The sequence below is a fragment of the Calidris pugnax genome, unplaced genomic scaffold (assembly GCF_001431845.1).
Source record: "Calidris pugnax isolate Ruff unplaced genomic scaffold, ASM143184v1 scaffold188, whole genome shotgun sequence".
NCBI classification, from domain to species: domain Eukaryota; kingdom Metazoa; phylum Chordata; class Aves; order Charadriiformes; family Scolopacidae; genus Calidris; species Calidris pugnax.
Window position 1 is genome coordinate 5167511 of NW_015091257.1, and position 72089 is coordinate 5239599.

Consider the following 72089-nt stretch of genomic DNA (forward strand, 5'->3'; position numbering starts at 1 on the left):
TAGTGGCTTTAAGAGATCTAAAAACCAGCAGCAAACGCTGCTGAAATATCTGGATGGGGGAGCCCAGGCAGCGTTGGCTGAGTCTGTGGTCACATCTCCCTCAGCAGGGCACTCACTCAGTTGACTCCTGAGTCACGTTCCCCAAACCCATCAGATGCAGCTCTCAGCAGTGGCTTCCTTCCCACTCCGTGGCTCCATGCACCTGCTGGAGGTAGATCTTTTGACTTGCTGGTCAGTCGTATGCAGTGTCTCAAGCCACAGAGTGAAGGGAGCACTCTGGAGCCCAACTCCCCACTTTGGGCCCCCCTCATTCCCCAGCAGCAGCAGAGCTCCTTTCCCTCACAGGGGGACACGATGCAGGAGGGACACTGGAGGGTCCCTCAGGCTGCAGCTGCTTCACTGCAGGGTGCAGCTGCTGCGTAGGGTGGCAGTAACTCAGTTCTGCAGGAGACTTTGGTCTTTTAACCAAAGTATTTTTGCAATCTGGGCACTGGGTCGAAACAGAAGACGGCTGTGGCTTTGGTGCAGTAGGTGACAGCTGTCAACACGGAGGAGGGCTCGTGTTTCTGGGACCGTATTTCAGGGTCACGGGTTTTCAGCTTCAGCCCAGTTGGGCATTCTAGTTTTAATGCAAAAGCATTTAGATTCAATTAGGCCAAACTATAGGAAATCATTAGGAGCTTAAAGATTTCTAAATTAGATCTAGCTGAAGGGTGAAATGTACATTTTCAGATAGCGGGCACGGAGCAGCTGCCAGGGGAAGTCTGGTGGGGCCGTTCCAGCTCCCTGCCAGTAACTCCCTCCTGACAGGAGGAAAAAAAGCTTAGCCGACTTGAGGCATTATATAAGATCAAAAATAGGGTTAGAATGGAATTACAATTACAAAGTGCTAATTGAAGCACAGGCACAGTGACTGCTAGAGCTAATTAGAAAGGCACAGGATGCCTGTGCACCAGTCTCTCTTGCTCACGATGGGATTTGCCCCAGTTCAGGTTTTTCGCATCACTTGATTTCCACTCAAAGCAGCTACAGGAAGGTGGAGAAGGATTTGGCTAGTGCAATTTCCCATTTTGGCATTTTAACTTACAATACTTCCGGGAGGGGAGGGCTTCCTAACATGCAGTATTCTCCCATGATAGATTATTCAGATTAAAACACTGCTTTATTGCAACTTGGTGCCAGGTGAATGAGAAATAACCTGTAATTGTAATAGGCACATCAGAGCTTGAACACTTCCCAGATAGAAAAAAAAAACCAAAACCCACAAAGCAAAAAGGTTGTTGGCCAGCCAACAATTAAAGAATATTGACAACAATATTAATAACTATTTCAGCTGTATCCAGTATGGAAAATTAAGCTTCCCTTCTGTTTTATATACTTATAGTAGACATTAGTTCTGTTCTATATAGTATAATATACTGTGAATAACAAAATAAAAAGCACTGCAAAACTCATTTGTTACCTTTCTAAAGCTTTTAATGCTTTTATTTCTCTTATAATGCAGATACTGTAGAAGATAATCATATGCTATTATGGATGATTTATTCATATTTGTGCAGTTCTTTAAAAAGGTAGGAAATGGCTGTGCTATCATTGCAATTTTGGGCTATTTTTACTATTTTTGTACATTTTTCAGTTTAGAAAGGAGTAGAGCCGACAATGGCACTTGCTAAATAACAACACCTCTCTGCTAAAAGCAGGAAATGGGAGGAAAGAAAGCTGGCATTAGAGGGATAGCTACTGAGGAAAAAATAAATCACAGCACATTTGCACCTACTATTATTTAGTCTGAAATAAAACTAAAATCCTTTCTCATTTCTGGGCTTCAGTAATAGCATACCTACGTAAGTATTATGTATACTTATGTGTGCACAAAACTGAAGCACTTGTTATATGCCACTGCCTGAGAATGAGACCTATAAAACTCAATGCATATTGACACTGACTTGTAAGGAGGTAAAAGTAGGAGGAATTTCATCCACTGGCATCATTAACTCTTGGAGTTTTCCAGTTCAGCACCATGAAAAGTGTTATAACAGGAACACACTAAATACTTGTTAACCATTTACACAATTTCTACTAACTCATTTTCTTTCAGGGGTCACAGGTCTGTGTTGGTTTTCTTAGTGTGTTACCCATAATTATAATTGATTTCCATCCCCGCTTTTATAACTCATGCTTACAAAGATAAGGAACTGACTCTTATCCTCTTGTTGAAACTCGGTGATTTAGAGGCAGAGATTGCTTGTGAAAGGGGTGCTAGGAATACGTGAGAGGGACAACCCAATGACATTGAGGTATTTGCCAAGGCAGTTTTTATTTCCATCAGCACTTGTAAATATCAAATATTTATAAATTATTAAATCAATATTGTAAAGGAAAAACACTGTGCAGTTCAAGGAAAAATGAGAATAGCTTTTTCTATCAGAAGGTGATTTAACATAGCACCGGTCTATTGCAGCTCTCCCCGGGAAACGAGCTGAATATAATGATGTAATGGGGATATCAATGGCGCGAGTAGAATGAAGTTTTCTAGATATGTATCATTAACAGCACCTAGGAGCCCAAGCCAGAGACCAAGCTGTGAATAGATTAGGAGCTATATAGAGTTTGAAGACTGTTCCTTATCCAAAAAATGAGGGAACTGGGGTTGTTCAGTCTGGGGAAGAGGAGACTGAGGGGAGACCTTATCACTCTGTACAAGTACCTGAAAGGAGGCTGTAGAGAGACGGGGGTCGGTCTCTTCTTCCAAGCTACAGATGATAGGACAAGGGGTAACGGCTTCAAGTTGCGCCAGGGGAAGTTCAGGTTGGATATTAGGAAACATTTCTTTACTGAAAGGGTTATCCAGCATTGGAATGGGCTGCCCAGGGAGGTGGTGGAGTCACCATCCCTGGAGGTACTTAAGAAACGTGTAGACATGGTTCTTCAGGGCATGCTCTAGTGCCCAAGATTACTGGTTTGTGGTGGGGTGCTGTGTGGGTGGGTGATGGTTTTTTGGTTTAGAGGTTGTTGTTGTGTGTTTAGGTGGTGGGAGCTGGTGGTTTTTTGGGTTTTTTTTTTTTTTTTTGGTGGTTGGACTCGATGATCTCTGAGGTCCCTTCCAACCACTACAATTCTGTGATTTGAGTAATTCTGTGATTTGAAATTAGGAAATGTGTATGCTAGAGGGGATACAGCAAGTTTATTAGACTCAAATAGACTTATTTATGCAGTGCCTTGTATGAGAAACATTTGTAAGAAAGACACAGGTTTTTGACTATATTAGGCCAAGAAAGGATGACAAAGGAACAGGCAAGACATGGATGGTGGAAGGAACAAAAGGAAAGGGACCTTGCCTGTGTGTGGCTTCATGCCTGAAGATGGGAGAGTTGGCCCAAAGGGCACAGGCCCTTCTGAGTGTTTCTTCAAACCTAAAATAATTTTAGGAGCCTGTCTAAAAGAATGACAAGAAAGAAATATTTTCTTTAGCAAGTCTCTTTTAGGAAATTAAATAATGGTAGAAATTCAAGCATCATCAGATTATCTCAGCATAATTAGCTGCCTTGAGACCTTTAGAATTTATTTGGTTGCCTATCATAATTTCCAGAAAGATAGGAGAAAAACCAGGCTTCCTTAAGCAAACTCAAGCAATGCCAAGTAAAGGAAATGTTAGGCAGAAGTGTAATTATGAACTCAATCATATTACTCTAAATATACATTGATTAAAAATATGTAAAATTAGAACAGGAGATCAAAACAGGACAACAAAATAAAACAAAAATACAGGTAAATATGGTTGCCAATGTCCTCACATGTTTGTAAGAATTATAGATTTCCTTTTTGTCCCATCAAAGAAACAAAAATAGAAGACTAATTGTTGTAATTAATTTAATCCCACATTTATGAGTTAGGATTTTAAAGCTCACAGCTTTTCTCAAAAGCTGGACAGTAAGTTGAATTATGACTGCCAGTCACTTAGATGACATAGGAGGATTTGGCTGTAAGCACCCAGTAGTTTGTGGAGGTGAGAAAATGATGATTTTCTGAATCTAGTTCCTTTGTATCCTGTAGTAATCTCTTCCCAATCTCTTTTCCTATAGTTTTAATCATAGAATCGTTTTGGTTGGAAAAGACCTTTAAGATTTCCACTGTATGTACTCCAAACAGTGTGCTCGATATCTGCAGCAAGACCTTGGAGCATCATACAGGCAAAGCATTTTCCTGTTGGATTTTTAACGCGAGATGAAGCTTTCAACCTTTGATGAGATTGTAATGAGTTACCCCTAGATGGCACTCTGTAAGGACAAAACTAAAAACACCGCAGTAAATCTTCCTCCAACTCGGCTTTATGCGTTTTGTCAACAAATTACTTCAAACTTGGTGTAAAATTACAACAAAATCACAATTTCCTTCCTTCTTTGGCAGCAATAAGACATGAAGACAAGGGGAAAAAAAATAGTGTTCCCAGTGCTTTGCACACCAAATTGGATTGGAAAGTTCTGCTTCCACAGTCAGTCTGGAATAATCTTTGCTCATCACCACCTGATCACCGATCATGCCTTTCTTTTTTTTATCTTTGTTTATTTACAGATGATCCTTTCTGAGTAGTATCATGCCTCTGGCATAACCGCATTTATTGCTGAGCTGGGTTTGCTGCTGCAAACCCATGAGTTCAAGGGAAAGCAACTCACTAATAAAAATTTCCTGCCACTATTATATGTCTTCTTTTCTTTGGAAAGAGAGTATGAATAGAGAGGGTTGCTTGATTTTTGGTTTCTGACACTTCACCAGCCCTAGGAGGTTGGGGTTTTTTTCCCAGTGGTGAAGGTGTTACATTTCTCTGAATCCCCTCTCCTTCATTCTTCTCTCATCCTCCGAATGCTTAACTCCCAAGCGTTGTGCCAAACCAATGTACTTCCAGCCTAAAGGATTAAAAGAGGATGTATATTTTTCTTTTCAGCCTGAATTTGGAGCATAACCTCGAGGACTGTGTGTGGAACTGCAAGTGCATCCTCATGCACGCTTGGCTGCACCTCCTGCTGCCCAAGGATGTATCCCGAGTACCTGGGGTGCAGCACATGCACTACTGCCCCCAAAACCCTCCCTCAGGAAAGTGTAGTCTGGAAGATCCCTTCATAGCTCATCAAATGCAGCTCACTGATGATGAGAGGTACGTAGCCAGACGTGGCGTGTAAACAGCAAGATCTCCAGAAACCTAGACTTTTTAGGTTTATTTTCATTAGCAGGTTCTGTAAACACAAAACTGAATGGTTATGTCCAGCGGCTACTCTATCTTATATACAATATATATTCTATATAGAATATAGAATAACAATTGAGAAGAAAAGGAAGGAAATAAAGCCTACTATTTCTAGGAAAAATCTAAACAAATCCTTATTTGCAAATAGCTTCACCTGATGGTATTCTTGGGGCTAGAAAGAAATACAACAGAAAGTGACAACTGTGACAATTGCTTGCCTTAGTTTTACAAAAAAGGTGTTAGAAGGAGAATCCCATTATGAAAGGGTGAAAGGTGGACGTAAGATTGATCTTTTTTTGGAGTTCCATTCACTATCAATACTGCACGGGATTTCCATTAAAAACTGAAAATAAACTCTGTCTCAAGGCCTGGGCAGGATCTCTAGGACTCCGGAGAGCTGACACACATGCCTGTGACCAGGGTCTTGATGGTGAAGTGCCTCACTCCTGGCCCTCTGATGAGAAGTCCACATTGCCCAGAGGACATCAGGCTATTGTGGGATGGATTTTTTCATAGCTGTTTGCAGCTAGCAGGGACAACACCTTCTAACTTCTCAAATAAATTTCAAAGTATCTTTTATGCACTTTTCCACTAGCAGCTCCTGACACTGGAACCACTAGGAATCATCAAAGGCTTTTGTGAAAATGGGGAAGAAGGAGGAAAACAAACGACAATAGGGTTAAAGGTACACACAGTTAAACAAGCAAGGCCCTTGAAATCAAACAAATGAAAAAAAAACCCACACAAACAATACTGTAATTCTATAATCCCTCCCAGATATGAAGGTTGGCTCTCAGCTGTTGAAGTCAGTAAACAGGATCTCAAGACGAAGCCACTAAAAGCAAAGACTAGTGCGGTGATATGTTTAAAAGAACTGAAATATGCTTAAATAATGGATGTTCCAGCATGTGTATTGCACTTGATCAGCATATTTTTCCTCTTTATCACTTGCGGAAAGCCTGACTGCTGTCTCTTGAAAGGCAAATAATTTAGACTGTCTCTAGGAGAGCTGAGATCTAAGATAAATAGCTACCATCAGTGTGATAGAGCCGGAGACAGCATGGCACAGAAGAGTCAGGGAGCTCCATGATAGCAGTCTGATTATTAGTTTGGAGACTTGTTCTATCTGTGCTCGCATAAGAACAAATTTCTATAAATATGTGGTAGAAAGGGTATAATTTGTTCTTCGTATAATACCTGTTTTATGCTCTAGTGGAGCCAATTGAGTCACTGAGGTATCAATGCACTGTTACAGTGCTGTTTTTAAAAAGTAATTCCACGGAATCTGGAATTGTGTATGCCTGTAATTATTCTATCAAAAATTTGTAAGTGAATATTAATACCCTGCTTCTTGCAAACTGCAGCTGGAAACGAAGAGGTTTTCTTTGAATTGCTAATGTCACCTGCTCTCAAAAAATCTCAAAAAAACCTTGAGAGGTTTCAGGCTGGACTTTCCAAAACAGTGGAAAGGTTTTCACTGAGCTCCTCTGAATTTCAGTTGCGTCTTGGTCAAATGGTAAGGACATCACTTCCCTCTCCCACAGGAATGATGTGATGCTGAATTCATTCTGTCTCCTGAAGCACCTGTATCAAGGAACACAGAAGGAGTCATGGAGAACATGTACATCTTGTGAGCTGGGCTGAAATAAAGACCAGTAAACAAGGCAAGAGGCCTGGAGAACAGCATGATGACAAAGAAGGAAATAGCTGCTCAGGAAGTAACTCCATCCCCCCTTTCCCCACCAGGACCAGTGGAAAAAGAAAGGGAAAAAACAATCTTTTTAAGACTTACATCACGCTACAGATTCACAAAGGGCACAAGCCAGTGTTTAACAGCTGCAAAAATGTGCACCCCTAGTGTATCTTTACTTTTGAGACAGTGATTTTGTAACTTTATGAAAGCACCATTATCAATTCGGTTAACATTACTAAAAACCTTTATCTTATTCACACAGACAAGACAAATAAAAAACTGCAGTCTTCTTAGACTACAAAGAATATCAGCCCAATTAAAACAAAGTTTAACTTTTCAGCTGTGTTCAGCTGTGTTTGTCCTGCAAGTCCAAAAATGAGCATTTTCTGCTGTTAGAAAGATGCTCACAGCTTTGCACTCAAACAGCTGTGCACTGTCTTGTGCTACTCTGTCAGTATTAATATAAGCATATGAAGATTTGGGATACTTTTAAAGGAAAATGTGATAAAACACATCAAAAAATTATTTAGCCAGTTCCCAGCCCTTATCTATATGCTTTCCCATGGTAAGTGATAAAGGTCCCTTTGCTGTCTCTTATCAAGGACCAATGGAAATTCAGTTTTACACAGAAGATGAGGAGCACAGCAACTGTGAGCAGCACTACAACAGGAGATGTCTATTATGTACAGCTCTGTCCCAGTATTTATGACATTAGAGATCCTGACCCAACCACCTCCATCTCGTTTTCATTGAGAAAGGACTCAGTAGTAAAGACACACAAGACACAATATTTATTCTATTGCTTTTACTGATTAATGGCATGCAAAGGAGTACCCTTATTAGATAATTCTTCCAAAGACTGTATTGAACTGTAGGGAGAGAAGTTAGCATAATGCTCAGTGCTGCCTGTGCTCTCCCTGTACGCTTCAGAGAGAATAAGGCACTTTGTGGTGCCACAGATGACAGTGTTCAAAGAACAAACATAAAATAAGCTTTGTCTACAGGGAGATGCAGGCAAGTTCCTAATTCTACCAGGAATCTGGAGAGATGTTTTTTTTTTTCTTTAGCTAGAAAGGCTTTCGTTGCCTTTCCAAGGAGACGAGTAACAACCTTTCTTCTTTGAGTTACTTACTTGATCTACAGAGAGCTCCAGTTCAAATGTCCTCCTTGCAACACTCACATACCAGGAGTGCATCCCAGCCAGTGAGATATGCTCATGTAAGGTTCTTTCAACCTCTTTTGCTAAAGCTTATTTAAACTTTCACTGGATAAGATGGAGAATCAGAGCAAGAGCCATGCAGAAGCCTGCAAAGCCTGCACACTGCATCTGCAGGAGGCGTGTGCGCTCTCTTTTATAAAGATAAGCAATTTTAATTGTTCCTTATGAAGTAAAAAAAATTAAAATAAAAACAAAAATAAAAAATCAAAAGATGGCAATGGAAGGATAGCCTCCTGCACACTGATGAGAGTTTTGCTATGCAGGTTAGAAATGTTGGTTCCCCTTCCTTGGACTGGTCTTCTTCAGGCTGCCTCATGAGAGAAGTCAGAGAAGGCAGCTATCACCCATGATTTTTCTTCTCAGGTTTTCAGCATATTAAGAAGCCAGTATGAAAAAATGCTCCCTTTCTGGTAGAAAGCATTTTTTCTTTTCCTTTTGTTGGGCAACACTTCCTTTGCTTTCCTGGCATGTGCTGAAAGGCCAGGACTGCCCTCCTACTTCAGTTCCTGGATCTCTGATTTCAGCCAACATCTGCGGCATTTCTGTGCCTCAGTTTCTTCGTGTAAAACACTGTCTGGAGCTATCAGTAACTGCAAAATAAGGAAATAATGAAGATATAGGAAGCTGGGAGAGTTGGCAGGACTGTATTTCTGGAAATCTTATTTCAAAGCATTATTAAAAAAGCTGGCCAGTCTGTCCAACTCATTGATAGCCCAAAGGAATACTCTGAAAAAGGGAGGCATTTTACATATGGAATATAAACTGTGAGACCAGTTGGGAGGAGATATCATTGTGTATTCTTAGGTAAAGAAAGAAAGAAAGAGGGAGAAAGAAAACACTGCTGATAGGCTTAGCAAACAATTAGCTATGATGACACTTAGAGCAGTAAGTTATATTGTTTGCAGCAGCCGAGATACGCTTTCTTCCAGTGGAACTAGAACAATTTTTTTAAAATTCACCATTACTCCAGTCGGAAGCAGGTGGGGTTTGTAAAACTGAGAAAGCTAATTTTGTAAGAAAACTGTGAGTCTTTGGCATCAAGCCAGTTACAGTTTGGAAAGCAGAGGCTGAATTATGGAGGAAGTGGGGTTTTCTGCTTTTATTTTTTTCATCTAATCTTCAATGCATAGAGCTGGATCAGGGCAGCTACCACTCAAAAATGTCCCTGAGAAGATGAACAGGACTGTATACACTCTTTTGCGTGCTGATGGCAGCTCCCCCTGCTAAGTTTCTGCTTTACAGCTTCATCATAAAATTTCACACTGGGTTAAATTTCGACGTGATTCAAAAGAAGATGACTCAGGAATTAATAAAAAGAAAGTTTCAGCAGCTCTGTAACGGGAAGCTAACGCTGCTACTGTTTCAAAAACAGGTAGGGGAAGGAAGAGGAAGGGAAATGCTATCAGCAAAAGATATTTGCTATTCTTCTATTCAAATATGAGAAAAAACTTCTTTACGGTGAGGGTGATGGAGCCCTGGAACAGGTTGCCCGGGGGGGGCGTGGAGTCCCCTTCTCTGGAGATCTTCAAGACCCACCTGGATGCAGTCCTGAGTGATGTGCTCTAGGCGTTCCTGCTTTAGCAGGGGAGTTGGACCAGATGATCTCTAGAGGTCCCTTCCAACTCTGACAATTCCATGATTCTGTGATTCCATGATTCATAGACCTATTCCTTGGAACTGCTCTTCCCTAAAGAGACTAATTGATCACTCCAAATTGTTGTCAACAAGACCAGCTGCTTCAGTGATTTTCTAGTATATTTCAGATGTCAAAAAAATTGTGAGGTTATTGAATACTAATTCCTACCTGGAACCAAGTCTTTCTTATGAAGTGGATTAAATGATAAGGCCAGATTCAAAGGCTGAATACAGAAGAATTTGTGTAAGTTGGGCCCGTCCATAAGAAATGTTAGTAAAGCAGACGTGTTCTTTCCCCAACCAACAGAGGCGTGAACCTCTGTTCAGCTCAGTCTAGCTACACCTCTTCTACAGCTGGATAGTATAAAAAAGCTCTTATAAAAAAAAACCCAACAGTGCTTCCCTTGGCAATACACATTAAGCTCTTATTAAAAAAAACCCCAACAGTGCTTCCCTTGGCAATACACATTCATTACAGTGCTTGCACAGAACTTTGACTCTGTGTCCTTCCACTCTTTACTTGCTCTCCAAGGAGTTAGGATTAGTGTTAACGTGACATCTCAGCTAGCTCTGCTGCTAGTCCCTTACTACAGGTCCTACGCTGCAGCTGAGATGAGACTGCATGTCTTATTAAGCGCTGGCCTTGTGATGCATGCTAGGAGAACCATAACTTTTGCATTTATGAAACAAAGAACAATATCATTATCTTGTTTTGGAGTTCTCTCATAACAAGATTTTGCTGTACAAAATTCTAACTGTTATTTTCTCCCTCCATCACTCTTCCAAAACCCTATCTAACAGGCCACTAAAGTGATTTGTATAAAGACTTGTCAACAGCTGTTCCCTTGCTTCAGGGCTGTGGAGTGTAATAACTTCCTGTAAAAGAAAAGCAAATTAATCATGATTATTTTTCAATGCATCCTCACTCCTCATACAAGCCATCATTATTTATCATGTGGTCCCTACAATCACCAATGGTGACAAATGCAAAGGCGATTAAGTCAACACCTAATTTTGAGGACTGTTTACCTCTCCAGCTCAAGGGAAAATTAACCAGCTGTAAACAGAGGGTTTTTTTCATTTTATACATAGAACAGGTAGTTCCAGCTGAATTACAATGAAGCATCAGAGAGGACACCGGGTGAGACACAAGCCTGGATCATTTGTTCCCCCTAACGATCTTCTAACATTTGCCTATACAGTAATACAAGGTCACAGGAGAACATTTTTGCATACCCAGTGCTGAACCAAGAGTGCAGGAACTACTAGTGGTTTTCATCACAGTCTTAAATACTCAGAGTCTGCCTGTTCAAGTTGTTATAAACTATTCTGTCCGTGGTCAAGTTATGTGACCTCTGTACAATGGCTAGCTGCTTTTTTCCCCCAGCAGAATGCCTCTGTTATCTTCAACATTCTTAAGGGTATTTCCTGATTAGAAATCTAACATCGCCAGTTGTGGTTTCCTGATAATCTCAGCATGGTCCAGGGTCACTGAACAGATCACACATACATTTTATATAGTCAAAGCTTACTAGCAAATTCTGTCTCTAATGCTTTTTACAGCACCTTTTATTAATATCCAGTTAACTATGGCAATGCTGATGGTGATATATTCAAGTTACAGAGCGCAGAGGCAGCCACGAGTGTGTAGTGTGTCCACACGTGTAAGGGCTCTTCAGGATCTCCCTTGAAGAGATGTGGGAGTGCAAGGGAGAGAGTTAGTCTCCTAGGTCTGTCTCTCTACTGCCCACTCCCTGAAAACAGGGATGCTAGAGAGGAAACTGAAGCCACCCCTTGCCTGATGGACTTGCCATGTTCCACCACTACATCACAAGTCACCAGCAGCAGCTCCATCTCTAGCTCAGCCACATCCACAAATTCCAGTCTCTGTTGTGTGACCAGAGGCCCCTTTCTTCTCCATCAGAGACAGTCTTGCATTGATCTAACAGCAACCAGCTTGTATGCAGATGTCTCTCATGTGGGGTGGCTGACCATGGGGCAGTGTGCTGTGCCACAGACAACTGCCTTTTCTCTGCTGCAGCAGAGATCTGAACTGCTTGTGGGCCAGCTCCTGAACAGCTGTAATTTGCAGCCCAGATTTTTATGTTTTATAACCAAGATCTGTTACAGTTTTTAGGTCTTTAAAAGGCAAGACAGGTTCAATACAGCCACTACATCCAACTGCAAGACATCTGATGAGAGACAAGGACACAATCAGCTCACTAATCCTTTTCTCAGACTTCTGCTTCCAGTTTGATTGTTTCTTCCAGTCAGGTGGAAACAAGATGAAACTTCGGAAGACTCAAGTGGTGTTGAAGAGAGAAGGAGGGCAGGAGCACTGCTCAGAGAAGATACAATGGGAAGTGCCCTGGAATGGGGAGATGAAGAGGAGGACCTTTGCTCAACTTCCTATCTGTTTTCTGTGAGCTTCAGGAACCTTCCTCAAGATTTACCTCTGTTGGACTAGTATCCTTAACAGGGAAAATGAAGTGAAGCCCAGCTTCCTGGCGATAAATAACGGAAAAGGATCTGGATTAAGGTATTAGTCAACACATAGTTGTGTTTCCTTCCTTAAAGCCAGGAAGTCCAAAGTCTATTTTTTCCTACTACTCTAGTCTTGTGATTTTAAGAATCTTGCCACCTTTGGAAATTCTGGGAGGTTATCTTTTAATTCCATGTGGCAGATTCCAAATTTTATTATAAAATTTACTATTAAAATGGAAGGTTTCTTTTTGTTAGCTAGTGTTTATTGATTATAACTTCTGATTCTCCCCTGTTCGTTCAACTCTGACACAGCTGTGTCTTTCGGTCAACATCCACTTTCTAGTAGCTAATGAACTTTTAATTATTATGTTCAGATTTTATCAAGAGTGGTTGTAACATCACTATTTTCAGGAAAAAAACAACAGCGTAAACATTTCAACAAATATTTATACACTAAAACCAAACACTTCAAAATCAAACCCAAATTCATCTCAGCCATCCTCAGCACTATGAAATATTAATTACTTGCTGGCCATTATTCTAATTTTCATTTGGACAATGCATCTCTGCCACGTGTGTCTTGGTGCTTTTCTTCAGCCTAGAAGGCCTCTTAAGGTTATATAACTCTACAGTAGAGCCATGGATGGGAGGGATGCAAGTAGCCATGCAAACAGAACACTCAGTGGTGCATTGGTCCTGTAACAGAGCTACAGAGAAAACAAGAATATTTGCAGATCTTTCACTTATACCTCTCTCTTTTCACTATTGTGGAGTTATGAATTAGAATGGTATGAATCTGGAGGGGTTCTGTTTGAAAAAAGCTTTACTGAAGTCAGAAGAAAACACAGAGATTCAGGTTTTAAAAGAGGAAACTTCTAGAAGAAGAGATATTCCTCTCAACAAAGACCAAGATAAGATGTCCTGTATCTGCAAATAAATAGGAGCGGGAAATAACCTACCAGAAGTAAACCTGTTCTTAGTGAAAAACCTCCTCTAGGTAATCTTGTAAAGTCAGATCAGGTTTTCTTTAGTAAGGCATAAAAAGCCTTTTTCAAAGTCAATAGCATCTCACTAAATAGGACCTACTAGGAGCCTTCATTGATACCTACTGGCAGTTGGCAATACAATGTAAGATGAAGGAATTCATAGTAACCATGGGAACTTTTAAACCCATTCAGAAATGCCAAGGTATGCTTGTAGTACAGTTAGAGGAGAAAACCTCTAAATGAATTATCCCTACTAACCACTGCAGTCCAAGCCCATCACGGGATCTTTGGGGGAAAAAGAATAATCCAAAAAAACCCAGTCAATCTTTGGGTTTTACATGTTCATTTCATTCTAAGAGACCAACCCCTTTGGATCCTTTGGAAGACCTAGATGCATCATGCCTGTGACATTACTCAGATGACGAGGAAAAAGTCTCCTGTCTTAAGAATCTTTATGGAATGCTTAAGTGAGTAAGAACAGATGTTATTTTAAAAAGGCAAGCAAGCAACTTCAGGGTGTGGTACATGTAAACAAGGGAGGAAAATTACAATTATGAACAAAAAGGAGGTGGGTATGAATCACTGAAAGTTATGTGATGGACATGCAGATGGCATAAGCAAGAATTTGAAGCTTCCAGAAGAGGGAAGCAAAGAATAATTATCAACATTTTAAGATTTCAAAATAACATTTCTCTCTCCTGTACTGTTTTTGAAGCAATCAAACCACATCAAGAAGAAGTGGAGTGACCCTCTCCTTAGAAAGTCATTATTGCAGTTGAGATCAGCTGTGGCTTCTTCCTAAAACATTTGGTAATTTTCATCCCTGAGCTGAGTAAAGCCTGGGGAAATCCCTGGTTATGAAATCCATTATTTTCAGTCTGGGTAGTTAATTTATAACCACTGTTCTGCTCAAGGGCTGGCTGTTAATCCTACTGCATGCAACTTTGCGTGGAGTCTAGAGTAGATGTGACACACTGTTTGAATAATTTAAAAATCTCTGTATCTATTTTTTGTCCTAAACTTCAGCTTCTGGAATCATGTGATTAAGGGAGAATCTCTAGGTTTGTTCTTAATTACAATTCTTTACTGTCATGGTTTCAGAGAAACTGCTGAGAACAAGAGCCATGAATGCGAAGAACAGAATACAGTAAGACAAAACACACTTAGAAAGATCTTATGATCCTAAGCCACTACCATAGGTTCTTTTGGTAATCCAACACTTATTTGATGATCAGAATGAGGCTTGTCCCGAGCAGCCTGCTCTGGCTGACCTTGCTTCAGCAGGGGGGTTGGACTAGCTGATTTCATGAGATGCCTTCCAACCTCAACAATTCTGTGATTTTGTGTTTACAATGGCAGACACTTCATTATAATTTTAAAGGGTTCATCTTATAAACAGTAAAGAGACCTGTTCTTTTCTGTTGCTATGTGCTGATCATTTCCCAAACACCTCCTCCTGTGTGTGAGTGTGTGCACGCACACTCACTCACATATACACACACAAAAGGTCCTTGCTCTTCTCTAGTCTATACAAATAATGACTTGGGTATAATAAAAAGCACAACTGGAATTTCTTTTAAATGCCTGTGTCAGAATGATAATGTGAGCCAATGTGAAGATGGCATTTCATTAATTGCGTTGTCAATGACAAATGTGAAAAGTATGAACGTGCCAGTTTCATAATTCTCTCAAAAGCAGTTTGTTATGCACCTTTGATAAGTTACATTTCCACCAAGGAGGTAGTGAGATCTGAGAAATAAGCCCACCATCTCCCACTTGCATAGTGATCATGCATTTCTATGGATCTGAGGGAGGCACAGTATTCAGGAGACTCTTAGGACACTGGTATAGACTTTAACTCACCACTTTCCCAAGCAGCCATGTGTCAACATGTCTTAAGTAGATCACCAATAGAGCCTGAGCACTGTGAACCTGAAACACAGTAAGAAATCAGTTGATTCAACTGCACTATGTGCTCTGTGGAAAAGATAAATCATATGGTACAACTTGCATTTAAAGTAAGGAATCATACCTTGCCATTTTTCAAAATATCTCCTTCATGGTGTCTATTTGAAGCCACTGGCTTCAGAGCTCTAATGAAAATGTAAACAGTGGTCTGCCCTGTGCTGCTAACCTTAGGACAATTGTTTCCAGGATTTTCTGCCTGTTCAGAGCACTGTAGGACTAAGAAGAGTAGCCCACTTGCCTTTTATTGGTCAGATTGCCCATATTTTACCAGGAAGACAGATATATATTTTTTTTAAAGATAATATAGTGAATAATTGTTTTGAATGCAAATACATCTATGAAGCACACTTGAGACTGTAATGTGCTGAAGGACAACAGTAGAAAGGAAATCTTATTCATATCCACTTTTTTTCTTTAAAAAGTTTTTACAAAATGTTCAATATACTGATTGCCCATCAAAGAAATCCTGCAGGAGAGAGAACACTAGGTCCAATTACAAAAAACTTGGAATTCAGATTCCAATGGTATCATACTAAATGCCAAATGCTAAGACAATATTTTAAGAGAATGTACTACATTAACTGAAGTTGTTTCCACCCTCTTTTTATAGAAATCCTAGGCTATCTCAAAATTTGTCTGGTAGGTATGTGCTTTCTATTTGTAAAATAGCTGAGTGTAATAGAGAGGTTAATGATGAATTGCTCTGCCAGACCCACAAGCCTCAGGAATGAATGGCTTGCAGGGAGGGGTGAACAGTAGTCAAGAAGCTGTAAGGAACATTTTGCACTTGCTGATCATCTTTAATGAATGTCTTTTACCCCTTCTCCCATTCAAAACCAAGGGCACTATTTCAAATTCTCGAGTTCCACTAAATAGCACACAGAAGGAAAGGAAAAAACCTGAGACCAAAAGTCAGCATCCTTCATCATTTTCCCTGGCAGTTCTCTTTATCTGAAAAGCTACTCAAACTGTTTAACACAGCTGCTTGCTGTGGAAATAATACTTAGAGTGGAAATATTACTTATTTCTTTGCTATGTAAACTTAAATGCTCATTGAAATTACCCATAAAGAAAATTTGTCTATGGCTAAAGGAAACAGTCTTTAATTTATGGACTGGGTATTTGCAAATGAACGTATATCTGAGACATCAAGACTAACATTTCCCTGATGTATGACGCTGTGCATTGCAGTGCTTCAATATCAGAAGTATACAAAACCCACTTAGTGGGTACCTCAGCAGCAAGTCTGTGGTTGCAAATGCTACATTTGTCGATCCTTCCAATCAACTTTTCATATTTAGCATCTGGAACTGCATCAGCTTCATCTGGCTCTTCCAGCAGCGACCCAGCAATGTGAATGCAGTAGTCTTCTTGAAAACCATCATCTGTCAAATGGTAAGTTGTTTTACTTGACACATCCAATATATCCGTATGGAAAGTCTCACACAATGACATCTACCTAATTTGACGCTCATCTAGAGAGAGTGTTCACTAAAAAATAGTTCTAGCTGCAAAGATAGCTTCGTTGCTCTAAACTGCTTACATTGACTTTGTGTGTCCTTTTTCCTTGGGAAAAAAAAAAAAAAAAAAAAAAAAAAAAAAAAAAAAGAAGTATGATAAATGAACAAGGACCACAACATTAAACAGAGCAACCAATGTTTGTCTCTTGTCCATTCACATTAATCAAGTTTTAACAATGCGTTCATAGTAAATATTTATGGAATGCTTTCTCTTGTGTCCTGGGAACACAATGGAATTCTTAACACACAGCTAAAAGCCAAATGTTTCTCTCAGACATGCTATCATACTATTAAATAGTTCTTCAATGTTTATACCTAGGTATGAAGGGAAATTTTCTTTCTGTTAACCAATCATGTTTCATAATTATTAATAATTATTGATTATTAATAATCACAGCTGGTTCATTTTACAAACATTCATTTTGCCATGCAAATGCAGCTGTGAAATCCCTGTAAGTTAGCTGTTTATATTTCTGGCCTATCAACCATGTGAATACACAGGTTTCTGTTGTAGTAAGGGCCAGCTTCATGAAGAGGCAGAAGAACTACTGCCAAGAGTCCTTCTGCAATTTACCTAGCAACTGCTTCACACAAAACACAGAAACATGCCAAAGAGGAACACCTTCCCTGACTTCCTCTCCAGGCTAAAAGCTCCAAATTTACTGATATATCCCTTCTCTATCCCTTCTGCTTCTTATTTCTATGGCTGTTTTGTGGGAAGTGTCATTATAAAGCCTTGAAATGTGCTTCTCATCCATCCTGCATCCAGGTGGTGAAGACACAGACTGTGAGGAACAGCAGAGACATATCATGCTAGCTTCGTACTCCTGAATGATTGTGGAAGCAGCACTAAAGCAACATACAGAAAAAGATAAAAAGTAAGGGAGTAACTATACTTTATTACTCTGCTTTCTTCCATAACTAGCTAGCAACTGGCATCCACGTTATTTTCTCTAGAATGAATTTCCTGCACAGAAGTTAAAATTAAGGCTAAAAGAGGTGGCTACATTCTAATTGTGAAAACCTCTTTTTCGGGGCAGGAAGGAAACGAAATGATCCCCAGACATCTGTGTGAGTCATAGCACGCTAATGAAAGACAGACGGGCATGCTGATTCGGCACGACTTTTTTAACTTCTCATTTGGTGTAACTATTCTCTTAATTTTTTCCTTAATTAAATTGACATGAGGTGAAAAAAGCGACAAGTCCCAGGATGTTTGACTTAGATTTACCCTGATTTGTACAACTTTAATAGACAAATGTTTCAGGATTTCATAGGTTAGGACCAGATAAAGACAGAGACTTGTAAAACCCCACGTTTAGGAATCCATTTCCTTGAATCACATTTTAAAAACATTATCTTGAGGAGGGGACTAGAGAAGCTTGTAGTCAGTGCTGTTAGTACTGAAAATCTGCTAAAAGCTTGTCTGTCATTCTAGCTTCCAAATATATTTTTTGGCCTGTGTTTCACTAGTCTCATCAATATCACCCCACCAGAAAGCTATGCAGCTGTGGAAGAGCTGGAAGCCCAGCCACAAGGTTTAAATACTATGATTTTCCATGAACTGAAAGAGGATCTGACCTATTCCACCGCAGTGGAAATGGGCTGCTATTGCTTAATCCTGCCTCAAGCACCAAGTTTTTGGCTTGCTATTGCAACCAAGAAGCTGGGCTGTTACTTAATGTCCTATTATCTAAGAGCAGCATTTTTGTATTCTGCGCAGTGTGCTGCATGCTCCTCCCAGAAACACAAAACTAGCTCAGCTCCAGTTTGAGAGAAAAAAGACTGTATCATACAACCGAGAGGCCACTGGGCAACAGATCCCCTGCCTTCAATGGCAGCTCCATGTCTGGACACAGATGTTTATGGTTTTCCTCTAAACTCATTATCTAAGCAAAAAAAGAAAGAAAAAAAAAAAAGAGGAAAACCATGATTTTTCCATGTTATCAGGTGCTCATGAATTGATTTTTTTTTATCTAGAATTGATCTTTTATGTCTGGAAAACACTGCAACTGTGCTGGTCTTCAGCACTCCTAATGGAGAGGCTGCCTGCTGCAGGGCCTGGGCCTTGGACAGTCAAGATGCTTTACAAACCACGGGTGCTGGTGAGCTAGGGCTTTTCCAGATATATAAACACTGCAGCAGGGAAAGAAGGAGTACCTTCACCTGGGCAAGATTTTCCAGGCTAGGCTTATTTATTTGGACTTTGCTGAGCGTACAGTCTTAAATGGACAGTCCGTGAATTTCAATTATCTCATCTTTTTCAGCATCTACAAATAAATAAATCATAACCCAGGAAAAGATTAGCTGCTGTTCTCACTGCTGGTAAATCAGAATCCAGTCAATCACTGTAGTACTAGTTGCTAGTTGAAAGCCTCTCAAAAACTTACACTTATACAAAATGCAAGTCTCATAGATGCATAAAGGATCAAATCTCCTTCCAAGGGAACAATGACATAAACTGTAGTGCTTGGCATTGTGCCATTCAGCAGAAATTTAGTCAGTACCAGCTATTCCCACAGAACATTCGCTCTTGACTGAGGTTTTGAGGTTTTGCTCTCAAGTCTTGCACCAAACCCAGAGCATGCAGAAATCCTGTGAGGAGTCAGGTCCCCCATGCCGTGAGGATAACATGCATACTCCGAAGTTCCTCTATCGCTGAGCGAAGCTCTCTGGAGGCAGGGAAGAAAGTTCAATGGTTGTTCAGGCAGAAAGTTCAGCCCCTTCCACAGATGCAGCTGGGGGCTGTGCACTGCCCAGCGCCCTGCCCCTCACAGCTGCGTCTGGGCTGAGCACGTAGTCACAGGAACATGGAAAATACCCATGACTAACACTTGCCACTCACGCCCTTGGATTACTTCCAGTTTGACTACGACAAGACTGCCTTTTTCTGGTATTTTATCTTGCCATACCCTCACTCACTTCCAGAGGGTGATTTTTCTGACACGGTGATTTTTCTTATTTAGCATCTGAACCTGACAAAAGTCAGCATTTGCTCCCCAGCAGGCAGTTGTAGGGCAGCAATCACCGATGAGCTGGTTATATCGCACAAAAGCTGCTTTGTGTCATGACTAATTTCAGATCCTCCCTATTTCTTATGCAGAGTCCAGCCTTGTTCCCTTATACACAGAGAATTAAATCCCGTGCCTGTATTTCCTTCTGGCTTCCCCACCAGGACAAAACTTTTTGAGAACAAGCAGACAAGCTCAGGAAGCAACACAAAGACATCACCAGCAGTGCTTGCTACCTACCCTGCAGCCCCCGTTGCATCTTGCTGCATGACCATCCCTGGCACTGAAGGGCCACAGGAGCCAATCTTCTTCCCTCCCCTTGCACCCTCAGCCAAGAGACCTCTTTCCCCCCCCACTTTCCCAAGGCAAGGCTCCTGCTAGGACAAACTCTGGCCTGCACTCTCTTGTCAACACTGAATTTTCAGCTTTCTATGTTTTTCTCTATATTCCTGCTCTGGTAGGAGAAGCAGCACCTCTGCCAGGTGTGTGCGTATCTCTACACCTTTGTGTTATCTACAGTGGTCCTGACTAACATCTGCTGAAGGTTATTCCTCTTCACAAGTGCAGCAGGTGGTGTTACAGGCTTTTATCTGGCCTCTGCACCGCTCCAGCCACAAACATGCAAACGTCTGATAATTGTAAGACAAACCTCAGAGGAGGTAAAGTACATTTACTTGCCCGATTTATAGGCTCATTATTCTCTAAGTGAAACTAATGTACACTCAGGTTCCCTCGTTCCCAGGAAGACATAATCATTATGAAACACGATTCAGACATGAATAATTAACCTATTTTATTGTATCCAATTTGGGGCAAAACAAAGCTACGAAGAGGAAATAAACCCCAAACAAATACATAGATCCAACTGAAACAAAGACTTCACTTCTAGATTAATTCTGCTGGGACAGCTGTCTTGGGGCTTCTGCTGCTACGAGTAAATCTGGCACATACCCTTCACTGACAGTGCTGCTTCTTGCTTTGGTTACAGCTCACTTTCATGTGCTTCTTTGAATATTTTATGAAAGTGACATCAGGTGTGTCAAAAGGCAGTCTTTATGGCTGCCTCTGCAATGACAAAGCAACTCTCTTACATACTATTTTCTCCTTATTTGTGTAGATGGACTCCTAACATAATAACCATAATAACCAACATAATAAGCCTTGGATTTTTGAGCATCTGTGACTATGTTTACCTCACAGGAGAGACAGACTCCACAGCATCACCACCGCACATCTTGATTCCCAGTAACCTCGATTATGGGACTTCCTGGAAAATGCTGCAACTCCCTCCCATGCCTAACTTTCCAGGAGAGATGTGTATCTGGGTCTTCTCCTGACTGAAGATGGAGATGGTGGTAAGTGGTACATCTGAAGCCAAAGAGTGGGAATCACGCCCAGGCTCCCCTGGTAGAAACACAGCTTGGCAGACTGTTGACGGCAATTTTTTCATCTGTTTGAGAAGAAACTTCTACAAGTAACACGGGCTTAAGGATTTGCTCCCATTACTTATCAAGAAGCACGTGTTTTCATAACAATTCAGTTATGTTTCTGTTGTGCACATCTCTGTGTATCTCGGCTTTCCCAAACACAGGCAGGAAGACTAACAAGATGTTCTTTTGAGTGGTGACGCTGTAATTTGAACTTGAGAAATGAATACTGCTTTTCCCAGGAACACTGGAAGAAAAGCCCTTACATCCTGTCTATTACATATTAAATAGTAAGGGAGGAAAGTGCTGAATAACTTTGAGGGTTGTTGCCTCTGCCACTGCCACCTTTAACTGACTGGTTTCAGTCCTGTTGCCGTTGCTCTCCATTTCCTCAGCTTGTAGCTCCATAACACAGCTCCTCTGGCAGTGGTCACTCTGGCTCCCCATTTCTCGAGCAAACAAAAACTTGCCTTGGCTTTGCAGGTGAGCTATCAGCATTCCTTCTCAATCCAACATGAGGGCTGGCTTCCTTCCCCAGTCCCTCAAGGACCAAGTGCCATGCCCAAATCTATTTCAGAGCCTTCTTCCAGCGTGTTCTTCAATTCAAATAAAAGCCAGCACTGAATTTTTCTTCGTGATCTTCCTCACGACAGGAGAGGCCAACTTCACTCAGCCAACAGCAGGAACCTTTCCTCAGCCCTATCCTCCTCTGAGATATATTTAAGCAACCAGCCAGCTGCTTTGAACAACTGCATGTTAAAAGCAAAGCAAGTACTTTAAATTCTATGTTAAGCCTATAGAAGTAATTAGAGAAGTACAATCAACATAAAAAGCCACAATGAAGATGACTGTTTGCATATGTGCTAGAGAAAGCAAAATCAAAATCATAGCTATTCTAGCACAGAATTTATAAGAGAGATACAGAAACAAACCAAACAAGCAGTACGAGACTGGCCTTAGAGCTAAAAATCGGAACTTTTTTTTTCTTTAAACCAAACATTTTATAACCAACTCTTATTTGGGACTAGCTTTGTTAGATTCACAACAATTTAAGAACAAAGGTGCAATGGCCTGAGGCTGGAACAGCCTGATTTTTCTTCAACAGTTTCTTTTTCATACTGCATTTAGTCAAAAGATTGCAAGTCCACTGCAAAAAAATAAATAAATAAATTTCAGCTTCAGTTGTTCACAGCACAAACTATGCTGACCTTTTCCAGACAATTACATAAAACAGCAATGATAAGCAGTAGGGATCCCTATTAAAATACAACCCACGGCTTTTGTATGTGTGCATGCCTTCTTTTTGGCCCACAGTTACTGGCCACGCCAAAAATGATTTTATGAAGAAAAACAACAGATATGATAAATTCCAACAGAAATCAGCCTCCAAATATGAACAGCAAGGATAGCCACAGCTGAATCCAGCATTTGCTTAATTCACCAGGGATGATCTGAGACATCTTTTATCCTTTATACACAACTCAAACTAGGCATGCTAGTAAAACCCCATTAATCTGTTTCATGAGTCATAGGCTTCTTTGTTCTCTGCACTTTGCTGACGGTTTCCTTTATCTGAGGGTGGAGAATGTGCTTTGTATAAAGTTTCAACTTGTGTGTAAGTTCTCTTTGGCACACTGCATGTGCCCAACACAAGAGACTGTTTTTTTCTTTACCACATATTGCTACAGCTGAAATCAGCTGAAAATCTCGAGCAGGAAATCCCTTAACGTGAACTACAGAGTTGCAGTTGGGTAGTGTCTACAGACAGCCTGGATTACAGCTTCCCAGAGATCTTATTGCCCACGTACTGTGCCCACTGTAGATCCTGTTCCTCTTTTTTCAGTCTTTGCAAATAAATGGAAATAACTGAGCAGGCCTTGGTTGTTTGGTTTCCAACATACAGGCCAGACAGTTGTATTTTAACAAAACAAGTAACTAAATCTAGCATCCAATGTTTGCTTGTTGGATCAGCAGTACAGCGAGCACATTGGAGAAATATGTTATGATGGGATTTTGTTAGCAGAAAGCACCTTTCTATGGAAAAGGGATGACAACCCCTTCTACAGAGTTTGAAGGAGGTAAGATTTCATTTCACCACTACTCCTCTTGACTTCACCAAGAGCAGGCATTCCTGAGACATTCCCCAAAGAGTGTATGAGGAAATTACTGACTTTTTTTCTTGAAAACAGACTTGAAGACATAATCAGTAATGCATGCATGGCCTCAAAAAAATGCATCTGCCTCTCCTTGCCAAAAAAAAAAAGTCCTACTTCAGCTTCTGAAAGAACATACTTGTGACAATGTAGAGTTAATGATTTTCTTCCACTCTTCCATTGTATACTAAGGAATGTTTCTGAGCTCTTAAATAGCTCCGCCCAAAATTAATGCTGCCGAGTAAATCAAGGGTCTACAAGCCCGATGCCTGAGAATTTGATCAAGTGATCAAGTGTTGATTTTCAGCTTCCCATGGTGGGAAGGATTTAAAGTTAAACTTTTAGTTTTCTGATCTTAAGTGGCACTAGCTCAATCACTGACTTTATACATATATAGCTCAAGTTAGTTGTGTGCATAAGTTTCACTTTTTATACTTGTATGTATGATACTGCAAGTCATGCGACTATCTTCAAGAGTTGTATAAAAAGTTAAAGGAAGTTATATAAATTATTATTTGTAAATAAAGATGAAGAGGCATGTGCAAGAACAGCAAAAACATGACATTCAGCTGTTGCCAAGCGAGGACAATAAAACAGTAGAACTGGTGTGCTGAGCTGATGTTTTCTTTAAATCCCATTGTGCCGCATTTAAAAAGTTCCCTGCAAAAGCACTGGGCCAGAACAGAACTTGTCAGGTCTGATGCATGTTTGTCCAGTGCTTCACCCTCCTCATGCATCCTCTCCTGCCCAGCATTACTTCTGAAGCAGAAAATTCATTACCAGAAGACAAATAGATAAGCAAAGCTTGATTTTCCTTCTCATTAGCCAGCTTTAGGATGTGAACTCTAAGGCTGGTGAGTAGAGTTAATGCAGCAGAGAAAAAATGTTGTGGATCTGAAGGTGGTTCAAAACATTTTCAGCTGTGCTTAAGACAGTAAGGAAGAATTTCTTCTACCTGCTTTTTCTCAGCGCTGTCTTCAGCAGCAAAGGAGAGGAAGAAAAAGAGGGGTAGGAAGCTATTGTAGAGAGTGGCTACTAGAGGATGGAAGAAACTTGCTGTCTCTTTTGTACAAAGTTAAACCTCTGGTGGTTGTTGTTGCTATATCAGAGAAACAACACGTCAACATCTGGTTTTTCTGGTGATGTCAATTTTGTGCCGCCCAATCCCCCCAGCACCAGAATGTAACAAGACACAGCTGACACTCAGAGTGCTGCACGCTCCTGATAACTGCACAACCTCAGCAGAGATGTTGCAATAAAGTTTTGGTCAGTTTTTCAGCTGTGAAAGCTGAAATGCAGTCTTCCTGGTTCTGTACCCAGGAAGACAGAAATGACTTTTATGCTACCTGTGGTCTGCTCACGTCATCGACTTCATCTGCATTGGCTGTGTCCAAGGGCTCCACCTGATATATTTTAGCTTGTTTAAAAAAATTAGAGTTAAGTTTTGAAAGTTTCAAGGGTGTCAGTCCACTTATAGGGCTATGGAAAGAAACAAGAGGAAGAGCCTGATGTTTTCAAGATTACAAACCAGGAATAGAAACAGAAATCTCAATACTAAGCTCCCTGTTTGCATCACTAAACAATCACTGTCCTTGTTCAAAATGTGGAAATTCCTCTTTTGAACCTTTACACAAACAAAAAATCATTTTGTGTATTCTGTACCCTAATATAGAGCCAGTGGCGCTCTGTATGACTTGGCTACTTTAATTATAAGAGGACAGCTCATTCCCTGTAGGCAGACTCCCTCACAAAATATTCAGAGAGAAGCTAAGTGCACCTTTTCTGTTTTTCTGCTTAAGTTCATCTAAATCATATGCTACAGCTGTCCCCAGTGTCCCATTACACAGTAGTCTCCTATAGGAACCTGTGCTAGCAAGATGCATCTGGAGAGAGGGAACTGAGATGCAAGTGTATGTTTGTCACTCAAAGCATAGAAGTGTACACATAGTTTTTACTAACGAGCAAGGAGTAATAAATTATAGATTTCTGTAGTATTTTGTACACTTAAAAAGATTCCCCCTGGCATATATATCAGGAGATGTCAACTTGAACTGGGGCCATCTATAGTAAAATATATAATTATGGTAGAAATGCCCTGGGCAGATACATAAACTTCACCTCTCTTCTGAGATACGATACGAACAACATAAGTTCCATTTTCTTGGCTGTTTTTAAAATTCTGAAGTCTGTCACCGCACTCAACATAGTGCAGACTGAAGCACAACAAACCCTTAGAGCTTGGCCTGGTTTTGCACAAGAAAGGAGATACGGCGTAAGCAGCAATGCAAGACCTCATCAATACACACACTCGTGCTTTTGATCCCTCCTCCACATCTGTTATCGCTATGTACTTCTAGCTTCTTTTAAATCTTACAAACATAAAGCTTCAGATTTTACATTACAAGGGTGTGGGGGAACGGCCTCCACACCAGTCTTATCTCAATGTGGTCTCCTCCCTGCCTCCACAGTACTAGACATAGCTGGGGGTGCTTGAAACTAAGGGCACAGTGAATTCCTTTACTGGCTCCTGTCTAGAGCTCTCAGCAGACAGCAAGGGCAAGCTTAAATGACTTTTCCAATTAACCAGATGCAGAAGAAGGAGACATGACAACAAAATACATATATAATACATATATATATACACACCAAAATATATGGGGAAAAGGTGAAGCAATGCTAGGAAAGGCAAGCAGTAATAGCTTTGAGATTTTGAACCTGGTAACGACAAGCTCCATATGTGAAAATCTGGCCCTATCAGGACCAGTGGGACCTCCCTCCAATTCCCCACTCCACCCCCAGTGAAAAAAGGCAGGAGGATTTGCTCTCATTTGTTTTAAGCTTTCTGATAGCACTCCGGGCACTTAGGAAAATAGCAGTGTAAAAATAAATGAGTCAGAAAAATGGATGTGGGAATGACAAATGCATAAGCTATTTTTCTTCAGTGATGCTTGCTTTCCACATTTCTTAAATTCTGTGGAGAAGTTATTCACAGCTAGTGTTCCCAAGGCAGGTACAGTTATGCTAGCTTGTTTTATGAACTCAAATGTTATGTGCTTAAATGGAAAATGCTGTATTGTTTGGCTTAATGACTTTTCCTAAACTAGACAGACAGGAAAAGGGGGTGTTCCAGCTGTGTGGTTTGTATTTCACATACATACCATTTCGCCTTGTGTTTCTCTTCTTTTTTTTTTGACTTAATTTTGCAATGCAGTAGACATTTCACCTTGTGTTTCTTTTCTCTTTTTTTGACTTAATTTTGCAATGCAGTAGAAAAATTAGACGGTGAAGAACATTATAAGTTTACTTTAGTAAGCTGCACTTCTCTTTTTTTTTTTCCTTTTAGATAATACGTGAAAAATATTAGAAGAATGCAATGTTGTGAATGTTTTTGCTCAGAATTACAGGGTAGATCTGCCCTGCAGATCCCAGCATTAACAACAAAATCACATATAAATAAGTAAATTTTTATTCATAAAATGTCCTTGAAGGAAATAATAAAAGAGGACTTGAATTATTTAAGCTTACTAAGTGCCTTACTGGTATATGTGCTTTTTTTTTTTCTGTCAAGGCAGAAAGGCAAAAGCATAAAGGAAGCAAATAATTAATAGAGAATTGGAGGAAAAATTATTTGCCTCTGTAGTATGGAAAAAAGCCCTACAATGTTACTCCTGCCCTTCAACTGACTTTAAATTACCAGTTTCAAAAAAAGAAAGCCAAGTATGAATCAACTGATTAATTTGCAAAATACATTATCGCTCACTGTAAATTGAACCACTGAATAATTTAAACTGCTTTTTGGTTTCTTCTCAGCTGGGCCATGACATCAATATCAGCAAATCCTCAACTTTTTGCTTTTTTCCACCCAGACAAATATCTAGGCTTCCCCACCACCATGACATCAATATCAACATTTTGCTTTTTTCCACCCAGACAAATATCTAGGCTTCCCCACCGTTACACCATTCTGCCATTGCAAGGGAAAGGGTACTAACAGTCATCGTATGGGAACAAAACTCAGGCAACCAACTTTGTTCACCAACAAAGTGCATCAGGACAGCCACGTATTTCTGTGTCACGATCCAAAAAAAGCTCTATGGGTTGAGGCGGGAGCCCCGTGAGCTGGCCAGTCAGCATCACTGAGCACAAAGACACAGACTGTCATCTGCTCCTAAAGAGATGACGAGATAAACCACAAGAAAGATCCCAAAGCAGGAAATCCACTCTGGAATTTTGCTGGAAATAGTAATTTGCTAGAAATTATTCTTTAAAGAAGAATTTTGAAGTTTTCAAAGGGAAATAAGAACAAGGATTTCCTACAGGTCTTTTTAAGCACCCACCCATTAGGGAGGCATTTGCCTATTTGGATTCATTTGTTCCAAAGACTATGCATGATGAGCAGTGCATTTAGTGTTCCTGTGTGGGGAAGAAGATTGATTCTGGGTACTCCTGTATTTAAAACAATGCAAATTTTCTGCTGCCATGCTTTTGCATTCATTTACATAGCTCTGTCTTTTCAAGAACAGACAGTGTATACCTGTCATGGTGCACAGGCACCAAATCAAGAGTCTTTCCATACACACACACTACTGACTTGAGCTTCTTTGGGCCACTGAGTCCATAGCCAGGCTACTCAAAAACAGAGGCCACTGTCTTCCAAACTACGACTGAGCTCAAAGAGTAAACTTAAAAGTCTTAATTGTAGAATCATTGAATCACAGAACGGTTTGAGCTGGAAGGGACCTTAAAGATCATCTAGTTCCAACCTGCCTGCCATGGGCAGGGACACCTCCCACTAGATCAGGTTCCACTTTCTATCCTTTCCCCTCTTTCTATCACTACACTCCCTGATAAAGAATGCCTCCTCATCTTTCCTGAATGTCCCCTTTAATGCCAAGTGCAAGAACAGTGCACTTCATAACACACTGAAGCAGCTGCTTCTTTTATTCTGCAACACACGACTAAAATAGCTCATGACTGTCTTAGACTGTAGACAGCCGAAGATGCCAACAGCATTTGCTATAGCATCTTAATGAAGGATTCTTATATGGAAGTGAGAAATACAGAGATGTTTTTGTTTTATCAGTGCAGCTCAAAAGATTTTGCCCTGATGTGATGCATCTAGCATGCATACACAAAAATCATTATGAACAAAACGCCTTCACAAGAGGCTGCTAAATTCTTGCCACATTTGTCAGATCTGCTGGTCTCGATTTCAAGAATCCAGCTACACCCTTACCGTGTTTACGAAACTGAGCAGTCACATAACCCCTGCTATGTAACAGAGGTAGAAATATAGAAGACAACAATCCACGGAAGAAAAATTAGTTCTCGTGAAACTTCAGCTTTCTACCCTGCTCTAAATCAGTTGTTTCTAACCCAAGCCCTCAGCACAGCACGTAACCTGGGATTATCTCTTTGTATAACCACCAAAATTCCTAAATCCTCATTGTCTTAAAGATCATGCAGTTTGGTGTCAAACTGACTGCCCCTCAAGGCAACTGGTCCAACTGATGTCTCTGTCTTCTGCCCACAGGAGGCTTTGGGTGAAGGGATCAGAGGGCATGCAGGAAAGCAAACCCCAGCAAGCCCGAGTTACCCAGGGCTGCATTCCTGAGGCAAGGAAAGGAACACATGCAGTGACGTACAACAGCTTCCTCCAATTTTTACAGGGAAGATGTTTTGGGGAACTTGATTCTGAAACAATGTGGCCTGCAGAATTACACTTGAAAGGGAGATTTTAAAGAACAGAGAAACTTTCTGCCTTTTTTTACTATCTAGACAATGTCGGTACAGGTAGTAACACAAACATCAAACTGTGGCTAAAACTGTAGGCATTCCAACTTTGGTTTACTCCTTGTGAATGTAACAGTCCATGAAAGTGAGCTATTTTTCCTTCGAGGAGAAAATGCAAACAGCAACAAAAATCTTAACATTCACAAACATGAACAAATAAAACATATATTTGTATGTTCCTGGTTTATAGAATAAAACACCTCTAATACATGTAAGGACTGCCAAAACCACATTTATTTAGACTCAGAAGGATGCGGCTCAATCAAATAATATAAACTGAATGTGGCACTTACCTGTTTAAGAACTGCTTTAGTCAATTTTCTCCTTCCTTCCTTTCTGAAGAGCAGAGACAGACAGAATCAGAGAAAAGAACATACAAACCCAGCACTGTTAACATCTTAAAATTGAATTATTTTAAGAATATTTCTAGGAGAAAAAAGAAAAAAAAATCCATATCACAGGTTTTTCAAAAAGAACAAACATTTAACTACTGAAAATGTCACTTTGCCAGGAACAGAGGAAAGGCATTTCAGGTTTTTTTTCAGTAAATCAAATATTTACATTAAAGTAGAAGTGACTTAAAATATTCCAAACAAAGTTTCATGGTGCAATGTGGATATAGGAGAAACAGCTTTCAAAAGATATGTAGCCAACCATGAAACCTGAATGTCAGCAGTTAAATTACAAAGCCAGACTTATACAGTTAGTATAAAATTGAAATATTACTAGAGGAATCAAGAGCTCCTATCAGCAGAAGACCTGCTTTACTTTCCTTGGATACATCTACACCATAGCATACCTTACAAGGCTTTATCTTTTAAAAAGCTTTTCAATGTAATTGATAAGTCTATGTAGAGGTCTATATCATATACTGCTACAACCAGACTGCTTTCAGCATTTACACTAACTACATATTTGGTTTGGAGGTTGTTGTTGTGTGTTCAGGTGGTGGGAGCTGGTGTTGTTGTGTGGTTGTTTGTTGTGGGGTTTTTTTTGGGTTTTTTTGTTTGGTGAGGTCCCTTCCAACCACTACAATTCTGTGATTCTGTGATTCTGTGATTCTAGCCCATACTATTATGAAGACAAACAGTCATAAACGGCTCTTTTGACAGCAGAAACCTTAACTTGCTAGAATTCAGTGAGGATACTATAGTCTACTGAAACAGGAATTAAAGAAAAAGAAAACTTTAATTGAATAATTATAATAAATAATAGAAATTTTAACACACTGCATAAGCTGCAAAAAAAACCCAAACCTGTTCCAACACAAGAGAAATCCATAAAAATACAAAATAATAACTAAAACCCTCCACATTTGGTATGCTTAACATAAAAATACCACATAATTAATTCTACTAAAGATGACCTCTTTGTATCCTGCTTACTTTGACATCACCAGATTGTTCAGAGGAACTATTAAAACTTCTTAAGAAGGCTACTGCATATGTATAAGTAATTCAATACCCTAGACAATGGGTAGCTAGCTATATAATACCTGACCCTAATAAAAGGCTACTTGTTCCAATTCTACTCATGTGAGTTATTCCAGAAGAAAATGAAATTGGCTTAATTGGAAAAGGGTTGCAGTATGTATCCCTTATGTATTAAACATGAAAACTCCTAAGAGAAGGAGAGAGAAACAGTAAAGACAGTTTACAGTAAACAGTTGCTCAGAAAACTGTAGGAAAGTTAGTTCCTCAAGACCTGTGTATTGGTTAAGACACTCAGAAAAGAGTTAGCAGTGAGTATCTACAGTTATAGATAACAAGATTCATGCATTTAAATAGCCTGTGTATCACCACCACAAATCTGGTTGACGGTCTTCCTGTATTCTACTAATGTATGCAAAAAAGCATAGCTGAGCCTCCATGTAATCAAGGAAGAACACATTAAGGGTTATTGCTGTATTTGCTTGAAAGGGGTTATGCAGGAAATAAAATATCTATTAAGGGTTATTGCTGTGGGCTGTATTTGGTTGAAAGGGGTTATGCAGGAAATAAAATATCCTTCTGTTTCAGATAAAATAGAATAATGCTAAAAAAAATTCTTATAAGAGAAATAAGTTATTTCATTAAGCAATATGCTGCATGTTCTATTATGGAACTAAACTTTGAGTGGCATCCATGTCATATTATATACAGCTACAACTTTTAGCCTAACATCTCTTCAGAAGGAGATTAGTATGCAGAAAAATGATCTATAAAATCATATTTCTCTTTATGAACTGTTATGAAAAACCATAATAGACTTTGAACATAGAAAGCTCTTTGTGTAGTCTACAGGAAATGTAGTCAAAGTATGAGTAGATGTTACTGGAAGATAAAAACCAACAAAACAAAGTGTAAAAGTTATGTGGAGGGCATCTGAAAAGAAAACAATACCTTGTTGATAGTTACAGTAGGAGAAGTCTCTATAGCAGCAGAAATGGGACGACCTTTAAAAGAGATGGGCTCTCAGTTGCCATGGACTTTGGTGCCTTCCTATCCAAGCTAGTGCTTTAAGTCATGTAGGCTACTGCAGTAATTGCTGCTACTGGAAGGGAACAAGTGGTACCAATAGAAAGAGGGTATTTGCCAAAGGAAAAGCTGAGGGTGACTGAGACCAGGTAATTGGCCCTCGCAGAGGCTGTTTGGGATCTGCACAGCTCCCACAGAAACTCCTTTCTGAAACAATCTTTGTTATTGAACAGGGTGGTTGTAGAGGAATCTGTTTCCTTAGGAAGAAACCTGTAGGCTGTAGTGTATTAATGTCTCTCCTGTCCTGCAAAGCAGAAAGCATCAGAAAATAGCACACAACAGGGGAGACGGCAGAGGCTGCACAGCAAATTCTTGAGTCTTTTTGGACTCTGACTCATTCTAAATACGCACTTAGAGCTGAAAATAACACATCTGCTTCTTTAAAAACAAAACAACAACATCAACAACAACAAAAACCCACCCAAACAAGCATGATGCAGTTTTATAATCTTTAACCAAAGATCAAATGGGTGTTAACTATGTTTGTAATCCATGCTTTATATTTTATCCTTTAAAAAAAAAATAATCACGATTGTATTGATTGACTATACCACATCAATTTACTCGTGGCCCTAAAACTTCAACTTGCTGCTCAAATATTATGCTTATTTACAAGAAAGTTTGCTGGTGGCACTAGCCCCTTCTCCTTCTCACAGCTCTAGAATGAAAACACCAGGAGAAAATAAGGTTTCACGTGTTTGATTTTTATTTAAAAATGAAGATAAATGTGAACCTTTTATCCTTACAGCAATAAGAAACATAAAGATCAGAACCCATGCTTCAGCAGATGCCATGACAGAAACCAGCACTGAAAGCCTGCCCTTCAGTTTGATTTCCAATTGATTTAAAAAAATAAGAAACTAGCCCCTTCTCACAGCTCAAAAACGAAAACACCAGGAGAAAATAAGGTTTCACGTGTTTGATTTTTATTTAAAAATGAAGATAAATGTGAACCTTTTATCCTTACAGCAATAAGAAACATAAAGATCAGAACCCATGCTTCAGCAGATGCCATGACAGAAACCAGCACTGAAAGCCTGCCCTTCAGTTTGATTTCCAATTGATTTAAAAAAATAAAAGATGCTCCAGGCAAATACCCTTCCAGTGCATGCTGTCAGATGAACTGCAAAATCAACGGATCCAAATATACTCCTTATAAATGAGCTTTCCTGGTGCCAGAAACATTGCACCTGAAATAAAAAGAGTCATCGCAGAGTGTTGCCATGTTCTGGTGAATACTAAAAAAGCAAAAAAAGGCAACATACTTTCCAGCGTTGTTTTCATACTCATACCAACTTTGTACCAGTAACTGACGAGATGCTACAGGCAAATAGCCTTCCAGTGCATGCTGTCAGATGAAGCCACAACTGCAAAATCAACGGATCCAAATATACTCCTTATAAATGAGTGTTCCTGGTGCCAGAAACATTGCACCTGAAATAAAAAGAGTCATCGCAGAGTGTTGCCATGTTCTGGTGAATACTAAAAAAGCAAAAAAAGGCAACATACTTTCCAGCGTTATTTTCATACTCATACCAACTTTGTACCAGTAACTGCGTGTGTGCATCAAAAAATATGTTTTTACCACTGCCAATAGCACCCACCTTTCTTTTTTCCCTGGTGCTGTCTTTGCCGGGCTGCTTCACTATCCACTGGCAGTGGCTGTGGCCCTCTTCTTCCAAAAGACATCCTCAGAGGACGGAGCAGTAAGGTTTTAACTGCTCCATGAAGACTTTGCTTTTAGGAAATAAAGCCCTATTTGTGTTTCCTTTGCTTCTTTGAACATCTGGAGAGTTATGCAGTTTCTGGCAAGGTTGAGAGCTCTTGGGTAAAAAGGGCAAAAAAGTTATGCCGAGGCAGGAAAAGAGCTACAAGGACCTTACTTCAGAAGAGGAACTGGAGGAAACTGAGAAGAAAGGAACATTTATCTTCATAGCTCAGACAGCTGCAAAGGCAGCTCTTTAGCTGCTCATATCACTGCATTTGTTCAGGTTTGAACAGTTTCATCTGGCTTTACAACTTCCAGGCTTTATTGTGCTTCCATATAAGTCATATTTCTCTTCCGGCCAAACCATAAAGCATGCATGTCTTTTAAAGATACTCTTCTTTAGAAATAAATCCTAAGGTAACGTTCTCTCCTGCTGAAGCATCTTCAGATCAGGCAAATACCCAAGGTGTTTGCAGAAGCTTCCTGGTAGCAGCTATGGGCAGGACACAGATGGAGTGAAAGACCTGCTAGGACAACCATTGCAGGTTGAGCGGAGCAAAGATAGGTGCTATTTTACTCACTCAACCAGATAACCAAGTTTAGTACTAAATTATTTTTATTTTTACAGATGAGTTGGCTTTACATGTGAAATGACAAAGCCTGGGCTTTTTTCTAATCAAAGTTGCACATGTAGAAGAGCTGGTAATGACAAATAATGAAACTCAGTTTCATAAGATCTCAGTGAAATCTTCAGATCAAAAGATTAGTAAGATTGAAAAAAAATTACCTGATATTCATAAATCTGGACAATTTATTAGCCATAAAGTGGTTAGTGCCAGCAAACTGTACCTTAAGGACTGAACCAACTGGAAACCACTAGCTCCAGTACAAAGTGCAGTCATTTCACATCTGTTCTAACAGGAGGTTGCTTTTACCTCATCTGAAAGTGGTAACTTTGACAAAGACTAATTTTGGAAACAGGAAGCTATGTGCTAATTCCAGTGAGATAACTAGGCATTCTCTGTTAGTTCTGCAATACTGGAGGGAAAAAAAAACAACACAAAACCAGACAAAAAAACCAAACTTGTTTTGATAAGATGTGATTAGAGAGTATTTACTCTGAGGAGTACCAATTCTTGTTCTTTTTGTCGAGGGCAACTTCTTACATGATGCTTAACAACTGCTACAAACACTCTGTGAAAGGCCATCCTTTGAGCAACACTAATAATTTCCTGTGTGTACACATAGCACTAATGAGTAGATCCATACTGCTGGATTACACAATGCATGTGCATATATTCAATCTTGCCTTCTGGGCTTGGAGTTCAGAAAAAAGGGGGACAGCAACAACGATGTCATCTTGAGTCCTGTCGTGGTTTAACCTCAGCCAGCAACCAAGCAGCGCAGAGCTGCTGCCTCCTCCTTCCCCCATCTTTACATGCTGAGCATGACATCGTATGGTATGGGATATCCCTTTGGTCAGTTGGGGTCAGCTGTCCCAGCTGTAACCCTTCCCAACTCCTTGTGCACCCCCAGCCTGCTCGCTGGTGGGGTGGTGTGAGGACCACAAAAGGCATTGACTCTGTGTAAGCCCTGCTCAGCAATAGCTAAAAGGGCCCTGCAATATCAACACTGTTTCCAGCACAAGTCCATAATATAATCCCATACTAGCTACTGTGAAGAACATTAACTCCATCTCTGCCTAAACCAGCACAACTCCACAAATGTTAATGACCGGAAAAAACACCCCCTGCCGTCCTCAATGGACTCTCCAGTACTACTCCTGCAAAACTCAAATATTTTAAAGGAGAAGCTTATCCTTAATTTAGAGCACAGAACAATTCTAAGATTAAGTGTGTTTAAGTTTACTACTGCAGTTAAAGTCTTTATTGCCTCAGGTTAAATCTAAAAATTACTTGACTAGGCACTGTCAAGGAGGAAAACACTATTACCCTCAATTTACCCGGCCTACAGGAGAGTCGGAGAGGGACTCTTTGTCAGGAAGTGTAGTGACAGGACAACGGCTAATGGTTTTACATTGGAAGAGGGGAGATTTAAATTAGATGTTAGGAAGAAATTCTTTCCTGTGAGGGTGGTGAGGCACTGGAACAGGTTGCCCAGGGAAACTATGGATGCCCCATCCCTGGAAGTGTTCAAGGCCAGGCTGGATGGGGCTCTGAGCAACCTGCTCTAGTGGGAGGTGTCCCTGCCCATGGCAGGGGGGTTGGAACTCGATGATCTTTAAGGTCCCTTCCAACCCAAACCATTCTGTGATTCTGTGTGATTTATGAACTGGTGACAGGGCTTCACAGAGCCTGTGGCCTTCCACTTTTCCAGCCGGCAAGGTCCTACCAATGCTAAAGAAGAGGCGTAGACCCCTCTGAGGAAGGTTTAGGGCTATGACCAGTGCTTCAGGCTGCTACACTAGCACCCAGGGGACCTCAATCCCACATGACAAGACCATTAGGAAAGGTCTTGGGAAAGCAGGAAAGAACACAGGATTTTTAACGTCCGTCTTCCCACGCCAGCAACATTAGTTAAGAAAACTCAGTGCCCTACTGAGTTTACAGTTGTACCTGTTGGCCATGGGCCCAGTGTGGGCACTGCTGGCGAATACAAAACTCTGAGCCGTTTAACAGATTTTCGGTCCGACCAGAGAAAAAGCAAGCTTGCCATGGGCAGGAGTATTAGATGTCCTGGCACAGTTGTCGTTGGGGAACCTTTCCCGAGGAAAAGCAGGAAAAGAGCGTGCCTGGGTGAAGAGGGGCCAGCGGCGCAAGAGCCCGCGTTTCTGCTATCAACGCCCGGAGCCCGTGATTAATCCCCGGAGCTCACTTCGCCCAGAAAATGGAGGCTCCTTTCGGGGTTCTGTGGTCCGGTGCCACCGCCCCGCACGCCCCGTTCCTTCCCCAGCCCGCCGGAGCCAGGAGGGCTGGGCCCCGCTGGGCCCGCAGGGCAGGCCCCGGCTCCCCGCCCTCAGCCCGTCGCCTCGGGCCCGCCGGGGAACGGAGGGGAACGGGGGGCTCCGCTACCGCCCGCTCTCCCCGAGGGCGCGGCAACGGCGGGTAACGGCCGCCACCCCACCGCCGCGCCCTGAGGGAGCGCCGCCGCGGCCTCGCCAGCCCGCTCCAGGCTGCCGGGCGGGCTCCGCGCCCTCCCCTCCTTCCCTTCCCCGCCACCGCCCTGTCAGGCCGGGGGCCGTCCCGCAGCGGAGCGCCGCGGGGCGGGGCGGGCTGACAGCGCGGCGGCCGGGGCGCGTTGCGGACGGTGGCGTTACTGGAGAGCGGCTGTCAGCGGGCGGGCAGCCATGTGGCGCTGGAGGCTCCTTCCCTCGGTGGTGCTACTCGCCGTCCTGGTCCCTGTCAGAGGTGAGGAGGGGCGGGGGGCGGGGGGCGCTCACCCCGCCGTCCCCTGCTGCCCCGTCGGGGGTGGGAGGGAACGGCTCCCCCTGCTCTGCGTCCCGGGGAGGGGGACCGAGGGCTGCGGAGCCGCCCCGGGAGCCGGGCGCGTCCCGGTGACGGCGGTCCCCAGCTATCAGGGGCAGAGAACGGCGCTTTCTCCCCTCCGGAGCTCTTTGGGGGTTGTTTTTTTTTTCCCCTTTTGACTAACTGGAAAAGTTTTCCTGAGTTTTCCGCCCACGCGGGAAACCCTGTCATGTTTTCGGTGGCCGCGGTGGATCCGGGGGGTGCCGGGGGGTCCCCGGGGCTCGGGGCGGCGGGAGCTCTGCCGCAGCTCGGCTTCCATTTTAGGAAAAAAAGCGGAGTTACGGCGGTTCCAGGGCAAGAGATACTTACTCACCAGAAAGTCTGCTGCCACACGATAGCCTTTTTTTTTTTTTTTTTTTTTTTACTTTCTGTTTTTTTTTTTTCCCTTTAGAAGTCATTACAGCTAATTACCACCAAGGATTTGCTTTTTCACTTTTAATTGTTCACTGGCAGCCATTCAACCAACTTGTACACTCTGACTGTAGTGTCACTGCTTTGGTGTGCGCGTGTTAATAATACTTAGATTTATCCATCCAAGAAAATGTTATCTAAGTATATGTGACAGCATGTATCAGAGTTTTAAAAAACTTACAGTCATGGAAAATATATTTATACTGTACGCTATTGGATCCAGCTAGTAAGCAAATACTTTCCCTTTCCTATGTTTTCATTTTCTTCCTTCACCTATAAAATGAAAGAGAAATGAGGGAAGTGGAACAGCCACAGTGAACAAACTGCAGCGCTCCCCACTTCTGCCTCCCTCTTCCATCTCCTCCTCAAAGACAGGCGTCCAGCTTCCTCCACACTGGTGGACAGATCTTCACAGCAGAATGTGTGATGTTTCCTTCCCCATTCCTCTCTCTTAAGAAGCTCTTTCCCTTTTTGTTAGTGGTAGGACAGTCGATATAGGAGGAACTGGAAGCAGTACAAAGTGTCTTATACACCCATGGGATATTTCACTGGCCATCTCCAGGGATTTTTGCTTTCTATCATGTAGGTCCCGGAGAGTCAAGCTTAAAGAGTTCAGAGCATATTTTCCTGTTTTGACTAATCATAAATATACAGTCCTTTACCTCTAGGCTGCTTTTTTTTTGCCTTTTTTTTTTTTTTTTTTCTTTTTAAATAAATTATTATTGTGGCAAAACTGCAGTGTAAAACACACCAGTGCATTTTCCCATTTTCTCATGGCTTCAGTGTGTGTCAGGTACGATTTTCTTGAACCCTGATCGAAACGGTGTGTACGTAACAGCGCATTGGTATTTGGGATGACGAAACGAGTTTGGGTGGGGTAGAAAAGTAACGAAGTTCCCAATACCGAGGTGGTTGGTTTGGTTTTTTCCTGGAGAAAAAAATCCTAAACTGGAATATGCAGTGCAAACTGTTATTAGCCCATTTGTATGACTTAGTTCTAACAAGCTTTTTTTTTTTTTTTTTTTTTTTAATAACCACACTTGGTGCTATGTCTAAGTATTTTCTTTCAGGTACTTTGTAAAAGTTATACTTCAAAACTTAAATATCTGTCTCTTCACTGTCAGGGGGGAGGAAAAAGAACGGTTCCTAGCTTTGCCTGGAAGCTGTAGATGCTGGCAGTAGGATGCCTGATAAGCAGTTTGGCTTAAAGCTGGTTTGAATTCAGTTCTGCTGTGGGCTTATTGTGGTCTTAACTGCAAGGTTAGCAAAACCGAGCTGAGATCTTGGAAAAAGTAGCACAATTTTACAGTAACTGCCTTTAAAACTGATAGATTATTCAGGCTGCTATTACTGAGATATCATTTTACTACTTATGTGGAAAACTTGCTCCTCTACCTCTGCAAACAGTCCTCATGGTCGTGGACAGTAAGATCTTTCGTGTGGTGCTCTGAAGTTAGTTTGGAGTGATGCTTGGAGTTACTCAGAAATATTTTTTTTCTAAACTTGCTGCCAAGAAGTGTGGAGGTGAAGAGAGTCTCTCTGGTTTATGCTTTACTGTAAGGAAGGCACTCAAAAACTGCCTGAAGGGGTTTTGTTTCAAATTCAAAGGAAAATGATGCTACATTTTTCACAGCTTGCTCTTTAAAAGCTGGTTAATGTATCTGAGTACTGGTTAATACCAATAATACGACCAAGTACATAGGTTATAATGAGTTTGGATGCTTTTTCCTTAAACAAAATATGTAGGAATTTGAGAACTGTTGAGAATGTCAGCCTGGGGAGGGCGGGGCTGTCCAGGGGAATTTCAGATTTGTGGTGGTGCAATCTTAAATTAAAATATAGCCAAAACCTGAATTCCATACTTCTGAAATTTTGATTTTACTGTTGGTGAGCTATCTGTAGTCTGCATTTGTAGAACTGCTGTAGAAAGTTAAGGATCTTACCTTATAAACAGTTCACCTGTTGTGTGATGGTTTGGAGGTGACTGGTTTCACTGGGGCTGCTTGCCCTCATGATACAAGCAGACATGTCTATGGCTCGGGACTGAGAACTTCTCATGGAATCATCCATTTAAGGCACGTGAAAGCTGTTAGTGTTAAAACAATATTCAGCATATCACGAGGCTTTGAATCTATTATTAAGCAAGGGCGAACTTTGTTATTTGAGCTTGCTTAAAAAAAGAGCTTGTGGTTTTAACCTCAAAACTGGTGTTTGAATGTTGTCTCGTTTTCCAAGTATGAGCTCTGCAAGTCAGGCAAAGCTGGAATTTAGATATCATTGGGGATGGGCCCAGAGCGAGGGCAAATGGGGTTTCTATAGACAGTCTGTCAGCTTGCCCCTGCTGAATCATAGAATCACAGAATGGTTAGGGTTGGAAGGGACCTCAAAGATCATCGAGTTCCAACCCCCCTGCCATGGGCAGGGACACCTCCCACTAGAGCAGGTTGCTCAAAGCCCCATCCAGCCTGGCCTTGAACACTTCCAGGGATGGGGCATCCACAGCTTCCCTGGGCAACCTGTTCCAGTGCCTCACCACCCTCATAGGAAAGAATTTCTTCCTGATATCTAATCTGAATCTTTTTTCTTCTAATTTAAAACTGTTTCCCCTTGTCCTATAATTACCCTTCCTGGCAAAGAGTCCCTCCCCAGCTCTTCTATAGGCACCCTTCAGGTATTGGAAGGCCACTATAAGAGTGGGATGTTTCCATTTCTCTCCTCCCGTGTTTGGCCCGGTGCCCATCGTGGCCCCTACTGAGATGATTCAGCTCGTTAAGTCAGCAGGTGAGTCATGTGGTGCCTTGAGTGTGCTGTGCAGAGTGTTTGATGGGTGCCGGAGCCAGCGCGAGGGAGTGGCAGGGCCAAGCATCCGCCAGTGGAGCTGGGGCGGCAGCCGGGGAGGAGGGAGCTGGAGGCTTCCTGCTTCCCCCGGCTGCACCGTGCGGGACTGGCTCGGCCATCTCACAACTGCAAAGCCACCGGGTTAGCACAGCGTCTCATGGCAGGCATCTGCTTTTCAAAATACAAAAAAAAAATGAAAAGTATTAAGCAGCAGACCTTCTGTATAATTTCGATGAAGAACGCAGCAGAAGGAGAATTGAACAAGAACATCTGTACATGATGAACGGCAGAAAACTGCTGCATGCAGACAAAAGGCTCCAAAGCTTCCCTTATCTGTTGTAGAAAGATCAAGGCATTAAAAGCTGTCTTCTTACTAACGGTCTTGAGTATGGACTCAGTAATAGATGCTTTAAATCTCCTTTGCAAGAAATGCGTAGAGCTTGTTGAGTGAAACACACTTTTGTGCTAGTGAACACCGTGAGGTGAGCAAAACACACACCGGAAGCAGAGGTATCTGTGCTGGAAGATCAGTAGCCTAAGGTGAATTGCAAGTGGAGATTCCTTATTTGTAAGACCGCTGTAATTACAGGGCTATGAGCAAAGGGAAGGAAACCCTTGTGCCTCTGACTTCTTGTTGGGGCAAGTCAGCCTTTAGAAAAAAGACCAGTTGGATTAGAGACAGTGAAGTGAGCCTGTCTGTACTGCAGTAGGTGGAGCTTTCAGCTGGGGCAGGGAGGTGGCACAGGGACTCCTGGAGGCTTATCTCTGCTTTATGGGTTCTGGAGTTGTTTGCCTTTTGAATCTGATTAAAAAGAAAAAAAAACAACAACCAAACCAACAAAACAAAACAACAGCCACCCACCACACAGCTTTCTTCCAGTTGAACAATTTCAGTAGCAGTGCCAGTGTGCATGCGACAGTGTAAACTTCGGAAGTGCAGCACAGGTTTCTCCATCTTTCTGTTTCCTCTAATTCGAAATGGGCAAGAGGCGTTTTTTATGTGTTGTTTTTTATATAAAATGGCCACCGCACTGCTACATCAAAATGACATCACTGCAACAATCCCTAAGCTTTCCGCAGTTACAGTGATTTAACTTGGCAAGAGTTAAGTGTGACTCAGCCTACTGCCATCCAGCCAAGACCAATTTCAATATTTTCCTGATGTTACTCTGGTGCTGGGGTTGCCTGCACTTGAGAAAGGACTCTGCTTTAACTCTTGCTGTCTTGAACCTCTCACTGCAATCAGCTTGTTTCTTACTGGGTGACAGCTGTGTTAGTGAAATGCAGTAATAATGGTAATCTTCATCAGTTAAGATCATCTTGCCAGGGGCAAGTCTTTTAGCCAAACTGCTTTTCCATGCTCCAGGACGGGAACCTACTCTTTGGAGTCTAGTAAAAGTGTTTTGAGAGAATGTTGTGAGCAAAACAGCCTCTTGGAGAACTTACATTAGCTTACTGTCAGTTAACACTTACTTCTAATCATTGTCTTGGGAACTGAGAGAAAGAAAATCAAACCTCTAACATCCTCCTCTTTCCCTACTTTCAACTTAAGCCAAACCCCCCCCTAGTCACCCCACCACAACTTCCCTGGTTTTCTCTGCAGTTTGTGCTTAGCCCATCCCCTGCTCCTTTGGTGAGGTGATGGGCAGAGCAGGAAGCCAGATGGTTTCTTCCTGCTGCTGCTCCTTGCTTCCTGCTGATTTTCCTCCCCTGTCCTTTGCTTCTCACTGTGCCTGTGCCAGTGAGGGTCACTCTGTGTGTGAGTGTCCCACAGCTGCAGTCCCCAGGGGTGTCCTTGCCCTGATGTGGGTGGGTCATAGCTGCAACCCCTCAGGGATGTCCCCTCTAGGCATGGAACCTCTCCAGCCCGGAGCCACATCTCAAGCCACATGTCCCCTCTGCAGTCTCTCCCTCTGCGAGTTCCTTAGACTGTCTCCTCATGTGTCTCCTGTCCCTGCTGGCTGGTGCTTTTTCTTATGTGTTTTCAAGCAGGAATACTCTGTGCTTCTCTGACCAGTTGAAGGTTTGGTGCACACCATTGGTGTCAGTGCCAATGTGAGATGACTGTAAGCGCCACGGGGCAGTTCATGGCCTCTTCCCCAGACAGACCACCCTGCAACCTCCTGCTGCTGAAATCTCACCCAGTTCATGCCCCATACATTCTTGAGCAATGTGTACCTAGGAACTGTTTGGACGTACATCTTACCTGCAAAGACGTATGTCTTGTGTCTCCAAAACATATGGCATAGATTATGAAGTAAAATTAGATTATTTTTCATATGTAGCAGCACATATTTTACTTCATTATCACTTTTCCAATGGCCACCTAGTAGGTAATTCCTGGTCCTCAAGTGATAAAGGCTCCTTGGGTCTTAATTCTGGTGTCCCCAGGGCTGCCTGGTACTTTGTCATCCAGCTGAACTTGGGGTATATGGTTTTCTGCAGGGCTGCTATGACAAGTTCTCACTTTACGGTTAACTAGCTCCCTCCACCCCCACCTCCTTCACAGAGGTGATTCCCCTTCCCTGGAGTGCAGTTTCAAGTAAGCCATTGTACCATTCTACCTTTCCGGATGCCTGAGGATTAGAGGGAATATGATAGACCCGCTCTGCTCCACAGTATTTCCCTCATTCTTGGACAGGTGTGGTTTTGAAATGACTACTGCTATCTGAGTCTAGCCAAGGCTGCATTCTGTAATGCCAACAAATACGCCTTTTTTGTTCCATCTAGGGTGCTGCCTACATTTTCTTTCCAAGTGGAAAAGCTTCTAGGGTGCTACCTATGTTTTCTTTCCAAGTAGAAAAGCTTCTAACGACCTATTTCTAGCTTTGCCACAGTGAGGACACAGAACCTGCTGGTGTTGCTGAAAAGAAAAGGGCTGATCTACTTGCCAGGCTTCTTCAAACTTCCCTTTCTCCCATCAAACGTACTGGTTCATCATTCATACTTTCCATGTGTGTCGTATTATTCCACAGATCTCATGCTGCTTAATTGCCTGCACTATGGCTTCCTGAGACAAGTTTAAGCTGCATTCTCTGCCCCAGTACATGAGCTGCAGTCTCATGGACCTACCTGGCTAAAAATAGCTTTCCTTTGTGCTCACACCCTAAACCTGTGCTGGCAAGTTGAGTTAACTGGTCAGCCTCGTTATTACGTTTCTCAAACTGCCTTTGAATTTCAGATGTGCATATTAACACCAGGTGTTCAAGTAGATGTTTCTCCAAGTGGCTGTTGTATTACTTTCCATTTTTCTGCTGCTGAAAGTGGTTTTCCTCATTGCTGCTGGTTATCACAGTTCCAATCTCTGAGCCTTTTCCAGGCTGCATTAGTGATCCCTCAGGAGGAGTGTGTGAATATGTATACTCAGGGCCACTGATGCTCTGGAGCATCTTCCAAGGCAACTCCAAAGGCCATTACTTCTACAAACTGTTGGCAGCCTCTTGTCCCTTTGCAGGAGGCAGCTGCTTGGAGCCCCATTTCCTGCTGTGATTTTACAGGATCCATCAGTAAACATATAACGTATCATATCACCATATCAACTTATCACCATATAATTTATCATATACTGGGGCATTTTATAGCCAGAGGAGCTCAGTCTTCCTCTTATTGTTGATTTTCTGGCCATGGACTAATCTGTTCAAGTTGGGAAAAGTAAAGGTTACCTGTTGCCCATTATTTAGTACTGTTCTGAGAGTTTTTTCTCTAATCAATATATCATCAATGCAGTGGAAAAATTCTCTATAGATGTATAGCTTTAAAGTTTTGTGGATGATGCCATGGAAGATGGTAGGGCTGTGTTTCCACCCCTTGCAACAGCCATTTCCTGACATATTACACTCCATTCCAGGTAAAGGCAATTGGTGTCCTGCTTCTTCTGCCAGAGGGACTGAAAAGAAAGTGTTTGCAACATCCATTGTAACATACTGGGTATAATTTTTTGGCTCATGCAACAGCTGTAGCACGCCTGGAACTACAGCAGCTAATGCAGCAGCTATGTCATTCAAAGCTCTGACGTCTGTTGTGAGCTGCTGTTCTCCAGGATGCTTCTGGGCAGGCCGAACAGGACTGTTGTAAGGCGAATGTGTTTGGGATCCCCCCTCCCCTTTTTTTCCAGGGATCAGTTACTAATTACTTTTTTAAGTCATGGTCCCACCGTGTTCTCAGACCATGCTTCCTAGACCCTGCAAGTGATTCCCAGTAGCTTGTGTGTCGTGCCCTTCGCCTGTCTGTCTCTGTCTTGTCAGCTGCCTCAGGGGGTCTCTGTGCCATCTTGCAAAAACACATCGCGGCAGCAACAGCGCAGAGTCAGCTTTTCTGCAGACTTCAAACCAATACTGCAAAAGCTAGTGTTAGGAAGGCTGCTTGGTACCATAAAAACTAGTTTTAGCTTACTTTTTCATTTAAAAAACCCATGAATCTTGCTTTCTCGATATCCTTGCAAATAGGCTGGGAAAGATTTCCCTGCTTGCTACAAGAAAACACATTTTTCACCTGTTGACAATAAAACTTACTACAGTGATACTCATCACAAACTCCTTTTGAACTGTTCTAGTCTCTGTTTGATGTGACTGGGGAGCACAGAATAAGATCCAGAATAAGATCCAGAATATTTTCTACAGAGAATTTCAAAAAGTCATAAGGCAAATTCCTGTGACAGTCCAAGAACATAATTCTTTGTGGTGTAAGGCCTGTTTGCAACAGTTTTTCCAAAAATAGAACAGTTCATTTAAAGTATATAATTGACATGTCAAATGTAGGAATCATTCTAACAGATTTTAGAAAATAATTTAAAAAAAAACATTTACGTTTTAAGTCAGGCCTCATCACACAACAACAATGATGATTGTGTGTATAACAAATGGAATTGGTTTCCTTTAAACAGATTTCAGTCACCTGTGAAGAGTCCACATATCGTAAACATCTAAGAAATGGCATCTTTTACTGTACTTGTAAAAGGAGAACCTCTTGATTGAGGCAAGTATTAATTAACTGCAGGTGTTAATTCCACGCTACTTTCCTCATAGCTTGAGCCCTGTAAAACTCTCATTGGATCTCTTGTTTCTTCAAAATCTTTTGCAATAAATGACATTCATTTCTTGACGTGTGTAAAGTACCCACAAAGCTCATTTCACTTGGAGCGAAAGAGTTTTGATCTACCTAAAATCAAACTTTGTTTTTAGAATAGCAGTTTTTTAATCAGGTAGATGTTATGACTCGGTACACAAGTTGATCTTTTAATGAAATAGAAGTTATTTTTGATTAAACACCCATTGAATGAATTGTTAAAAAATCAGATTTTAATTATAAAACTGCGTCTGTATCCTTTTTTGCTTATCTACAGGAAATGTTGCTTGCATCTTTTCTGTTTGTGAAAAAGTCCGATATTCTTGAGTTAAAGTAACAAATTTGTTAAATTCTGATATTTCCAGGATGGCCAATTCTGCAAGTCGGGTTATACTTTGCAATATTGGTAGCATTACTGCTTTTATTACTGCCACAAAAGTACTACAACTCAAAACCTTTCCTGTCTGGAGATAATGGAGATACAGTATTTAGACTTATATTATACCACCACTTGTTTGCTTCCTGTGATTTGAAGGAAAATACTGAACCTGTGTGAAGAGTGAAGGGGCTAGTGATGATAGTATTAGTAACATGATGTGATGAATTAAAAATAAGCAAGGCAAATGCTTCGGGTAGGGTACAGTTTTTATTAGCGCTGATGCTATTGTTGGACAAAACAGCCCTGGAGTCACACAAGTCCTTGTTAAATTTAGAAACAAGAAGTTTCAGGAAAAAGTTTGGAGGAAGGGTTTGGGGAAACCTATGTGGAAAGCTTTTGCATAAGGCTATCTTTTTCTATCTTTATCTTTCAATCTGCTGTTTCTTCCCTCACCTCCAGCTATCCCTGCCTGTCTGTATTCTCACTCTTTGACACCAGACATCTCTGCCTGCGTTTCTCAGTACATTCTGGGTGCCAGGCATTTTGTGATTGAATCCCAAATTCAGTAGTTACTTCAACTATTCCCTATCCTCTCCCTCCCCAAATGTTGCAAATGGATATGCAGACATCACTTCTTCCCATCAGAGCTCTCCCTCCTTGTCTTAGCCAGGAAGTTTGTAATGTGATTTATGACATCCCTCCCCTTCTCACAAAAGCTTCCAGCTTTTCTTTTTCCTCTTTTGGCCTTCTGTAAAGGCCAGCTCTTTACTGTGGAGATGTGGATCTTTTTTCCCCAAGACTCCAGGCAAGTGCTGCTATTCTGAAGCTTGTGCCTGTAGCAAGCTGATAACTTCTCTGCATCCAGACCTCTCTGACCCTGTCTCCTCCTTCCTGCCCACTGCTTCTTTTACTCCTTTCCCTTGGGTGTTGCCATTGCATCTTTGTCACTGTCTCCACTGCCACTCCTATACCCAGGCACAGCTCCCTTCATCTTGCAGTTCTTATCCGAGGACAATTTTTCCATCCACGCTCCTATTGCTTTCCTGTGGTGTTCTACAAAATGAGTAAATTTATAGTGCAGACTAAAGTCTGGCATGTGTATGGCTGGCTGCCTGTGATAACACTGGAATATAAAATCTAATTTGTGTTAGAAGGTGATATAGAACCAGAGTAAAGATGGTGAAACTATTTCTTAGGGTAGACATGGAGAAGTCTTGATAAAAGTTTTTGTCTAAATATAGAAGAATAGAAATACTTTTACAAGATGCACTTGAACTAGAAGTGCTTACAGTTGTACTGTGAACATGTTCCAGATGTTGTGCTGAGTACATGAACATATTGGAACTACTAAGAACATAGCCTTGGTATAAAAGAGAAGATATTTCTCAAATGTCAATAGTAAAGGATGGGAAGTAAAAAGAAAACAACAACAAAAGAAACCCCATCATTTTTTAAATGAGAAATGAAAAATAAACCTTGATCTGACAAAACCTATGACAAGTTTGTGACTTGCCGTATACCTGTGGCTGCCACTTAGTTGGATTCTAATTAGTCTATTTAATTTTTTCTATTTCTGGTTTGGGCAGCTAACACTAGTCACATTGACCTGGGTGTATGCAGTATGTCTGTGTGCACAGCTGTCTTTCCGAAATACTTTTTGTAGGCAGTAGTTTTGCATACATGATACGACATTAGTTGAAGTACAAAAAATGAGCCTTCTCCTGTAGTGTTTGTTCCCCATCGCCCAGAGAAGCAGGCTGCTGGCACATCACACGTCCTGTGGCTGAACATTTCCAAATGGCTGCACATCTGCACGTTTCCAAACCAGTGCTGGTGTGGTGCAGTGGAGCACAAACTAGGAAATCCTGGCTCGCTGAATCGTCACTTAATGCAACTCTGTCTCAATTGATCCCTTAACAGTAAATATTTGCAGGAATACAAGTGTCGTTGATGCTACTTAAATGTGCCGACATTTGAAGTTTGAGCAGAACAATAGGTTTGGTTATAAAATGAGTTGACTACTGCCAGAACTGATTCAGTCTCAGAGCAATGGATTAAAATATGAGTTGAATCATTGCAAACCACTGTACTGGGTCTGGTTTCCTCTACCCCCACCTTCCTCACAGGAAAACCTCATTGTAAACCCCAAAGTCTTCATCTTCTTCCTTTTAGCAAAAGCTGCAGTAGCTATTTTTAAGTATGCAGATAGAGAAGACTGAAAAATCTCTTAAGTCGTAGCTGAACAAGCCACGATGTAAAAGAGTCTATAAAAGCAAAGTCAGTTTTTCTGTTCAGTTAATGTTTCTTACTGGACTACAAATTTTGTTTGAATTTTGCTATTAGTAAACAAATTGTTTTGAACTGGTAAGGCTTCTGGTGAGGAAGTTAAGAGAGGCAGGCTGTGCAATGAAATTGTCAGCTTACAAATGCCAGGAGACATAAAACAGTCCTGCTTACCGCAAGCCACCATTTCGGTGTACTGCTGTAAAAATAAAAGTATTCTTGACTTAGTTCTGTGCACACTGCAAGTGTATATTTCAGCTAGATTTTATTTTAAAGAAGGAATTTCGAAAAGGTAATTTAATTGTTCATCGTAAGTTATAACTGAAATTCTTTTTCCTTGATCAAAGTGAGGATTATTTAACACTCTAACTGTTGAATTCTTGAAGCTTTTACTTCACTGACTGCCAGATCACAAATCTTGGTTTCTTAATACCTCCTTCTTCCTTGTGCTGAAATTTTAGCATCTTTCATCTTGTGCAGACCTCCCTAACCTTCCTGCAGCCGAGCCTTGCTGTTGCTCTTCCATTTTCCTCTCTGGGACCACTCTTCCTTCCGTCCCTCCCTGCTCCAATCCAAGAGGGTATCAGAGGTGCAGAGTGTGAGCAAATAAGATGCAGACAAAAAAATGCTGGTGTTTCCTTGCCCTTTGGTGGGGAGGGAAGTCTCCGATCTGTCATAGAATGGTTTGGGTTGGAAGGGACATTAAAGACATCTAGTTCCAAACCCCGTGCCATGGGCAGAGACACTTCCTGCTAGACATCATCTTACACACTTTATCACTGTGTAAAGTGTTTTACTGAATTGGGATGAGCCCTCAAAAAAGCACACCGTTCTTGAACTTGTGGCTCAAGAGATCACACAATTGACCTGAAAATACCTTCCTTCTCTGCACAAGGCAAGGCAGGGTACTGAACTGTACAGATGCATACAGAGGTTTTCAGTGCAAAGAGAAGAGACTATTACTATCTTAATAGAAGAATAGATAAACTTCTGGTGATAAAACAGCATTAGGTCACATGATATCAGTTGTAGTTACTTTCAGGAGAACCAATGATTTTATTCAATTATTCAGTACTGAAGAGTTTGGAACCTTCTTGGATAAAATGGGTTTCTTAAATTTGAGGCTAATCGTTTGACTGAACGCCAATGTAGTCTTTCCAGTGCATTTAACAGTTAATTTTTGGTGCTGGCTGCGATTTGGGTGGTTGTACCAGCGTGCTTTAACACTTGTGAATCTGTTCATGAATGTGAGAAGACCCAAGTGTTGAATGCACACCCCTTCCCAGCTCCACCATCTCCTCTGGTGTCCATCTTAGTGCCATCAGTGTGTACGTTGCTCCACAGTTTTCAAAATACAGTTTTGACTGCTTGTGATACGCCCACTGTTTTGAAGCACACGCTACAGAGCAAGAAGTTTTACAGATGTCGGTCAACTGTGCAAAGGTTCTTGCCAAGATCTGTTGAAACTATTGCTATTGCTAGATGTCTGCTAGCAAAAGGCTAGAACCAAAATGCAGAATTACAAGGGTAAATACTTATACACATGAGGTATCCCAGCCAAATTGGGGCAGCCTAAATGTGGTTTTACACAGAGGTCTTATACCTTATACTCTTTTATGCAGAGTTGTACCCTTCAAATGTTCAGGTACAATGTGATTTGACTAATCGCTAACACCCACACTACTGTAAAACTTTGCAAAGCATTAATATTTCTGCAACATTCTTGCTGCTTGTCTGTTAATCCAGACATCCCAGGAGTCAGTCTTGCTATAGTTACTTATCTATGATGCCACCTAATGCTGGGAGGGTTTCAAAGAGGTGTTTGATGGGTTTAGCATGCTGCCATGATCTTGGCTGTCACGGATCTTTTATGCTTTGTGGACAGCTCTAAGCTTCCAAGAAATAAAGTCCCTATTTACAGAGCTGAGCTGTCCTTTGATTTCTTTAACATAAGCATGAACAATACCAAAGCCTCCAGTAAAATTCCACTACCTCACTACATTGCAATGTATAATGTGAACTAATATATGTTTACGAAGTTAATACAATTTCATACCGTAAAGGCTGATTGATATAATAGTTACAGATGGGAACTTTCATAAGAAGAGTAAATGTGAGCCTTGTGGTAAGAATGCACCTGGTTATGGAAATTTAGGCTGCAGTAGTGATTTGAGTAGTAGCTGCAAGGCTTGTCAGCTTTGTGAAAGCTTAAAGTCCTGTCTGTCAAGCAGCTTAAACTTTGAACCTGTAGACTGTGAGCAACAAGTACTTCAAGGATTTTGGTTTCTTTGGCTTATAAAAAATTAACTACTGACATTTTTTATGCCAAGACAGAATTTCAGAAGTGTCTGAATGCAAAGCAGGTGCATACTGCCTGTTTGATCTTGGTGAGATTTGAGAACAGAGTTTCCTAAGACGGCTTCAGGGCTTCCGTCCAGCCCTGGCACAGGTTTCTGAAGAGGCAATGATAGAGAGCAGAGGTGTCTCCTCGACCCATTGTGCCTGTTCCACCAGCCTCCTTGGGGGAAAGGTGATTGTGCCGGCACCTGAGACTTGGGAAGAGAGGCAGGGGGTGCTCCTTGCCTGCCCCAGGAGCAGAAGGACAGGGCTGGCTTCTGTAGGTCCTGTGTTGAAGCAAGAGAAGGCAGTGGCAGCTGTGGCCCCAGTTGTGGGGTGACACTGTGTGGGCTGAGGACCATTGCTGACATCACTGCTTGCTTAATGCACAGAGTGAGGCCTCTGTGGTTTAGGGTTACTCTGAGGAAGAGTACCAAGAACTCAAGAGCAGTTACCTAGAAAGTTGAAAATTTCAGTGTGCCCAGCACTTGCAGGTACAAGTGCAAACGTGCAGGCTTTAAATAACGCAAGGCTAGGCAATATTTAATCAAACACCTGCAGCCTTCGTCAAGGGTACCCTGCACTTGAGTGCAGATGAGACCGTGCTTTTGACTGCCAGTCGTGTTTTGCTTTAGTCCCTGAATTTACATGAGAGGAAGCTTAGCATTTGCTTTTTAGAAAATAGTTTATTAAAACACTAATTTTAGTAATCCATTTATGCTTGGTAAGGTCAAGTACTTGGGTAAAATAGCAATAAGCATAGTATATGGCGTTTGCAGTCTTGAAGCATGGTCAGGCTCTCCTGAAGTTACAGGTAAGCAGAAATGAGCAAAAATCAAATAAATATTTCCAATATCTGTTTATTTGTTGCCGTCTGGATTCAGCACCTCTAATAAAATGCCCCATTCTTCCAAATTTTCCCATCCTTTTTGATTCAGGAAAATAACCTACACTTTTTGCAAAACCCATATCCTCTCTTCCCACTTCCTGTCCCTGTGCCCTACACTTGTCATTTCTTGATGCTAGTGCCATGCTTCTGTCACTCAAATGTTCTTCTAACGGCCTTTGTTAATGTAGCTTAGGTTTCTGCTTACAGACTTCATGAGAGAGCAATGTGTTTCAGTTCACATCTGTAAAAAGAATTGCAGTGACAGAGTGATTTATCTGCAGTTATGAGTTCTGTAGCACAAGGAGTTTAATCCAAGGACTAGAACTGGCCCAAGTCACAGAAGCACATGGTGCTGATGCTGAAGGACACCTCTGGAGACCTTCCCGTCCCATCCCCTGCTCCAGCAGGGTCAGCCACTGCAGGCTGGCCAGCACCATGGTTAACCAGGTTTGGAATATTTTGAATATGTGTGGGAGGCACTCTTTGCAAGAAACAACTTTCCTCAAAGCATGGAGAATATTTCAGCTCTTTCCAAGCTGCTATTAGTGAAAGTGCTATGGAAGCTTATTTAAGTTTAAGGAGGAGATCTGGGGCCTGTGGCTCTGCCATTTGATGTTGGTTTGCCAGTGAGGGTTGTAACCAGAAGAGAATCGCCAAGCATCCAAACCATTACTTGGAGGGAAAGTGGTCACATTAGTTATGGACATGCAGAATTAAAAACTGTAAGAAGGTAACCGGACTGTGGTGTTCAACTCGTCACTGGACAGGTTGTGATTAAGGTGCCAAATATTTGCTTTTATTTTCATTACTTGATTGAAGGGACTCACGGGGGTTCTTAGACCTTCTGTAACAATTGCATAGTTCTCTTTTACCCTTTCTTGTTTCTGGATAAGCAGCTCAGCATTTGACAGGACTGTTACCTTTGTGTTAATCCTCTGTCTTCATGGTTGACTTGGTTCTCCTGTATGCTTTGTACTGATTTAGAGCTATTTATTCTCTCCTCCTACATCAAATCCTGATGATAGCTAACGTTAAGATCCCCATTTTCTACTTTCAATTGCTCAAAAGGGCAACAAAAGTTGCCCAGTGCATGGGAGAAGTTAGACAAGCAGAATTCCCAAAACTATGCTTCAAAATATGTTTTTTCTTCCCCAATGAATGGCTTGTTTTACCATGTTCTGTTAAAAAAAACCCTTCAGATGACTACAGTCATTTAAGTAAATAGTTTTGAGTCAAAATGTGACCTTGTAGGCTTTTTTCCTTGTTTATTTAAAATATCAAATTGCCATTTTTGGGTGGAAGGAATACTTAGTAGTTCAAATATTAAAATAAATCACACATCGGTCTAAAAACTTTTCTAGCAATCAGATCAGAAAAAGATTACACCACATAATTACCTATCTTTTTCTGGATCACTGTAAACAAATAAATATGATAGTTATTAGGATAGTCTTATGCATCTTTTTGAAGAGGAAATAAATCTTTTTATTGGTTGCAGCAGAGGCTTTGCTGACTTTATTCCCATCAGATACATTAGTGAATGCTCCAGATGTGCAGAAAGCAGACACTTCACAGATGTAAAAAATTATCTTTGTTTTTTTGGCTGATTTACAGTTGTTATTTGTGTTTGGGCCATATTTATCTTAGGTCAGAAGAGGTTTAATTCTTCTGAACAGACGTAATGAAAAAGTGTTTTTTTTTCTCTTGCTCTGCAGAGAAATTAATCTTGAAGAGCAGCATTGATAGGTGAGTGCTTGTAGGAGGAACAGGGTTTGAAACCAGCTGCGTGAGATTTAATTTCATGAGACTCCAGGCAGGGTTAATTATAAACTGCTGCTTGGCAGTGGGAGTAAACATCCCGTCTGTGTTGCCTGATGCAGAGGGATCTTGCCTGCAAACCTCTGCCCTGGCTCAGAGGAGGAGTACAGTTTTAAGTAAGTTCTTCAAGTGTTTTTCACGTTCCAGGTTCTCCATTTAAAACTTCAGAAAGGCAGTTCTTACAGCAAGGTATGGAGAACCAAGTCACCTTTCTCCCAGGCTTTTTGTGATTAAATTGCTTCTCTCGGACGTGTTGGAAAATAACTGTCAGAATGTGAGCTGAGCAGAAGCAGCTTTCATTGTAGGTAACTAATGTTGGTGGAGCAAAACCTGCATTGGAATCAAGTGCTGGTAAGCTTGAAAAGCAATTGTAAGGAATGTGGTGGCTTTGCACTGTTATTTAAAATGTTTCATGAACAAATTTCAATGTGTTCTTCCTGTATTTTCTATAGCTTCTGTTATAGTTAAATGTTGAATATTTCTCCTCCTCCTATTTTCAGTCCCCCAAGGGGAGGGAGTACAGGACATGGGAGTATAAAATTCATTTTCCCTGTGGGAAGCTGAAGAAGCTGCTTTTTACATGGTTGCCCAAGAGCTTATGCCCTTGTGGCTACCAGCATCCTCATCCCCCAAACTTCCTGTAAACTCTATAGAGATGAGAGGCTTCCTTGAGTTTAAGATTTTTCCAGATTTCATGCCCATCCTCCAATAGGGCTGCCAAACTTCCTGTAAACTCTGTAGAGATGAGAGGCTTACTTGAGTTTAAGATTTTTCCAGATTTCATGAAAATGAGGTGCTAAGCAGCAGGACAGACCCAACTTGGGCAGTCACCAACCATACGAAATTTAACAACAGCAACTGCAGGATTCTGCACCTGGGATGGGATAATCATGGTTATACATACAAACTGGGAAACAAGAGGCTGGAGAGCAGCCCCACGGAAAGAGACCTGGGGTTTGGGTTGATGGCATGTTGAACACGAGTCAACAGTGTGCCCTGGCAGCCAAAAGGGCCAGCTATGTCCTAGGGTTCATCAAGAACCACATAACTAGACAGTTGAGAGAGGTGGTTGTCCCACCCTACACTGCACTGGTGCAGCCCCACCTCAAGTACTGCATGCAGTTTTGGACACCTCAAGGAGAACGTCAAATGGTTGGACTCAATGATCTAAAGGGTCTTTAAGAACGTCAGATGATTGGACTCAATGATCTAAAGGGTCTTTTCTAACCTGAATGATTCTAAGTTGTAACCTGAATGATTCTAAGAAACTGTCAGTGTCCAGAGGAGGACAAGACTTATGAGGAGCAGCTGAAGTCACTTGGAGAAACTATCAGTGTCCAGAGGAGGATAAGACTTATGAGGAGCAGCTGAAGTCACTTGGTTTGTTCAGCTTGGAGAAGAGAAAGCTGAGGGGTGACCTCATCGTGGTCTACAACTTCCTGTTGCTGGTCTCCTCTCTCTGGTGACCAGTGATAAGACACGAGGAAATGGAATGAAACTGCATCAGGGGAAGTTCAGATTAGACATTAGGAAAAGATTCTTCATTAAGAGGGTGGTTGGCCACTGAAACAAGCTCACCAGGCAAATGATCATGGCACCAAGCCTGTCAGAGTTCAAGGAGCATCTAGGCAATGCTCTTAGTTATATGGTTTAGTTTTAGGCAGTCCTGTGAGGAGCAGGGAGTTGGACTTGATGATCCTTATGGGTCCCTTCAAACTCAAGATATTCCATGATTCTGTGATTGTAAGTTAGTCAGCCACTGATGGAGTGGCAGGTAATGTCCAGTGGTGGGATAGAGACAAGCTGACCACTGCCACCTGATCTATAGGCCTACAACTCAAAGACCAGCTGCAGCATGCAGGCTCTATGGCACCCTGTGGTGCCCTGGGAAGGGAAGGAAGAGGGCACCAGCATTTTTAGAAAAACAAAATTCAAGCAGGTGTTGTGCAAGTCAGAAAATTATGCTTGTGGTGATTCATCACAAGTCTCCTTTCTTGGTGCATTGCCATACACGTGACTAATGAAGGAACTTTTCAAAGCTTGTGTTGGCTTCTGCAGTGGAATGTAAATATGACTAATCTAATACCCTAGCAGTGTCTGAGAGCGGTGATGAGTCTTTGCAAGGAACTCCTATTTGCGTAGTTACTTGGCTCACTTGAATACCCTCCAGCTCATCACCTTTTCAAAAGCTTATGTTTGCTCTTTTCTTTTACCTGCTGTTTTTCCCCCATCTGACATAGACTCTGCAGGTTACTGGGGACAGCCTGCTGAAGATTTGTCTTGAGAGCCTGGTGTTTGAGCTATAGACATGAAAGGAAAATAGTGTAGACACTTCTGAAATGTTCTTGATCCTGCTCGTGCCCCTAGGAGCTAGTAATTCCAGCTTTATACACAATATACTATCTGCTTTATTTGCAGTTATCTTGCTTAGACTAAGAAAATGCTCATAAGCTCAGTTACTCTGGGTGCTCCTTACACCTGTAGGGAGTGCAACATATTATTGCTGAGTCTTCTTGGATGCTGATGCTACCTTTATTCTGGCTCTGCAGCTTTGTTTTGTTGCCTGATTGATTGTTTCTTCCCTGGAATTAGCTGAAGCCCTGGTACAGAGCCTGTCTCATTTCAGGCTAAGTAATCAAACTTCTAGTCTAGCTGGACCCAGCCATGCTAAAAGCTCAGTGAGTACAATTGTAAAAGCAAGTTCTTTAAAGACATATGAAGGTTTGTTGTGAACAGTGGAGAAACGCCCAGTCTTTACTGGGAAAGCAGACTGCCAGCACTTCAGAGTACAGATTATTGTAATGAGTTTCATAAAATGGGTTCCAACATTTCTGCTATCATTATTGAGATAAAGTAATGTGTTTGAAGAGCCTGAAATCTTGCTGCATGCTTGGAAAATGGAGTTGTGGTTGCAGAATACTGAATCATTCCAGTCAATACTGAAGGATTTTTTTTTCCTCTTTTATTAACTATCAAATTTGTTTATTGCTCTCTCAAAGCATGTTTTATGTGAGATTGGCAGTCAGCAGTATCATCCTAAATTATTTCTCCATAAACATCCCATGTGAAAGCAATCCCGTAAAACTCTCTTACACTAGTTTCCTCCTCTTGAGGGAAACCACTGCAGCTGGAACTGTTCAGAGTTCCTGGAGTAAGTTTCATGGTGGCAGTGGGAGACTCTTCAAATAGCTTGTTTTCTGCTCCAGGTAAAACTTGCACCAAAGCATAGCATTGAGTATATGTGCTTGTTTTTTCCTCTGTCGCTTCTTGTAAAAAGAAATAGTGCTCTTGAAATAAACCCACCAATGTAACATTCAATGACTTAATGATATATCTTTAACCTTGAGATAGATGGTGTTAACAGATGGTAGTGGTCCGTCCTTTGGTTGCTACTCTGGTACAGTGTTTTGAGGAGCATGCATCTTCAACAGATCCTTCTGCCTGCCTTCGTAGAATTAGACTAGCAAATACCTGTTTGAGTTCTGTCTTAGGCATTCCTCCCTGGAGGACTATAGCCTGAGAGATGTATTTACTTGAGAAAACAAACCAACCAGAATTCAAGTTTGAGGAACAACTATGCAAACATCTGCTTGAGCATTTTTACTGGTTTTTTGCCTGTTCATATGGGGGTTTCTTGGTGTAGTCTTAACAAAGGGGCAACTTCAGAAGTAACTGAGATTTGGGTCTTAGCAACTCCTCATTTTACTGAGGTTTTAAAGATTGTATTGCAAGAGGATGTAGGCTTCAGATAAACAACTTGCAAATACTTTGCATTCTGTGAAACAGCTTTTCAGGAGCCAAATGTCTGGAAGAGCTTATGGTCTACACGTGGAGTGAAGAACACCAACTCAAATATCTCCTTGCTTTCTATTCAAGATCTATACCTAGTAACTTTATTCAGGAGGTTCTAAATGCACTTTGCTCCACCAAAATAAAGCCATGAATTGCCTCTGTTTCCATGAAGGAGCCTGTCACTGACGAGGCAGTGCTACATCCCTACTTAGCTGTGACAAGGTGGTACTCAGTTCAAATGTTACAGTATGGAAATCACTGCTTAGGCTTCAGTTTTCAGTTTCTGCTGTAGCAGTGCAGTTGGCCAGACTGAAGACTAGCTTGAAGGGTGTTTTCAGGAAACTGCAAGCTTGCCTTCATTTTTTTATTCCAGTCATCATTCCTTGCTTCCATATTAAAAACAAAACTAAAATAGTATACTGCAGTCTCATTTCTTCTCTGGAAAAAAGATGGCATTATTAGTGCAGTTATCTCAGAAGGAAAAGAGATTTCAATTTTGACCTCAGTTGAGATGAAGAATGTCACCAAGTGTATGAGCATCCATCATTCCTGGTACTAGACTCTTGAGTTGTTCTTGTCTTAGCTTGCCCTGTCATGTAAGCAGAAGGAACATTCTGCCTGGTGTTTGAGTTTTGATGTTTGTTTTTTATTCCTCTCTTCAGACTTTGCAGTAGCCAGTTCTGATTCCTCTTCTGTAGCTACATTCATAGAGGAAAAGCCAGACACATCAATGCTTTATTTGTGTAACTTCTGAATTAAGGTAGCTCTGATGGGAATAAAGATCTGCTCTTGCTGCCTTGATACTTGGTAGATAGAAAGAGGCTTCCAGCTTCTTTGGGGTTGGAGCAGTATATTTGGATGTCTTTGTCTTGAATTGCTGGTACATACTTTCATGCCTTTTTCTTTTTCCATGCTTCGGTGAAAGCAGGAATGATGAACTATCAGAAATATCCCAAGCAGTTGTTTTAGCTGTCCATTTATCTTACAAGCCTCAGCTGCTGAGATCACACTGCTATATTCATGCTGTGAAACCAGTTTGTATCATGAATATATTGAGTTAGTGTGTTTGCAGTTGGCTGGGTAAGCAGCAGTGGTTCTCGTAACTGACCTAACACTGCAAGAGATACTGTTCTTTTCCTATGGACAGAAAATGAAGCTTAATCTACCTGGAGTGGAGAGCCCATAGGGGTGACAGGTGCATTTAGCTTTCTTTTACGAAGTTGAAGAGACTGCTCAAGATCATCTGTGCTAATAACTTAACCACCTTCATACTCTTAGTGTTTATTAGGGGAAAAGTTAAGACCTATAAACCCATGAAAATTAATATTTAATGCCAGGGTGTTAAATCCATTACCCGATCATATAACTTTCATACTGGCCTTTGTGCTCCAAGGCTCTTCTTCACACTTGAGTCTTGTAAATTCTTGTGAACTTGAGCTGTGCTCCTGCTTATTTTGTGGTTCAATGGGAAGAAGGCTAGGAAAGAATACTGTATATGACACTGAAAAAGCAGGCAATAGCAGTGGCAGGAGTAAAGGATTAGTGCATTATATTGACTGTAGGAATATATGTTCTGGCCCTCCAGATCCTTTCTATAGAGACAATTTTTCATGCTGTTCCTTTTTTTTTTTTTTTTTTTGCAAAGAGATGTGTGGATGGCAGTCTGGAGAACTAGAGAAGCATGTCTGTCTTCAGCCTTGAAATATTCTTCTAGTCTGATGCAAGAAACAGAAAACATACCTCAAGATAGATCAGAGACATGTTTATGACTGTAGTAAGTGTTGGTTTTCAGTAAGAAAAAAGTGTGCTTATTGTTGCTTTCATCTTTTACAGGTGATCTTGACGACTTCAACTTAGAAGAGGCACTTGGTAATTATTACACTCTTGCAAATTTGGGGAGGTAGGTGGGAAAATAGTGGCTGCTCTTTTGACCGGTCTTTCTGAGTATCACTGCATGACCAGGCATGACAACTTGCCCACATATGGTTTGTTTAAACCTCAATGGAACACCTCAGCTATGGGTATGTCAAAATGTTGACTGCACAGAAGAAAAATTTGTCTTTGGGAACACTCAGGGGTTCCTCTTAAGGGGAAATGTCTTGCTGTATAGACTTAATCTTGTGCTTTTCCTTGTATAGACATAGGCTTACATTTGTCCTTCATGTGTCTTCTGAGTAATGTATTAAATACTGTTTAAACTTTTTTCTTTTTTCTTTTTTTTTTTTTCCCCAAACCATCCTTGACAGGCACTACAAAGAAGCCTCTTCCAACTCGGAAACCACCAGCATCAGATCATGGTGAGAGCTAATTGGCTTGTAATACCTTTTACTGTGAAGTCAAGTGCAGTTGCACATACTAATTTGAGAGCCTGAATTTTTCAATGTAGTGTCACACAGAGTTGTGGTATTTCTATGAAAGAAAGCCGTTCCCTCATAGCAAAAGGATTTCTGCATTTTGGAGTCTTCTGTTAGTGCTATGATCACAAATTTACTTTGTGATTTCACAAGCTTAAAGACTGCAAGAATCCCTTCTGTTGACTTTCAATCTGCATGTTTTGAGCTTGCTCGCCTTGAGCTGGCCCTTGGCACGTGCTATGATCACCAAAGCAACAGGTCGTTTGGCAGATAATGCCTGGTAACTCTGTGGTGCTCTTCCATGGGCCACGCCGTTATATTCTTGGTGAAAACATTGTGTAAAAATATTCTAAAACTAGGCCAGTTTTGGCATTACATTTAAAATGTGTTTTCTTTGTAGATGATTTCAACTTGGAAGATGCTTGTTGCTGGTCTCCTCTCTCTGGTGACCAGTGATAAGACACGAGGAAATGGAATGAAACTGCATCAGGGGAAGTTCAGATTAGACATTAGGAAAAGATTCTTCATTAAGAGGGTGGTTGGCCACTGAAACAAGCTCACCAGGCAAATGGTCATGGCACCAAGCCTGTCAGAGTTCAAGGAGCATCTAGGCAATACTCTTAGTCATATGGTTTAGTTTTAGGCAGTCCTGTGAGGAGCAGGGAGTTGGACTTGATGATCCTTATGGGTCCTTTCAAACTCAAGATATTCCATGATTCTGTGATTGTAAGTTAGTCAGCCACTGATGGAGTGGCAGGTAATGTCCAGTGGTGGGATAGAGACAAGCTGACCACTGCCACCTGATCTGTAGGCCTACAACTCAAAGACTAGCTGCAGCATGCAGGCTCTATGGCACCCTGTGGTGCCCTGGGAAGGGAAGGAAGAGGGCACCAGCATTTTTAGAAAAACAAAATTCAAGCAGGTGTTGTGCAAGTCAGAAAATTATGCTTGTGGTGATTCATCACAAGTCTCCTTTCCTGGTGCATTGCCATACACGTGACTAATGGAGGAACTTTTCAAAGCTTGTGTTGGCTCCTGCAGTGGAATGTAAATATGACTAATCTAATACCCTAGCAGCGTCTGAGAGCAGTGATGGGTCTTTGCAAGGAAATCCTATTTGCGTAGTTACTTGGCTCACTTGAATACCCTCCAGCTCATCACCTTTTCAAAAGCTTATTTTGCTTTTTTGTTTTACCTGCTGTTTTTCCCCCATCTGACATAGACTCTGCAGGTTACTGGGGACAGCCTGCTGAAGATTTGTCTTGAGATCCTGGTGTTTGAGCTACGGACATGAAAGGAAAATAGTGTAGACACTTCTGAAATGTTCTTGAACCTGCTCGTGCCCCTAGGAGCTAGTAATTCCAGCTTTATACACAATATACTATCTGCTTTATTTGCAGTTATCTTGCTTAGACTAAGAAAATGCTCATAAGCTCAGTTACTACCTGCTCGTGCCCCTAGGAGCTAGTAATACCAGCTTTATACGCAATATACTATCTGCTTTATTTGCAATTATCTTGCTTGACTAAGAAAATGCTCATAAGCTCAGTTACTCTGGGTGCTCCTTACACCTGTAGGGAGTGCAACATATTATTGCTGAGTCTTCTTGGATGCTGATGCTACCTTTATTCTGGCTCTGCAGCTTTGTTTTGTTGCCTGATTGATTGTTTCTTCCCTGGAATTAGCTGAATCCCTAGTACTGAGCCTGTCTCATTTCAGGCTAAGTAATCAAACTTCTAGTCTAGCTGGACCCAGCCATGCTAAAAGCTCAGTGAGTACAATTGTAAAAGCAAGTTCTTTAAAGACATATGAAGGTTTGTTGTGAACAGTGGAGAAATGCCCAGTCTTTACTGGGAAAGCAGACTGCCAGCACTTCAGAGTACAGATTATTGTAATGAGTTTCATAAGATAGGTTCCAACATTTCTGCTACCATTATTGAGATAAAGTAATGTGTTTGAAGAGCCTGACATCTTGCTGCATGGTTTGAAAACAGTGTTGTGGTTGCAGAATATTGAATCATTCCAGTCAATACTGAAGGATTTTTTTTTCCTCTTTTATTAACTATCAAATTTGTTTATTGCTCTCTCAAAGCATGTTTTATGTGAGATTGGCAGTCAGCAGTATCATCCTAAATTATTTCTCCATAAACATCCCATGTGAAAGCAATCCCGTAAAACTCTCTTACACTAGTTTCCTCCTCTTGAGGGAAACCACTGCAGCTGGAACTGTTCAGAGTTCCTGGAGTAAGTTTCATGGTGGCAGTGGGAGACTCTTCAAATAGCTTGTTTTCTGCTCCAGGTAAAACTTGCACCAAAGCATAGCATTGAGTATATGTGCTTGTTTTTTCCTCTGTCGCTTCTTGTAAAAAGAAATAGTGCTCTTGAAATAAACCCACCAATGTAACATTCAATGACTTAATGATATATCTTTAACCTTGAGATAGATGGTGTTAACAGATGGTAGTGGTCCGTCCTTTGGTTGCTACTCTGGTACAGTGTTTTGAGGAGCATGCATCTTCAACAGATCCTTCTGCCTGCCTTCGTAGAATTAGACTAGCAAATACCTGTTTGAGTTCTGTCTTAGGCATTCCTCCCTGGAGGACTATAGCCTGAGAGATGTATTTACTTGAGAAAACAAACCAACCAGAATTCAAGTTTGAGGAACAACTATGCAAACATCTGCTTGAGCATTTTTACTGTTTTTTTGCCTGTTCATATGGGGGTTTCTTGGTGTAGTCTTAACAAAGGGGCAACTTCAGAAGTAACTGAGATTTGGGTCTTAGCAACTCCTCATTTTACTGAGGTTTTAAAGATTGTATTGCAAGAGGATGTAGGCTTCAGATAAACAACTTGCAAATACTTTGCATTCTGTGAAACAGCTTTTCAGGAGCCAAATGTCTGGAAGAGCTTATGGTCTACACGTGGAGTGAAGAACACCAACTCAAATATCTCCTTGCTTTCTATTCAAGATCTATACCTAGTAACTTTATTCAGGAGGTTCTAAATGCACTTTGCTCCACCAAAATAAAGCCATGAATTGCCTCTGTTTCCATGAAGGAGCCTGTCACTGACGAGGCAGTGCTACATCCCTACTTAGCTGTGACAAGGTGGTACTCAGTTCAAATGTTACAGTATGGAAATCACTGCTTAGGCTTCAGTTTTCAGTTTCTGCTGTAGCAGTGCAGTTGGCCAGACTGAAGACTAGCTTGAAGGGTGTTTTCAGGAAACTGCAAGCTTGCCTTCATTTTTTTATTCCAGTCATCATTCCTTGCTTCCATATTAAAAACAAAACTAAAATAGTATACTGCAGTCTCATTTCTTCTCTGGAAAAAAGATGGCATTATTAGTGCAGTTATCTCAGAAGGAAAAGAGATTTCAATTTTGACCTCAGTTGAGATGAAGAATGTCACCAAGTGTATGAGCATCCATCATTCCTGGTACTAGACTCTTGAGTTGTTCTTGTCTTAGCTTGCCCTGTCATGTAAGCAGAAGGAACATTCTGCCTGGTGTTTGAGTTTTGATGTTTGTTTTTTATTCCTCTCTTCAGACTTTGCAGTAGCCAGTTCTGATTCCTCTTCTGTAGCTACATTCATAGAGGAAAAGCCAGACACATCAATGCTTTATTTGTGTAACTTCTGAATTAAGGTAGCTCTGATGGGAATAAAGATCTGCTCTTGCTGCCTTGATACTTGGTAGATAGAAAGAGGCTTCCAGCTTCTTTGGGGTTGGAGCAGTATATTTGGATGTCTTTGTCTTGAATTGCTGGTACATACTTTCATGCCTTTTTCTTTTTCCATGCTTCGGTGAAAGCAGGAATGATGAACTATCAGAAATATCCCAAGCAGTTGTTTTAGCTGTCCATTTATCTTACAAGCCTCAGCTGCTGAGATCACACTGCTATATTCATGCTGTGAAACCAGTTTGTATCATGAATATATTGAGTTAGTGTGTTTGCAGTTGGCTGGGTAAGCAGCAGTGGTTCTCGTAACTGACCTAACACTGCAAGAGATACTGTTCTTTTCCTATGGACAGAAAATGAAGCTTAATCTACCTGGAGTGGAGAGCCCATAGGGGTGACAGGTGCATTTAGCTTTCTTTTACGAAGTTGAAGAGACTGCTCAAGATCATCTGTGCTAATAACTTAACCACCTTCATACTCTTAGTGTTTATTAGGGGAAAAGTTAAGACCTATAAACCCATGAAAATTAATATTTAATGCCAGGGTGTTAAATCCATTACCCGATCATATAACTTTCATACTGGCCTTTGTGCTCCAAGGCTCTTCTTCACACTTGAGTCTTGTAAATTCTTGTGAACTTGAGCTGTGCTCCTGCTTATTTTGTGGTTCAATGGGAAGAAGGCTAGGAAAGAATACTGTATATGACACTGAAAAAGCAGGCAATAGCAGTGGCAGGAGTAAAGGATTAGTGCATTATATTGACTGTAGGAATATATGTTCTGGCCCTCCAGATCCTTTCTATAGAGACAATTTTTCATGCTGTTCCTTTTTTTTTTTTTTTTTGCAAAGAGATGTGTGGATGGCAGTCTGGAGAACTAGAGAAGCATGTCTGTCTTCAGCCTTGAAATATTCTTCTAGTCTGATGCAAGAAACAGAAAACATACCTCAAGATAGATCAGAGACATGTTTATGACTGTAGTAAGTGTTGGTTTTCAGTAAGAAAAAAGTGTGCTTATTGTTGCTTTCATCTTTTACAGGTGATCTTGACGACTTCAACTTAGAAGAGGCACTTGGTAATTATTACACTCTTGCAAATTTGGGGAGGTAGGTGGGAAAATAGTGGCTGCTCTTTTGACCGGTCTTTCTGAGTATCACTGCATGACCAGGCATGACAACTTGCCCACATATGGTTTGTTTAAACCTCAATGGAACACCTCAGCTATGGGTATGTCAAAATGTTGACTGCACAGAAGAAAAATTTGTCTTTGGGAACACTCAGGGGTTCCTCTTAAGGGGAAATGTCTTGCTGTATAGACTTAATCTTGTGCTTTTCCTTGTATAGACATAGGCTTACATTTGTCCTTCATGTGTCTTCTGAGTAATGTATTAAATACTGTTTAAACTTTTTTCTTTTTTCTTTTTTTTTTTTTCCCCAAACCATCCTTGACAGGCACTACAAAGAAGCCTCTTCCAACTCGGAAACCACCAGCATCAGATCATGGTGAGAGCTAATTGGCTTGTAATACCTTTTACTGTGAAGTCAAGTGCAGTTGCACATACTAATTTGAGAGCCTGAATGTTTCAATGTAGTGTCACACAGAGTTGTGGTATTTCTATGAAAGAAAGCCGTTCCCTCATAGCAAAAGGATTTCTGCATTTTGGAGTCTTCTGTTAGTGCTATGATCACAAATTTACTTTGTGATTTCACAAGCTTAAAGACTGCAAGAATCCCTTCTGTTGACTTTCAATCTGCATGTTTTGAGCTTGCTCGCCTTGAGCTGGCCCTTGGCACGTGCTATGATCACCAAAGCAACAGGTCGTTTGGCAGATAATGCCTGGTAACTCTGTGGTGCTCTTCCATGGGCCACGCCGTTATATTCTTGGTGAAAACATTGTGTAAAAATATTCTAAAACTAGGCCAGTTTTGGCATTACATTTAAAATGTGTTTTCTTTGTAGATGATTTCAACTTGGAAGATGCTTTTCAACCTGGTAAGTATCACGTTTTCCTGGATACTGCTCAGTGGTACTTGGTGCAATGTCTATCTGTCTTTTTTTAACTAAATGTAATAAGGGCACTGAGTTGATTAAGGTAACAGGCTGCTTATAAAAATAATTGCAGTCTAGTTATGTTATTTACCTTCATTTTCAAGGGTCTGGATCACAATATCTGTATGAATTGCACCAAGTCCTACCTGTTTCATTGCTGTGTCTTCACTAGATGGCACTAATTCCATAAACTATAACTTATGGAAGTAGTTTTTAAATATGAAGGAATCTTTTCCTGCCCGGGAAGAAATTTTAGTATCACAAGGAAACATTAATCTGTTTGAAGTAATATGAGGGAAGGTAGTCTTTCTAGTGTGCTTCAGTTCTGCAGTGCAGTGCGGGCAGCAGTAGAAATAGCAGGATTGTTCTCACTCAGCCAGTAAAACATGCACCCCGTGAGGCAGATAAGGCACAGCAGCTTTCCCAGTCCCATCACTAGACCTGTTGCAGTATAGACAGCTTTCCTAGCACAGGGCACACAGTTGTAGGGCAGTAGCACTGTTTGCTGCTCTGTTGGATTTAGCCCTTTGAAGTTCTGTCACTCTTAAAGCCGTCTGCTTCCAACTGCTGACATTTTTGAAAACAGAGTTGGCTAATTGAGAAACAGTTGGCTGAATGAATCAGTGAAGAGAGAGGATCCTTTACAGGATGGAGAGCCCAAGGTGGGGTCTTAGAACTGTGCTCTGGAGGTGCCCACCTCTTTACTTGGAATGTGCAGAGAGCCTGAGGAGACTTGATCTGATTTGTGCTGGAGCTGGGAGGAAGCAAGACCACACAACATCAAGGGGAAGTAGTACATAGAACAAACAGGCCGCTGAATTGGTTCAGCTGTTGGTGAAAACACAGTTTTACATAACCAATGCTGATGTGGGCAACAAAGACTGTGACCAAAAAGTACAGAGATAATTACTAAGATCTCTTACTCTCCTATTTTGTGGCAAGCTAAATGAAGTGTCATTGTGGGGACCATATTTCTAGTTCTGCTGTGTGTATCTTTTTTTTTTTTTTTTTTTTTTTTTTTTCTATGAGGTACAAACCTTTATTATTGGTTAAAATCTGGTAGTTTTAAAAGAGGAAACAGCCAAGTAATCTGTACCTGGTAGAAATACTTAACATTCAGCATTTGAAATCAGATGTGCAAACTAAAATACTGCGTAACACTTGGTGAGTTCTGTATATGTTCAGTTATAGCAACGGTCTGACATAGATGCTAATGTAACAGAAACACTGTTAATTGCATTAAAGTACAATGTTCAACCTAAGATAACCAAACAAATACAGCACTAGCTAATGAAAGGAAAGGAATATGGCACACAGAAGATTTCATACCATTTTTTAGGTTAGATAGTCTTTCAAGGTCACTATATGCTCTGCTTTTGGTCTCTTCACAGTAGTAACTTTGCTCACTTTTTATTCTAACTCTGTTTGTCTACAGATGAACCCAAGCCAGGTCCACCTGCAAATCCTAGAGACACTGGTAAGACTGACTTAACAGGAATTTCTGAACAGTAGAAAAGTATTTGTTAATCTTTCCTAGTCCCTTTTCATTGTAGTATGCTTTTGATACCTTAACCTTATTTTTGTTTTCTAAATCTCTCTTTTGTGTGTAGATAACCCCAAGCATGTCAATCCTAATCCCAAGGACAATCCTAAAGACACTGGTAAGGCTTCTAGCACAAACTTCTGAATTGTAAAATGTTTTTAGTGTCTCAGTTAAACTTTTAATAATTACTTCTTGTTAATTGGTTGCTATGTATGTCAGATGTTACCCTGGATAAACACTGAGGACTGAGGAAAAATTGTCTTGCAAATAAGCTTTGCAGCAGTCTTGAAATTCCATAACAGACCTGTTGAGTCGCTTTCACTTAAAAGTGGGATGGTGTGGGGAGAAGAAAGGTTTGGGACAGAGTGTGTGTGCCTGGGGCAACGCTGTTCTTGTCTGCCTGTGGTGGAGCACCTGTGTATTGGATTGATTCTTTTCATCTTCACAAGCTGAATCCCTGCTAGTCCTGCTAAAAATTCAGTAGGAGCTACCTGTGAACAGTATTATTAAAGTGTCTAAATTAAAGATAAAGCTCAAAAGTTAAAAGGGGGCTTTTTATCAGATTTTTTTTTTTTAAGGCCGCGGTTAAGAAATACAATTTTTTTGGTTTTGAAAGGTGGGCTTAAAATACATGTCCTTCCCTGCCTGTTTTACTTTAGAGGTCTTCTCTGTCTTTGTCTAACTTGGAGCAAAACAGATTCAGATGGATGCAGCTGTGATGATACGATTATCCAGGAATCTAGTGGTAAAGAGTCCCTACATGAAATGCAAGCCCTGGTTCTTGTTCCTCCTTCTGTCTGATTTGCAGCAGATATTTGAATGCAGGACGTGCATGCCTCAGTAGAGTGCTTTTGCCACCCAACTAAAACATCCTCTGATGCAGTGCCTTTAGTTTTGGTGCTTGAAGCAGATTTGCTTTGCATAAACTAAAGATGCATTTGACAGTAGAGGGAAGGAGGAGAACTCAGGCTCCATGAGTTTGGGTCCAGTGAGAGAGGGATTGGTTCAATGTTTTACAATAAATCAGAGGAGTGAATTATGTTTGGATCTTCCTGTTGTCAGGTAAATACTGCAGCCACTGGACTGTGGCATGTTGAACATTTCGGGTGTTCTCTGGACTGTGTTGTACAGGTGCAAAAGATTGGTTATGACTTAGAAACCCAACTCTGAAGAAACATTCACAGCTGCAGCCTTGAAAAGAAACGGTCCTTTCGTGTCCATGTCCTTTCTCTGCGTTAACAGGATAGTGAGACTTGCCCTGTTTCACATAACTAGCTTACAGGGCTTTTTACTTGCTCAGCCTGTGACTTGTGCAGCACTGCCTGCCCATGGACACTGACTTCTCTCAGTTGTTCAGGAAGTCCAGGGGCAGCAGTGCTGCTATCAACTGTACAGTGCCCACCTGAAGGGACTTGACATTGGGACAGCTTTTGAAACACGAATATGTTGGGACTATGACACTGAGCCTAAAACCACCACAAACTCAGCTGAACGTTCTAGAGAAAACTTTGATTTATCTTGTGCCTTGAGGCATCTTTTCATTGAACTTAAAACATGTAAGGTAATTTTTGTTGTTGTTGTTTATAGGCGGCTTTGATGATTCAGATCTGTATGATGGCAGTTTACCAAAAGGAGGAGGCGATGGTAAGTGGCAGCAGTGGTTAACTAGTTGGCTGTGCTTCGTATTGATCCTGTGGCTGCCTGGCTCACAAGCTGGTTAACACAGTCCAACTTGTACCACCTTTGGTTTTGGCATCTGAAACTTAAGAGCATACCTTACAGTTCAAAAGCAACGTGTTCTGTCTCAGCGAAAAACCCCAGATAATTAAGAGGTAAAACTGGCCTAGAAACCTTCAATGATTTTGCACTGTTATGCTAAGAAAGATGAGGTTTAAAACTGAAATGTGAATGCGGTACTTAATTTCAAAATTCTCCACAAATACAGTTCTTAAAGGCATCCAGATCTTCTGTGACATACTGCCTTCTAGTTCTTGTGGTTAGGAAGCCTAGGTGTGGGCCAAAAGAGGGTCCGCCTTGTCTTCTCAAAGATTTCATCTGTCATTGGTCCTTAGCCTTCCAAGTGATGTAGGTTCTGTCAACTCTGAGCAGTATAAAAACAAAACTTTTTTTGACTAATCTACCATGTATAATTGTTATGTCAAAGCTCAGTACAGTGGTGGTCATGGGGACCAAGCTGCAGTAATGGTCATCATTAGGATGCTGTTAGTAGTCCCCGTGTGCATTACTGGAACCTTTTATTTCCAGGTCAGTTAGGTTACATATCTTGATGTGATGTTGAGACATACTGCTGGTTACTGACTTCTTCACAGAATTGTCCCAGACAGACATTGCTGATGCTCATTTTTTGGGAAGCTTTCACCTTCCATGGTTCTTTTGGGGTAGTAACTTGAAACTTGGTAGGGGCAAGAAGCATCTTGAAACTTGAGCGGTGTTTTCGTCTGCACAGGTTCCTGCTTCAGTGGCAAATAAGGACAGTATTTACAGAACTCTGTCTGGTCTCATAAGAGAATTGCAAACATATTTAGTAAATGAGGCTGGGATTTTAGGAAAAGATAGTTGCTTCCATGGAAATACAGTTGAATGCTACCCTGAAATTGTATGCTGTTTCTCTCCACTAAGTATTCTGTGGTGCTGGGTGAGTTCGTTAAAACAGATTTAACAGAGGTGCTGTGCCCATTTTGTGGAACTGCTGAGCACCCAAGGCTGAAGTTGGCATCACCATGAGCTGTGCTTTGAAAATAGTCTGAGTGCCAGAGAGCTTAGCGCTGCATGGATATAATAGGTGTTTTGTAATTTTGCATGATTAATTTACAAAAAGGTTGTCAATTAGGATATGACTGTTCTTTAGAAATTTAAAGTCTAAACCTGTTGTTCATTTTTACAGAACGAAAGGGCCCAAGTCCAAATAATGGTGAAACAGCTGAGGGTAAATGCATAAATTTATGTCTATGATGGCAGCTGCATATCTGAAGCTTGTTTTCTGACTTTTTCTGTATTGCTAGTATTCTGCTAGGGTGGTCACTGCTGCTGGTGGGTTTCAGCTTAAAAACTTTCACGGAATCTAGATTTCTTACTTTCAAGCGCTGCTTTCATAGTGCTTTAAAATCTCTATATTGCAAGTGATTCAAAAGTGTTAAGGTCTCAGATACGGGTGCAGTGATTGCATGCACACAGCTTGGGTTTGGCTCTGAAAGGGTGGCTTTTTTTAATTAGTGGAACTTAAAACAGGCATGCTTAAGTTTTTTAACAATAGACATTGCTAAGAAATCAATGGTTATAAAATGAGAGGATTAATTTTCTATTATTCACGGAGTTCATTGCTACAGTTTCATGTAATAATTTCAGTTTACTGTTTTTTGGAACTCTTCATTGGATTTACTTTGAGACAATGCAAGATTGACATTGCCTTCAATTCTGAAAAATGTGTACAAACCTCTTTTTTCAGTTTCTGAGGGAGCAATAGCCGGAATTGTAAGTGCTGTGTTTGCTACTGTAGTTGGAGCAGTATCTAGTTTCATTGCTTACCAGAAGAAGAAACTCTGCTTCAAACAAAGCGGTAAGAATTCTAAATGAGTTTTGTTTTCTACTATCTAAAGAGATGTAGTTATACGTTATACATATAGTGAGGCATTTATATGGGGGATAGAAATTGATCTTATGCATAAGGCAGTTTTAATAGCAGAGTGAATTTGTGTTCACAGGGAGTAACCTCTCTTACTAGTCATTTAAGACAGGGTATCTGAAGAATGTCTTGCCCAAAATTTTTAGGCTTTCAGAAGCAGACACTTAAGGCTTTGCATTTCTTAAAGGAAAAGCACTTCCTGCTAAAGAGTAAGGAGGAGAGACTGCAAGAAGACATTTCACTAAGGAAAATTGGCTGGAGGTTGGGGATTAGAGACTATTTTCATGCTGGAGAATACATTGTCATTTCTACTTTTGTAAATGTTGCCTTTGTGTCTTCACAAGGTGCTTCCCTACATACGAGGTTTCTGACAACTGCCTGGATATTCATCCTCAAATGATTCTTTCTTCTGCAGTTGTCTGTTACTTGCTATCAACTTCCATTCCACCTAAATAAGAGATAACTTGGACTAGAGAATTTGGGGAATACTCTGGGTGATATGTGGGGCAGAAGCTTTGGTTTTGCCCTTTCTTGTCTCTCTGACTGGTTGGTGAAGGAAGACGATAGAGCAGCACTGGCTGGATTGTAATTTAGGAAGCTTGAAAACTGAGTAGCGTCTACCATGAACATTAAAATGCAGACAACACAAGGGAAACTCAACTGCTGACACAAGCCCAGTTGCTTCAGTGCTGTTTCTCCTCTCAAATTGTCTCTATCAATCAATAACTTTGAAGATAAGAGAATTTGAATGCTAAGCATCTTTGTTTCCCAGCAGATGAAGAGAATGTGGATATGGATAGCCATCGGGGAGCGCGATCTGAGCCACCTGGTAAGAGAAGAATCTAGATGGAAGATCAACTTTTTGGTGGGGATCCTATTAAATGCACTTTATTGACATCTAACATAGTAGAGCAAATTACTTGCACTGTTTTGTTTTGTTTAAAAAAATAATTTTTTAATTGCCATGACAACTAACTTAGAACCAAATCAAGAGTTCAGTTCTGATAACATGGCCACTCTTCTCTAGTTTTGTATTCTTTGAACAGATTGGTTTATAGCCTTCAGGAGTCCTTGAAATACAGGAGCTTAGAGAAAGTAAAGAATTGAATTTTCTCTGCAAAAGTATTATTAAAGGTGATTTTGAAAACACAAGCCTGCTCCTTTAGTGTGATACACAACTGCAATTAGCTGACAGGTGTTTTATCAGTTATCTTGTGTCTGGTTGGAATCTGATACCTTTTTTGATTGTAAACCTATATAGAACTCTGCAAGTGTGCATATTAAAAAATATTAATAGTGTTTGGACAGAGATGAAACTACACTGGAAGCCAGGAGGACTGAATTTAGCACTGTGCTGTTGTAACTAAAACATTCTCTGTTGTGAACATAGAATAATTTTTGTATGAAAGGATGGTCCAATAGCAGATCTTCCTACAATAGTGACAAGGATCTCTTTTAAAGCAACAAAAACCTTAACAACCTGACCCTTCCAGCTGTGATTGTCTAGGGTACTTGGCTGATGGAACAGGTGATTGTTTCCAGGAAAGTCATAGACAGATCTGAAGGAAACCGAATAGGTGAAAACTTGGCTTTCTAGCCCCTGTGACTGGTTAGCAAAGGAAGAAGTGGTACACCCTCATGGTGAGGTTTGTTGAATGTCTTTGAAACACTGAATATTAAAACCTCAAAGCAGTATAAATTTGAAATATAGTCTTCTGTGAGCTTAGTCTAAAACCTACAGAACTAGTTGTGTCTTTTTATAATTAAACAAACGAAAAAAGGTATACCTTATTTCTTACAGGTATTTCATCAGTTTGCTACAAGCTTCCATCTGGCTCATGATCCTCTTTATAAAGATTTTTCATTTAAGCTGTTAAATATATAAAACTCTCAAGGAGAAAACGCTTAATTATGACTAGCTGTTAAGTCAGGACTGGAGATAGGCAGGTATCCTCAGTTGAGCTGTGCATTAGTGAAGCAAGCAGTATTGTTCAAAGACCTCTACCAAAGGCAGTTAACATAGGAGTTGGAGTCAGGGTATGCTAAAATTTTGGCCAAGATTCACCAGAACTCAGGTGTCAAATACATCAGATGACATACTTTATTTTAACCAAAAAGGTCAAACTGCAAATGATTACTCCTGCCTATGTACTGCTATCACGTTAAATCCG

At 41.1% G+C, this 72089-nt stretch overlaps 1 protein-coding gene and 2 long non-coding RNA genes across 3 annotated transcripts in view; all 3 read left to right on the forward strand.

Moving 5' to 3' along the window:
- The first annotated feature begins 14706 nt into the window (after positions 1-14706).
- On the forward strand, positions 14707-23905 carry LOC106898765. Its single transcript, XR_001413968.1, has 3 exons — positions 14707-16622; positions 17517-17625; positions 20876-23905. It is a non-coding gene; the product is annotated as an uncharacterized LOC106898765 (long non-coding RNA).
- Positions 23906-36471: 12566 nt separating this feature from the next.
- On the forward strand, positions 36472-59429 carry LOC106898784. The gene is made up of 4 exons (XR_001413971.1): positions 36472-36723; positions 58485-58520; positions 58898-58948; positions 59406-59429. It is a non-coding gene; the product is annotated as an uncharacterized LOC106898784 (long non-coding RNA).
- Positions 59430-63905: 4476 nt separating this feature from the next.
- Positions 63906-72089, forward strand: part of CD99 (CD99 molecule) — an 11131-nt gene continuing 2947 nt past the window's right edge. The window contains exons 1-7 of the mRNA XM_014960174.1: positions 63906-63909; positions 64643-64675; positions 66168-66209; positions 66343-66393; positions 67863-67919; positions 69742-69852; positions 70694-70747. Of these exons, the coding sequence (XP_014815660.1) occupies positions 63906-63909; positions 64643-64675; positions 66168-66209; positions 66343-66393; positions 67863-67919; positions 69742-69852; positions 70694-70747 (352 nt within the window). The remainder of the gene's footprint in view (positions 63910-64642; positions 64676-66167; positions 66210-66342; positions 66394-67862; positions 67920-69741; positions 69853-70693; positions 70748-72089) is intronic.